The sequence below is a fragment of the Patella vulgata genome, chromosome 3 (assembly GCF_932274485.2).
Source record: "Patella vulgata chromosome 3, xgPatVulg1.2, whole genome shotgun sequence".
Lineage (NCBI taxonomy): Eukaryota > Metazoa > Mollusca > Gastropoda > Patellidae > Patella > Patella vulgata.
The window spans coordinates 89,607,540-89,669,619 of record NC_065881.2 but is presented as its reverse complement, the minus strand read 5'-3'; the positions used below and the strand labels follow the sequence as shown (position 1 = coordinate 89,669,619).

The following is a 62,080-nucleotide window of genomic DNA, read 5'->3' as shown; positions in this document are numbered from 1 at the left end:
GATTTGTCTTTTTTATTGATATTATTAATACATGTCCGATACTAAGTTGAAAATGTCAGGTACTATTTAATTAGTGCCTGACATTTTGTCAGGTACATCTAAAACCGTTATTTCCAGGTGTGGCTAGATCTGTGAATAGTGATATAATTAATACAGGTGTATCATCTGATATTACTACTTCCTAGATCGTCCTCCGCTTGTACGTGACAAGGAGTAGGGTCGCCTGTCCAACCTCGTGGGTTTTCTCCAGGTCCTCAGGTTTCCTCCCACTGCTAAAGACCACTACGCGCAAGCGAATGATTGAAATAAAATTGAACCACATGTTAGTCCCGAAATGACCTAGTTTGTGTCGAGTGGATGTTAAACCCCATTTCTCTCTCTCTCTCCTGAAAACGCCCCAAGCCATGGGAATAACCCTCTCAATGTATACTAGTTCTAGAGAGTGCCACTGCTGTTCCCATGAAGGAGTAGGGGGGGGGGGGGTGGATAGCCGAATGGTTAGCACGTGCGCGCTGTATCATAAAGCCTGTCATTGAGTCAACTGGCGTGGTTTTGAATCCCTTGTTGTACGTGACAAGGAGTAGGGTCGCCTGTCCAACCTTGTGGGTTTTCTCCGGGTCCTCCCACTGCTAAAGACCCCTACACGCAAGCGAATTATTGAAATAAAATTAAACCATATGTTAGTCCCGAAATGACCTAGTTTGTGATGAGTGTAAGTTGAACCCCACCCCTCTCTCTCAAGTCAGGTTGGGACCTTTAATTAACTAGCATGTTGGGACTATTGATTAACTGGCAATTTAGGACGTTTGATTAACTGAATTTGTATCCCAACATTATAAAATATTGTTGTTTGTTCAACTGAATCTAGAAATGTATTTTAATCAATCTGTGAAATGTTTTTATTTCTGTTTTGTTCTGTTTTTGTATGTACTGATTTACCTGTTCGTCTGATTTACCTGTTTGTCTGCTGACTTGTTGATGATTTTTCTCGTGTTGGTGTTTGATCTTTTTATTGTGATGAACATTGACTAATAAATATTCTAAATAAAAATAATATACGACTTGTTTTCTTCAGCAGTAGGACCACAGAGGTAGTCAAAATCATCCAACTTTTGATAGATCTGTAATGGATAGAGTCAAAAACCTTCATTGATGGCCGCACTGGACTCCTCTTTAGAGTGTCCAGGAAATGGAATGAGGGTTTAACGTCCTACTCCGACTGGGCTAATGAAGAACTGGGCTAATGAAGACGGGCATACGCCATACAGTGTGCTATGAGGGAATTTTTGTCCGGGCAGCAACACTATGGCCTACTCTTACATCAAATCCCAACTGTCAAGGTATCTTTTACTTGCATGCCAATGTATACACGTGACCTCGATTTTCGTCTATCCGAATGAGTAGACAGCTGTCCTTGTCAGGCCCTCCTTCCTGTACCACTGGCAAAGGGAAACCACATGGAAAAATTCTGATGAACTTTCTCGGCCAATGCAGGGATCAATCACGCGACCTCCAGGCTAACCAGCCAGCATCTTAATCACTTAGCCAACATGGCTCCCAAAATAGCCCTTTTTCCAAATATCTAATACTATAACAAATTTTAATGACTTATCAATTATTTGTCCATCTGATGTGATACTGTGCACCAATCACAGTCTAGGTTTTTCTTTAAAGGTTAATCTAATTTGAAAGCCTGAAAGAGCACAATAAAGCTAACAATTTGATTGGATAATTCAGAATGATTGACACATGTCTGATCTGAAATCTTAACAATTATTGGCGATTGACACATTTTAGTCAAGATAATACACTGTTTTTGACATAGTAACCATGGTGACTGTGAATGGTTTCCTCTTGTCAGTGGTGTAGCCTACTGAAGGTCTAGCAAGGAAGAACATCTAGTCTTTAGGATGGGATAAAAACCCTAGGTCATGTGTACATGCTCGTAAAAGAACCCTTAACAGTTTGAATCTGATTAAGGAGTAAGCTGAAACGCCACTGCCAGGGTAGAATTCCCTCAGAAAAATAGGACGGGTATGAATCGCCATGGCTTCTGAGATACCAATAAGATAGGCAATGAAACATATGCCCACAGCAGCTTTGGTATACAAAACATTTAATAGGAAGGGTCACACCTCTGGGGAAGGAAATTGGTGAAAATCAATAGGTCACTTTGTCTCATGACCTTAAACACTGTGTATAAATTTAAAGTCAATCGGATATTAACAAGATTTTTCAAAGTGATCAAGTGCCATAACACTGTCAGTAATTATCGGAAATAGTTGAAAATCAATAAGTGTACTGAAACACTATGTATAAAGGATATTAACTTTAGCAACTGGAGCATTCACAAGCAATTGTGGGATGGACAGAGATTTCAAAAGGGGCGTATAAAAAAACTGATTATAAATAAAAACAAGACAGAATGCTGCGTAACAAAGATAGTATTTATTTATAATAATATAGAAAAACACATTTTAATATTTATAGGTACTCTTAATTTATAATACAAAAACTATTTAATTTACAATGTATTAACCACATATCAAGTTAATTTACAATGTATTAACCACATCAAGTTAATTTACAATGTATTAACCACATATCAAGTTAATTTACAATGTATTAACCACATATCAAGTTAATTTACAATGTATTAACCACATAATGTATTAACCACATATCAAGTTAATTTACAATGTATTAACCAGATATCGTTCGTTTCTAGAGTTTTACATCCACTTCCACCAGGGGTGATATCGTAGACAAGATATTTGGATCTATATATCATTTCTTCCACCAGGGGTGATATCGTAGACAGCCCCCCATATAATATTAATTTATATTTTGTATCAATACTATACAGTTATTACTATAATCATATATCAATACTATACAGTTATTACTATAATCATATATACATGCCTTAACAGTTACTACTATAATCATATATACATGCTTTAACTTTTAATCGAGTTTCAAACTCATATATTTATCACAATGGTTTATCTACAAGACCAAATAACACTTCTCCATCCTTATCTGTTTTCGAGTGTCACTTAAAAACTTGGCTGTTTAAGTGATTTATAATTGAGAGCAATATAAATGCACTTCGAGCAGATTTGTTTTGTAAAAAAAGTGAAGAAGGCGCTATATAAGTATCATTATTATTATTATTAATATTTTTTATTTATCTTACGAGGTTCTACTAGTAAGTGCAGGAGGACTGCAATACACACAAAACAAACCAGTGGACAAGACAAACTATACAGACATTACAAGAAATAAACAACAGATATCTAATCAAATGAATGGACCTGAGGGCCAGCCGTAAGCGTCCACTGTGCTGTACAGTGCCGGGCCTGTAGTGATACAGGGGCTTCACTGAATGGATCCGGGGGTCATCCGTAAGCATCCACTGTGCTGTACAATCCCAGGCCTGTAGTGACACAGGGGCTTCACTGAATGGATACGGGGGCCAGCCGTAAGCGTCCACTGTGCTGTACAGTGCCGGGCCTGTAGTGATACAGTCTTCACTCAAAACGAAAAAAAAAACAACATTTAGAAGCAAAATGTAAGGGGGTTGTCTCCTGAATGGCAGAAATCTGTCAGTTGACGTCATGAGTTAGAATTTTAACAATATGGATGATGGGTACAGGACCAATCGTCCATGGGCAATTTGTCTCCTAGGACTATTTGACCCTGGACAATTCATCCCCTTGGTCTTATTTGTCTATGGTCTAATGGTGGAAGAAATCATTAGTTTCCCCTCTTCCTGCCTGAAGACTATTATTTTCTGCCTATTTTGAAAACACCTTGGGTTGGTTTGGGGGTGCCTGCATTCATTGAACCCCAATTTTCAATCCTAGATCGAAAAGTAGGAAACCATCTAAACATATGATCATTTTTACAGAACTGTTTGTTTCTGTTATCTGGGACATATTGTCCCTTGGGGCGAACAGTCCTGGGATGAGTTATCAGGGGATGAATAGTCCTAAGGGACTAATAGTCTGGGCACAAATTGTCCTTGAATCAAGGATGATAATCCAGAGAGAATCTGGGAAAACAATAAATAAAATAACTCAAGTGTAGTAAAGAAGATTACTGATGTCTTTGATTATAAAACTGATTTATATTTACAAGCAAACATTATCCATGTAGCACAGGCAGATTCTGGGTACGCAAAAACACGCACACGAACACCCAGTCTCACTTGATCACCACGACAGTTTAATATTTCATTACAAACGGCGGAACTGGAAGAAAGAAGATAAAATTAGATTTTAATTCCTGTTTGCCGTAATTTAGAGGCAATAGGGTTTTGATTCCTACTTCTCCACCAACCGAGCAAATGAAGACTGACAAACTCAATGCAAATGAGAGAGAGAGAGAGAGAGAGAGAGAGAGTTTCAACTCCAGTCAACACAAACCAGGTCAATTCGGGGCTAACATGGTTCTATTTTAGTTCCCTAATTCAACTGCACGCAGGGGTCTTTAGCAGTTGGAGAAAACTGGAGGACCCAGAGAAAACTCACACAGGCGACCCTACCCCTTGTCACATATAATCAGGGATTCAAAACCATGTCAGTTGACTCAATGACAGACCTTATGATACAACACGCATGCGCTAACCAGCGGATTCCAAATGAGCCTACTTTTATTTGTATTTAAAACAGATTACTTTAATAAGTTAGTCCCGTCTGTAGTGCACCATTGACAAAGGGATAACTTGTGTAACTTTCTCTGGGCAACACAAGGATCAAACAGTGAGTAAGCCACACAAGACCTCGGTTTGTCAGCCAATCTAATGACTAGACAGCTGTCCTTGTTGGGCCCTTTGTCTTGCATCACTGACAAGGGGAAACCACATCGGAAAATCCCAATGAACCTTCCCGGCCAATGCAGGGATCCAACACGCGACCTCCATTTAGCCACCGTGGCTTCCCCCATTTACTCTAACACTGGGCTGTGTGGGACGTATTAAACAAGCTACGTAAATACTTACTTTAAACACGTGGAGAATATTTTTCTAGGGTTTCGATGTGTAAACTGGATTGGGTAACCTTTAAAATTATGATCTTCTAAAACAGAAAGTTTCACTGCATCTTGAAATTCTTCATTACCTGCTGAAATACCTGTAAATTAAATTTTTAATTATTAATAATTCTGTAGAGGAATGATGAAAGTTTCTGTTCATAAAAAAGCACCATCGCCCCCTTGCCAGAAAATCTAGTTTTGAGTAGCAATCGACCTTTCTGTCGACTTCACCCACAATAAGGTTTTAACTAATCAGCTCCGATTATAATTTCACGCGAAATGACATCACATTGTCAGAAGTCTTCACCTTAGACAAAAGTTTGTGATTGTTAAAAATTTGTCAAAGATCGAACGTCGTTCTGCTATTGCCATGCTTGTTTTTGTCTAAAGTGACATCATTATAAAAAGTGGGCGGAGCTACACGTTTGACGAAAAGTTCAATTAGAGGATACTTGATGGTCAATTGTTAATCTGTTATAAACTAACCCTAACCCTAACCCTGTTATAAACTACACTATGGTGAAAGTTAAATCTCTAATATCTGCCCACAAATGGTTTAATTCTGTTCAATGTATACCAAGATATGATTTATTGAAAATTTGGCAACTTTCGGCATCCATTGTAGACGATATAATAGTCATAGTAAGGTCTAAATATAAAGGTCAAATGCAAATTTGGTCAAAGGTCACAAGATATAAACAGGGCTAGCGCTAACCCAAAATCTCGTCTCTCGTCAACAATCACATGCCCTAACCCTAATTACATCTCACAACCATGGCGAAATCTTCAGTTGGTCTTAATATTTATACCTAACTATATAGTAAACACCAAGCCATGATTTTTGCTGAAGTCTTTTAATGGGCTTCTTTTTAACCCCAGTGAATCTAATTTTCCAACATTGATGTTTTTTATTTTGTTTTCTTAAACATACATTATGCAAGAGCTAAATCTACCTATTGCAGGTCTTTCTTTAGGCCTGAAATGTTATCTAAATTATTAATTAGAAATTACTTAACTTATCCAGACCATGATCAACTCTCGATGCCAACGCTAGCCTGCGATATTTATTGGATCATGATCCGATTTGCTGCTTAACTTTCATTTAATCATGAAATAGATAATCAAGCCTTTGTTTTTTATCGTACCAACTTTAGTAATGATGATCGAGGCTAGGCCGAAATTTTAATTGCTTAATTATCGGTTCATGTTGGATCAATTAGACTGAAATTTTCAGCAAATTGCCTTTACATTATCTAGTTTTTAACTATTCTAGTGAGAACTGTCATAATGTACCTTTAATTAAAGATTAAATAATGAATCTGATTACAGCTTAATTTGGATTAAGTCGTGAACAATTTGATTTTGTTTATAAAATACGAATGAAATACAGGAAATTTAACAGCTTACCTGTAATTAGATGTTAGACAGCTTACCTGTAATTAGATGTTAGACAGCTTACCTGTAATTAGATGTTAGATAGCTTACCTGTAATTAGATGTTAGATAGCTTACCTGTAATTAGATGTTAGATAGCTTACCTGTAACTAGATATTAGACAGCTTACCTGTAATTAGATGTTAAATAGCTAACCTGTAATTAGATGTTAGATAGCTTACCTGTAACTAGATGTTAGACAGCTTACCTGTAATTAGATGTTAGATAGCTTACCTGTAACTAGATGTTAGATAGCTTACCTGTAATTAGATGTTAGATAGCTTACCTGTAACTAGATATTAGACAGCTTACCTGTAATTAGATGTTAGATAGCTTACCTGTAATTAGATGTTAGATAGCTTACCTGTAACTAGATATTAGACAGCTTACCTGTAATTAGATGTTAGATAGCTTACCTGTAATTAGATGTTAGATAGCTTACCTGTAACTAGATGTTAGACAGCTTACCTGTAATTAGATGGTAGATAGCTTACCTGTAACTAGATATTAGACAGCTTACCTGTTACTCTTTCTGTTTCATATGAGGCTAGCGCTGGTGTTAATAAATAACTTAATTCATCGTCCCATATACTCGTTAAACCTTGATCCTAGTCAATTATAAAATTAGAAATAACTCATTCCATATAAACTCGTTAAACATTGGTCCTAGTATTTCAGGACTAACATGGTTCAATTTTATTCCAATAATTCGCATGAGCGTAGGCGTCTTTAACAGTGGGAGGAAACTGGAGGACCCGGAGAAAACCCACGAGGTTGGACAGGCAACAATACTCCATGTCACATACAACTGGGAAATCGAAACCATGCCATTTGACTTAATGACAGACTTTATGATACAGCACGCACGTGTTAACCATTCAGCCATCCGACCCCCTCTGATTAGTGAAAGGCTCAACTACTATAATAAGTCGATGTATGTTTAAAGTTACATATAGATATCTTGAACAGTATATAAGACATCATTCGGAAACAGTTCTGATTTTAATATCCCTTAAAAAAAACCTCCATGTCGTGCGTGAAAATTTGATTCCTTACCCGTCTATGTTCGGTCACCAGCTGCCTGAGTTGTTGTTCAAGATCATTACTTGAAAACGATTCATCTAGCGTAGAAGACGATAATGGTGGCCATGACGATTGAACCATAGCACCACAAACTGAACCAATAGCATCTTCTGACATACTCTTCCATAAAGATTCGTTATTTAAAACAAATCGACAAACTTCTACAGCATTGGAAGACTACAATAAAAAATATACACAAATAGAAGAAATGGGTGTTTAATGTCCGACTTTTCTAAACCAACCGTTTAATGAAAATAGGCTTATTTGTCATGCAGGATGCTATGAGGGAAAGTTTACCATGACCAGTGTTTGCACAAAATATTATTGAATCAATGTATCGCGATTTACGTGCATGCCCATGTGTACATGGGACCTTGTATTTTAGCCTATTCGAACAACTTTATGTAATCCCTCCATCCTGCTTCACTGATGATGGGGAATCATGCTGGAAAATCCTGATGAACTTTCTTGGCCAAACACCGGGATAAAAATCAGGATTTTGAGGTTAAAAAGAGAGAGAGAAATGGAGTTTAACGTCCACTCGACACAAACTAGGTCATTTCGGGACTAACATATGGTTTAATTTTATTTCAATAATTCGCTTGCGTATAGGGGTTTTTAGCAGTGGGAGGAAACCGGAGGACCTGGAGAAAACCCACGAGGTTGGACAGGTGACCTTGAGGTTAGAAAGCCAATTTCTTACTCACTGAATCACTGTGGCACCCAAGTTTGTTTTTTTACCTGATTATTTGCGTAGAATTTTCGATGATTGAAAACACAATCGACTGTTTTATATGGATATTTGACACGATTCTGTTTGGACATTGGTGGACCATCTGGATCGAGAGGCTCGTGAATATATCTACAATAATCAAATAATATAATTATAAATACAATATGAATGAGATGATTACATGCTGTGTATCTATCTATTCTTATTTCAATTTCCAATTGTTAGTGGATCTTTAACGTGCTGTCAATGGTTTAATGTCTAATCAAAACAACACTTTCACTTGACAGACCCTCCGTCCTAGGCTACTAGACGTGGAAATCAGGTTAAGTCTAGCTCACGACCTGCCGTACGTGCTATTACGGGAAAAGTTTAAAGATACATTATGGGAGATTTTAATAGAGAGTTGGCCATTCTTGCTATAACAGTTCAAAAGTAGATGATAAAAGAAGAATATATTGAAAATTTCAGTCAAATTACTTTATTCTGACCAAAGTTATCACCATTGTAATTTTTGACTAGAAATAGGAGTCAAATCCCTCTTCACCGTCTACCAGAATGCAGGCCGTTTGATTGACATGAGTTAACTCCACCTACATAATCTCGATTATCAAGTAACGTTTTCAATTCGTATCACATTTATTTTTACTACAAATTAAAAATAGGACTTTTATTATATAGATAAGAGGCGAAAGTTTTAAAGGAATTGACCAAATCAATGAGGCATAATTATAGCCGACTTGTTAGTCTGCGTGTACTCCCGAAGCAGACAAATTGGGGCTGCATGGGCTGCAATTCAACTGGGGTGATGTTAGCTGCGATGTTTATCAATTTCCATAATTTTTCTGTAAACGCAAGTGACAAAAGAGCGTATAATACCGTATATATCGAACTTTCAATCAAATTGACCGACATATGCGGCCTCGCTCAACAGCGGCCTCGCTTCGTACACTCTATCATTCAGGCTCGATCTAAAATTTCCCGGAGTATGACGTCCAAGTACAGGTTAATCTCAGCTTACGACGCCATTTAAAGATTTAATCAATCAATGAAATCCTGTTTAAATCCAAGCGAATCCATGCCATCCGTGGGTCTATGACATCTGAAGCCTAAATAAAGACTTGCAATAATCAGATTTAGTTCTTGCATAATGTATGTTTAAGTATACCTTGTTCGGCAATGTAGAAAATTGCAAACTGGCCGTTTCAGACTTTGGTCTTGCACATAGAAAATTTTCACCTGGTTTCTTGCGGCTGGTCTGCGAGCTACCTTTACGGTCCATATGTGTCAAAATACCGACGGTGGGTAGTGTGATAGGCTTTAGTGAACATTATTTCTCAAAGCATTCTCAGACTTAAGTTAAGAATTTACTCAAACTTTTCCGCCTTATTTTAACTAAAATGTAGCCCTTTATAAACCTCTTGTTGTTTTAATGTATCAAATACACCAATAAAAAACTATGTGCTAATTTTTGTGTTCCTGGATCAAAGATATTTCTCATAAACAGTGACTGAAAGTTGAGTAAATTCTGAACTTAAGTCTGAGAATGCGTTTTGAACTCGGGGGGGGGGGGGGGGGGGGGGGGGGCCTTGTTAATGAAATAGTGCCATAATACCAAGACACCCGACCAGGATTGATGGACTTTCATTTATGTCACTTCAGAATCTTGCAGACTTTCCTTATTAGGCAAATGAAATGGGGTTTAAAGTCTTCCTACGACTAGGCTAACGAAGACGGGCCTACGCCATACAGTGTGCTATAAGGGAAATTTGCCTGGAAAGCGGCGTTACGGCCACTCTTATATCGAATTCCAAATGTCAAATAATATTTTTATGTGCACGCCAATGTGTACACAGGACCTTGTTTTTTCATCTCATCCGAACGACTAGAATGCTGTCCTTGTCAGGCCCTCCATCCAGTCCCATTGACAAGGGGAAACCACGCTGGAAAGTCACAATGAACTTTTCTCAGCCATCTTTACATTTAACTGAATTGTAAAGATAATTCTCCAACCTACCTGTGGCCATTTAAACTTTCCCAGAATGTTGCTAATCCATCCGTTCCTAGCGTCATGACCCAGGCGTGTAGTGAGCCTTTATTTCTCGTTCCGATACAAACATACGCATCTAAACCAAACCCTAATAACAAACTACATAGTAACGTGGCATGATCCTCAACATCCTGAAAATATAACATAAATCCATCAACATCCCTAAACATAACATACCTCAATCAACAAGATATAATTAAACATCTATCTACCTCTAAAACAAGATATAGCATCCTACTTTATTTCATTAACAGTGCCAACTATGATGGACATACACCATGCTATGAAAGAAATTCCTCTTTTGATTGTTGACTTCAACAGTTCTTCTACGCTCATTGCAATGTGTGGACCATGTCTTTTGTCCCATTCAGATGTTGTTTTCCTTGATAAACCCTCCGTACTGCATGATTGACAAAGGGAAATCAGACTGGAAAGTTTGTAAAAATTTTCTCAGCAAACACTGTGTGAGAACATTGAAACTTCTGGTTAGGGAGCCAGCGTTTTACTAAAACTATGATTTAAGGTACACCTACCCCTCTATTCATACACAAAAACGAATGTATATTTGTCCACTGTTCTTTTTTATCTTGTCCAAGTGATTTAGGTTTATCATGATGAATCAATCCCACAAATCTAGCCGCCTGACGAGGTGTTTCTATTAGACGACCAGCACGGAAGGGTTTTATATACGATGTTACAGGTTTATTGTTTCCGTTCTCATCCTATAAATACAAAATTCAAACCCTTAAATATCCTATAAATACAACATTCAAACCCTTAAATATCCTATAAATACAACATTCAAACTATTAAACATCCTATAAATACAACATTCAAACTATTAAACATCCTATAAATACAACATTCAAACTATTAAACATCCTATAAATACAACATTCAAACCCTTAAAGATACATTATGGGCGATTAAATAAATAGTTGACAGTTCTCGCCATAATAGCTAAAAAATAAATAGTTGACAGTTCTCGCCATAATAGTTAAAAAATAAATAGTTGACAGTTCTCGCCATAATAGCTAAAAAATAAATAGTTGACAGTTCTCGCCATAATAGTTAAAAAATAAATAGTTGACAGTTCTCGCCATAATAGTTAAAAAATAAATAGTTGACAGTTCTCGCCATAAAAGTTAAAAAATAAATAGTTGACAGTTCTCGCCATAATAGCTAAAAAATAAATAACATCAATAGAATATGCTGAAAATTTCAGTCAACTTGCTTTACACTGAACCGAGATATTAATGATTGAATTTTAGGCCTAGCCTTGATCATCATTACTAAAATCTGTACGATAAAAAACAAAGTCTCGATTATCTACTTTGATGTTAAATCATCCATCACCAAAATGTATTCAAATCCAGTAAAATATTGCAGGCTAGCGATAGCATCAAGAGTTGATTATGGTCTGGAGAAGTTAATTAATGTCTTATTAATAGTTTAGATAACATTGCAGGCCTAAAGAAAGACCTGTAATAGGCAGATTTAGCTCTTGCATAATGTATGTTAAATCATTATTCAATAGATATTTTTATTGTTCCAAAATTTGAATCCTTAAAAGACAACGATTACTTCATTGTGTTAATAGATAGTCAATTCAGATGCTTTGCAATTAGAAAATGTTAAATGAAATGAAATGGGGTTTAACATCCTACTGTTCTGTTCCAACTGGGCTAATGAAGACGGGCATACTCCATCTCCATACAGTGTGCTATGAGGGCAGCTGCACTATTGCCTACTCTGAATAACTAGACAGCTTTCCTTATTAGGCCCTCCATTCCTGCACCATTGACAACGGGAAACCTTGCCGTAAAATTGCCAGCATCTTACCCACTTAGCCACCGTAGCTCCTGAGAAAATGTAAATGAAATGGAGTTTAACGTTCTATTCTGCACGAACCTGTCTAATGAAAACGTGGGATACACCACCGTGTGGTGTGCTATAAAATACAAATTTTCCTAGACAGCGGAACTATGGCCAACTCGGCCAAAACCAGTACTCAACCCGCGAACCTACTGTTTAGCAAATAAGCTCCTTACTCACTGAGCCACTGTGATTGGTAACCAAATCTAAATCAAATGAAATGGGGAAATGGGGTTTAACGTCATAATGTTTTGCTCCGAATTGGGCTACTGAATATGGGCATAGGCCATGCAGTGTGCTATGAGGGAAATTTTGCCTGGACAGTAGCTCTACAACCTATTTTTGTTTTGAATTCCAACTGTCCAGGGATCTTTTTACGGGCATGCCAATGTGTACATGGCATCTTGGTTTTCGACCCCATCCTCGGACAACACAGGGATCGAACACGGAACCTCCAGGCTAGCGAGCCACTGAGCAACTGTGGCTCCCAAACTTCTAACATACGTTACTTACAGTAGCAAATATTTTAACGATCCTATCTTTATGAGCATCCCTTATTTGGAGATATTCTTCCCACCACAGGGAGGTATAGGTTAGAAATCCTCGTTTTCTGTCAGCTTGACGATGTCTTTCTAATTCTAACTGAGCTCGTAGAACTTCTTCACGTAAAGGGTCCGGAGGTTTTGGGAATAATTCCATCTGTATGATCAATATTCCTACGGGAACTTGACTCTCTATACCTGAATTACAAAAAACAAAATTATTTTAAGACACATTATTCATATGAGAGATGGGGGTTTAACATCTACTCGACACAAACTAGGTCATTTCGGGACTAACATATGGTTCAATTTTATTTTCATAATTAACTTGCGCATAGGAGTCTTTAGCTGTGGGAGGAAACCGGAGGACCTGGAGAAAACCCATGAGGTTGAACAGGTGACCCTACTCCTTATCCTGAACAACCGGGGAATTGAAACCACGCCAGTTGACTCAATGACAGGCCTTATGATACAGCACGCACATGCTAACCATTCGGCCATCCAACCCCATATTATTCAAATGACAAACCCATAATCAACGCTCTAGATCATCGGATGCTTTTGATTTTCAACGAACATAAGCATGATTGCTAATGAATTATTTAGTTCAAAAATAGATAATTGAGATTATTTATTATCGTAACCATGGTAGCAATGACAATCGAGACTACACTGCTCAGAATGAAGTCATTTTAAATTTTCAACATATTCAATTTTCATTATCTATTTTAGAACTATTACAGCAAGAACTGTCAGCTTGTTATCTCAATCTTACATAATGCTTCCTTAAAGTTCAAAAATGAAACGGGGTTTAACGTCCTACTGTTTTGCTCCGAACTGGGCTAATGATGACGGGCATACGCCATACAGTGTGCTATGAGGGAACTTTATCACATATCGAATTCCAACTGCAAAGAGGATCTTTTACGTGCATGCCAATGTGTACACGGGACCACGTTTTTTCATACCATCCGAAGGATTAGACCTTAAAGTTTAAAACTGCTGATCATCATTGGAGGGATTTAGAAATTACAATACTGGAAAAGTTGAATTTCTTAAAAAAACATCATTAATTCAAAAAAAGATTCAATTCCATTCATTATTGAGAGAGAGAGAGAGAGAGAGAGAGAGAGAGAAGAGTTGAATTTCTTAAAAAAGCAATATTAATTCAAAAAAAGATTTAATTCCATTCATTATTGAGAGAGAGAGAGAGAGAGAGAGAGTTTAACCATTCGGCCATTCAATCCTATATTTACAATTTTCTTAATTAAATTCTAAATAATCAATTTAATTGCTGAGCCAACCGGAAAATGTATTTATTAAATTCTGAAGCTATTGAATTCAAAATGGTATCAGAATTTAGGAAATACAATAAATAAGTTAAAATTGTCTTTGTTACGTCTTTTAATTAGTACATGTGCATATTAAAGTGGATTAAGCTAGTGAAAATTTGATATTTGCCATAAAATGCAAGATCGGTGACTGTAATTATTTTTTGATTTCTATAATGACTGTTGAATAATCTGCAAAACAAGGTGGATAATTTTGTCCTAGCAGCACCATACACACACCCTTCCATGTCAAGCTGTCACGTTACCTGTAACATCAACTATTACCTGTTCCTTTTAGTTCTATAGAAACTTTCATCTTATTTTGAGGTGAGGTGAGGACAGGTCTCCATTCAAAGTAATGTGAAGCGACTAGAGACGTATTTCCCGTTGAATCTGTTTTGATGAGAACAATGTGAACTGGATCAGATATAGACAACATGGAGGTATTGTCAGCCATACGACCAGCTTCACCTAAAATACCAATAACATGAAAATATAATTAACCATCGTGTTAATATTAAACATGAAAATTATTAACCATATTAAACATCATGAAAATATTTAACATTGTGGAAATATTAAACATTGTGGAAATATTAAACATTAAACATTGTGGAAATATTAAACATTGTGAAAATATTAAACATTGTGAAAACATTAAACATTGTGAAAATATTAAATATTGTGAAAACATTGTGAAAATATTAAATATTGTGAAAACATTGTGAAAATATTAAACATTGTGAAAACATTAAACATTGTGAAAATATTAAATATTGTGAAAACATTTTGAAAATATTAAACATTGTGAAAAAAATTAAATATCGAGAAAATATTAAATATTGTGGAAATATCAAATATTGTGAAGAGATACAAAGACACAAGACCTCATGATTTAAACTGAACACGTTCGACTACTCACACTGTAACACGGGTATCATTTAATCTTGTGTATCTAGCACTAATTTCTTTCACATTCGTTTAATATCAAATCTTTGTTTAAAAATTCATGAAAATCATTTAAAATCATCTACTTTGTACTTGTGTCCAGTTTAAAGCTGACTGATTAATTTTGATAATGAGTGTCCGATTTACAAGTATTTAATTTCCTGACCACTGTACAAAAATTAATCGTTATACATCAATAATCAATTGGGTTGTTTATTTTTTAACAGTGATTGAGAAATTAAACACTTGTAAATTGGACAGTCTTATCAAAATTGAATGGTCAGCTTTAAACTGGACATAAGTACAAATTAGATGAATTTTGGTGATTTTAAATGATTTTTAAGAATTTTTAAACAGAGATTTACTATTGAATGAATGTGAAAAAATCGGTGCTAAATACACAAGATTAAATAATACCCAGGTTACAGTGTCAGCCATCCAAACCCCACTACAAAAAAAAAGGTACCTGCAGATTCTTTATGAAGTTCCAGTAAAAACCCTTCATCGAAAGCTGGTTCACAAGCACATGGTATTGGTTTCGTCTTGAACCGCTGACTACGGAAATGAATGTGAAGTGTGAAATATGAGGTTACTTTTTGCCCTGGCAGCACCTCTGTTGTATGAAGATGTTCTAGGAATGCCTTTCCTTCCTGTATAGTAAGATATAAATGTCTTCTAGACGGATCAATGTTGACTGAAAAAAGTAATTGTTAACTTGGAGTTACTGCTTACAGGTTCCCTTGTTCAAATTTCATCTATTTAGGGTTCTTTTCAGTGACAATGTACAGTCATTCGGATGGGACGAAAAACTGAAATCCTGTGTCCACATTGGCATTCATGTAAAAAAGCCCATGGCAGTTGGAATTCAATATAGCCCATTCAATATAGCCCAGTGAATATAGCCCATTCAATATAGCCCATTCAATATAGCCCAGTCAGAGCAGAACAGAATATTAAATCCCATTTCATTTAGGTTTTTTTTCCTGTGGGATGAAAATATTCTGATTGTGAAGGTTCTACTCAACTCACGTCAGGGTTTTTACTACCACAACCCAATTAATGAACATAATATGCCATTCTATAGAATTCCCTGTACAAATATACAAATATCTATTGAATTTGGAATGCCGGATAATAAAAATAGTCTGCTTTGAATCCAACTGTCATTTCAGACTGAATTTGATTTTCAGATACAAGTTTCCAGCTTCATTAGCTCAGCTGCAGCAAAGATACATGTGAGTTGCCAGGCAGAGAAACATACGTCCACAGCAGCTAAGTTGTTCAGACAGACAGGGTAGAAAATATTTACAACACATTATTAAGTAATTATCAGAAATTATTAAAATTTGTTTGGCGTCAAGATCTGCCCTATAAGCTTACTAACATTTATTATACAAAACATTTAATATCAAGGGCCATAACTTGGGCATTAACTATCGGAAATCGTTGAAAATCAATAGACTTCCTCATCTTATGACCTTAAACACTGTGTATAAATGTAAAATCAGATACTAACTTTAGTCTCTGGAGCGTCCACAAAATATTTCAAAGTGATCAAGGGCTATAAGTTAACTCTGGTAGTAATTATCGGAAATCACTGACAATCAATAGGCTTCGTCGTCTCATGACCTTAAACGCTGTGTATAAATTTAAAGTCTATCGGATATCAACTTTAGCCTCTAGAGCGTTCACAAGCAATTGCCAGTGTCGGCGGGCGCCGGACTGAGCGACGACAATATACCTCATTGTAATGTGGGCGAATAAAAAAGTAGGAAGTCATTTAAAATGGTATATTATTCGTGTCTTACCTTTTTTAACTTGAGCTGATGTTTGCTGTCGATCTTTATTGGTGAAATGACTGACAGGTTTAGGAATGTTCATTTCACCATCAAAATGCATCTGTTTCATGATATTATCGACCACACCCCTTTCTCTCAGTTTTCTCATCAATTCATTTTCACTGATATGTCCTTCTTTACCCTCAAACTCCGTTTTAATCACTTCATCTAGCACATTACGAATATGTCTCTGGATATCATTCTGATTTGAAAAAATATAACAAAAAATTAGCAAATTTAATTTATTTAATTGCAAACCGGTAACGAAATGAAATGTGGTTTAACGTCCTACTGTTCTGCTCCAAACTGGGCTAATGAAGACAGGCATACGCCATACAGTGTGCTATAAGGGAAATTTTTCCCGGACAGCGGCACTACGGCCTACTCTTATATCGAATTACAACTGTCAAGAGATCTTTTACGTGCACGCCAATGAGTACACGGGACCTCAATTTTTTCAACACATGCGAAGGACTAGACAGCTATCCTTGTCAAGCCCTCCGTCCTGCATCTGTGACAAGGGGGAACCACGCCGGAAAATCTGAATGAACTTTCTCTGCCAATGTAGGGATCAAAGACCCCACCTCCAGGCTAGCGAGCCAGCATCTACCAACTTAGCCACCATGACCCTGCAATACGGTAACTACAATACACTGTAGTCAGGGTATCATTTAATCTTGTGTATTTACCATAATTTTCTTTAACATTAATTTAATATCAGATGTTTGTTAGAAAATCGTAAAAAGTAAAAATCATTTAACCTCACCAATTTACAAGCATTTAATTTTTCCATCACTGTTCAAAAATAAACAACAGCAGTTGATTATTGGTATATAATGAATAATCTAGGAACAGAGGTCAGGAAATACTTGTAAATTGGACACTCATTATCAAAATTAATCAGTCAGCTTTAAACTGGACACAAGTACAAATTAGATGATTTTAATGGATTTTTACGAATCACAAAGAAAACATGGTTTTGTGCTTAAAGGTGTTGACCCGTTATCACTGTTTCCTGGAGCTTGGCGAAGGCGTCATCACAACTGAGCTTGTGCTTGGCTTCACAATTCAAGGAATTGGCGAGATTTTTCTGCCAAGTCTACTCTTTATCTGGTCCATTAAACCTATCAGCACTCAGATGGCAATTGTTCACATCAAAAACTTCCCTAGATTCGTGCTGTACACTGTTGCCCCATATCACAAGAGCAAATTAGACTGCCATGCACGGCAAGTTTTAGTGACCAGGTCCCGAATCTGCTGACACTGAAAAAAATGTCTGGCAGGTAGACAAAGGTAATTATGTTCCTGTACAGAATCTTGCTAGAGTCTGTCTGCCGAACTCACAAAATGTGATTGTAAAACAGGCTGCACAGGACTATGCAGTTGCCGCAATAATGGCCTACCTTGTACATCTCACTGCACGTGTTTTGATACAGACTCTGTACCAATATGATCAGGGACGTGCAGGGGGACGAGGATTAGACGAATAACTCAAGTAGTGGATTGCGTTGTATTTATTTCCAAGATATGAATTTTGATCATTTCGTTTCTGGTGACATTTGGGTTGCAAAGATTCTCTTTGTTTTTGATATTTTAACTGGTTTGCTCCTTACAAATGTATCTTGAACCTCATGACAGAAGACTGAACATACTAGAGATGCCCGTAAGAAGGTGGTGATTAAATTGATTGAGGTTGAATCAAATGAATATCAAAATATATTAACAGCAGATTACACCACTCAATAACTGGGCCTAAGAATTGTTTATAGTTAGGCCTACAGTTGGGAAAAGATACATCCCAATGCATCTTGATTTGACATCATCACCATGAAAATGATCTCACTTTCCATGTCATGAATGATGATCATTATATTATGATGTTGCATCACATTCATCAAGCTATTGAAAAGAAAATGACCGTGTTTCTCACTTGTGACAACTGGCTATTAATTATCTGTTTCAATTCATTAATTTTTTCGTCAGGCAGAGCCATTGTGGAACAGTTTTTCAGGAACAAAATGACATCAAATCAAAGAATTCACGTTGTCAATACGATATGTCATGTCATGTTTCGAAAACGGCCGGGGAAATGGACGTTTAAGCATGCGCACACACGAAAACACGGAAAGATCAAGGTCGAATATGGAGGTCAAGGTTGGTTAATGTTGACGGAAATGACGTCAGACCACATGAGGCTCACTTTTATAAACAAACAATGATGACGATGATGTTGTGATAAAATTGTTGTTATTTAGAATTAGATAAAGTTGACAGTCGTGTAGAATTAAATATGGGAGGCACGGAAAGTAAGGACCACGATAGAGATGAATCAAACTATTTCTCAGATGAAGAGAATGTGAAAATACGTGAAATATTCTCTAATTTATGTCACACAAGTAAAAAACAACAGGTTGTTCAGTCAACAGATTTTGTGGTAAGGTTTACATTGGGTTTGATACATGATGGAATTAATATATCCGAATTTCCTGTCTGTCTTTCTCTCTTTCCCTGTTCTTGCTATAATAATAGTTTAAAAAATTGGTAATGAAAACAGAATTTGCTGAAAATTTCAGTCAAATTGTTTCGCCCCAAACGGATATATAAGCGATCATTCAATCAATTTTAGGCTATTATTATCGGTCCTCATTTTGGTATGATAATAAACAAAGTCTTGATTATTCATTTTAACTTTAAATCATCCATCATAAAACGTATTCAAATTCACTAAATATTGCAGCAGGGCTTGGGCCATTACATTGCCAATGTAATTAATTACATTACCATTACTTTTTAAATGTAATCATTACAATTACTTTCTCATTTTTAGCAATTTAATTGATTACCATTACCCATTACATTGAAAGTAATTAATTACCATTACCCATTACTTTATGACTATATAAATAAAAAAAACATTTTTCATAGAAATTAAAAAGACAACCTTATTTTTCTGCCATGAAGTACCTACAAAATCAAACTCAAAATAATCATTGATTCACAAAATAGATATTTGTTTATGAATTATTATTTCTAGCAATTATAACATCAAGGCAAATTTTATAGTGACAGGCAGTGGTGACAAAAACTGACATTAACTGTATTTTCTTTTAAGTAATTTTTTTAAAATTGTAATCAGCCCAAATAGTTTTTCTATAATATATTGTATAATAACTGGTAAATTATTCAGCATGACTCTAAAACAGATATATAAGTTTTAAGTAACCATAAAATGAAGAGATACTTGAAGGTCATTGTTTGGTTTGACACTTGTTACCTTGAGATTAAGATTAAAGTGCAGTAAGACTATTTATTGTCTTTTAATCTAACTGACTGATTGATTGACTGAGTGATTGGCTGCAAATTAGTACTAAGCTTTGATTATAATATACATCTTATCAGAAATCCACTTCTTAGGTTACATGTCTAGAAAATTGCATGCTGATTTTCAAAAGGAGAGATTAATCAACTGACTGCATAAATACCTAGTTAAGTACTTCACTCTTCTAAGTTGTAAATGTATTTCTCATTATGTAATCTATGATTAAAGGGACCATCCCGATTTTAACAGAGTCTCAGAAATTTAAAAATTACTTGTACGTATGAAAGTTAAGCGCCAAAATATAGAGGAACAGTGTATTTACCTTGTCTCAAAATTTCAGCTAAAAATATTGAGTTGTTTGGACGTGAAAGTCAAAACTACTTATCTGGACATGTAACTCTTTCAAGATTTCGGATCAATTTTTTTGTTGGGTGTCCTGATAATCTATTGAAATTTCTTTAGAAGTCTATATAGTGCATGACCCACATGCTGTACTTGATAACGAAAGGTAAATTTCACCTGCGTGTTATTTTTATAAAATAAAAGCCTGGTTTTATCCAGATACCGTATAATACAGCTTGGAACACCGGTCTCTGTTTCCGGATGAAGACTGACAGGTTTAAGTTGTTAAAGGGACAATAACACTCTTGCTGGCTTGACAGCTCCAGAAAATAAAAAATAGCCTTATTCTAAGTACTAGATGCGTTAGTGTCTTACCTGTTGTGTAAATTATCCATTAAATCCTATTTTACTTGTCAAGAGGATTCAAAAATATTTTTAAATCCAAGTCACATTTGAAAAGCTTTACGTCAGGCTTTTCAAATCATTTAGTTGAATTTTTCCAATTTTTTAAATTAAGTGTGTTAAGATGAAATTTGTATCATCAATTAATTGGAATATTGTAAAATAGTACAATTTTTTGACTAGAATAAAGATTGGGACATATTATTCAGTTACAACAAGAATGGTATTGAGCCTTTAATTGCTCGGCCCTAAGGTAGATGATTTTAAGGGCTTTTAACACAAAATTAAGCAGTTTAATTCTCCAAAATATAATAGAGATTGGCCCTTAAAGTAGATTTTATTATAAATTCCATTTCAATGATCAGCTATCTGAAGACTTGACGTGTTGATTGATATCGTAGACAAACTTCTAGCCAGTATGTTTATTAGCTAAGTCCAGTTGACAGGTGTAAATGATGCCACTACATGTACATGTATGATATATTATTTTTACTGACAATAAATTCATCACCTGTAGAATCATTTTATCCAACGTTGTAAAACTGTAGCAAGAAGTTCTCTATATTAAAGTTAAAGGATGTCATTTTCATTTTACTGAATCTATTTCTAGACATTGCTATGTTAAATTTATGTAAATAAATATCATTAGATTGATAATGAATAACAAATATTACTTCAACCATTTTTTAATTTTGTTTGGCCATTGTAACCAAAATCTTTGGCTGTGTTGACCAATACGGAAGCGTATAGGGGTCATGCAAAATTTTGAGATCCTGCGATACTGTGATACTTTCTCGAAATCTCAATTTAATGTTCTCGAAATCCCCTAAAAATTTTCTCGAGAATCTCCCATCCTGTGTTGACGATCTCGAGAATTTGAGTTAATGTTCTCGGGATCTTGCCATCCTGTGTAAATGTTCTCGAGATCTCGGGTATTTTTATGTGTACGCGTAGTTTTAAAGTATTTTAATAGCGCTACAGTTTTAACGGATTTGTTTCAAATTTATTTTAAAGCATTGGGGCCATGAGAGGACGGTCCCTCTCGCTTTTAGCGCACCTCGTCGTTCTGGAGTTATTCCCCTTATCCGAAAAACTTATTAACGCAATAGAGGCTACAGTTTTTAACTGATTTTGTTTTTCAAATGCGGTGTGAAGCACTAGGACTTTTCGATTTTCAGTACTCCTCAAGCTTCTGTTCGAGAGTTACCCTCTGTGTATTTCTTTAAAATATGTGACGATGAGAGGACGAACCCTATCGATATTCAGCATTCTGTGACCTTCTGTTCCTTAATATACCCCCCTCCCCGCCTGCTCCCTGAAAGCCTTGTTCACGCCATAGAGGCTTCACTTTTAAAATTTTGTGTAAAACTTTGGGGTCATGAACTTTATTGATTTTCAATGGTTAGCGATCTTCCGTTCCGGAGTTATACTCTCCATTCTTTGAAAACCTTGTTTTTAACGGATTTCCGACATTCAGTGTTCCGCGACAAGAATGACCCCTGTTAAGTTTCAGCCATATTAGGGTTTCCTTCCCATCCAGGGATATAACAAGCACGTGAACACAATAGAGATTAGATTTCTTGAAGAATGCTAGATCCTTATTCAATTTATTAAACAACCAAGTTTTCCTTTCGAATAATCTGCTGTTGAGACATAGATGCTGCGTGGGCGTATCTCCACACTTTGCGTGCCTATCGTTCAAATTTCTTTTGAATCATTAGTGTCATAAGCAGAGGAACCCTATTTATTTTCGGCGGAACAATGAACCTTATTGATTTGCAGCGACCCCTGGCGTTTTGTTATGGCGTTATTCCCATTTTCCGTTAAACCTTGTGAACGCGTTAGAACCCAGAGTTTTTCAAGATTTTTTTATTTTAAACCAGCTCTGAAGCATTTTGTGCCAAAAGACAATAAACTCTGTGTCTAGCTTTATTCTAAAACAAAATATGGTCTGAAAACCATGCAAAACATGACATTTTCTATTAAACGTCGCCCAAACATTAAATTTAAATAATTTAACAAGCATGTCTGTAATTCAAAGCTAACGTGGTAGGGTTTTGAATTTCATATTTGGTGTGAAGTATTTGGGGTCTTAAGACGATGAACCCTATCGATTTTAATCATATTTCAAATTTAGTGTAAATCATGGGTATCCTATCGATTGTCCGTTTATTCTTTCATTAGTTAGCAGTTTTCCTTTGTAACAAATGTTAGAGTATTTTTTTTTTATCAAATTTGGTGCGAAGTATTGGGCCAATGGTTGCTTCACAACGTGGAGACACTATCATATATGGTTTCATATTAACTCGGAACACTGAATGTCGGAAATCCGTTAAAAACAAGGTTTTCAAAGAATGGAGAGTATAACTCCGGAACGGAAGATCGCTAACCATTGAAAATCAATAAAGTTCATGACCCCAAAGTTTTACACAAAATTTTAAAAGTGAAGCCTCTATGGCGTGAACAAGGCTTTCAGGGAGCAGGCGGGGAGGGGGGTATATTAAGGAACAGAAGGTCACAGAATGCTGAATATCGATAGGGTTCGTCCTCTCATCGGCACATATTTTAAAGAAATACACAGAGGGTAACTCTCGAACAGAAGCTTGAGGAGTACTGAAAATCGAAAAGTCCTAGTGCTTCACACCGCATTTGAAAAACAAAATCAGTTAAAAACTGTAGCCTCTATTGCGTTAATAAGTTTTTCGGATAAGGGGAATAACTCCAGAACGACGAGGTGCGCTAAAAGCGAGAGGGACCGTCCTCTCATGGCCCCAATGCTTTAAAATAAATTTGAAACAAATCCGTTAAAACTGTAGCGCTATTAAAATACTTTAAAACTACGCGTACACATAAAAATACCCGAGATCTCGAGAACATTTACACAGGATGGCAAGATCCCGAGAACATTAACTCAAATTCTCGAGAAAATTTACACAGGATGTCAATATCTAAGGATAATTATCAGGGGATTTTGAGAACATTAAATTGAGATCTCGAGAAAATTACCAGGTGATCACGGGATTTCGAGAAAGTATCACAGGATCGCAGATCTCGAGACCTTCTACAAAATTTTGCATGACCCCTATACGCTTCCGTAGACCAAAGATTTTGCCGTTATTTTTTGCCATCCAGCAATTTGGTCAAAATGGCTAAAAAATCAAATTGTTTTACAAAACATTAATATATTCTGTCCTGAATATGACAATTAATTGTTAATTATTTTGACCATATTTAAAGGTAATATAATATAGTAATTTGTTTTGGTGTATGGTTGTTTTGTCTATAACAGATTAAGTTTTATGAGAGTATGGTTACATGAATATGTATACCTTCAAAAAAATGTCACATTTTACAACAAAAAATTATGACATATTGTTGGGAATGACATTGGATCAGACATGTATATAACCCTACACATGTTACTGTACATGTATATAACCCTACATATGTTACTGTACATGGTTTTCTTTAGTTGACTGTGAAAAGAGAACAATTGTTTAAACAGCAGTTTTGTTGAATGTATTATTAGGCCTATATAAAAACAGTTTGCTAGCTACCTGCTATTTTCATTTCACCTTATGTAGCCAGGTTGTACAAGTTCATGTCACCTGTTCTTGTATTCCATTGGAGGGATCACACAGCTCTTCTTAACCTTCATTCTCTTTTTATTTTATTTATTATAATGAATCTTGAAATATTGATCAATAGTGTTTTATTTGAGAGAGAGGGAGAGAGAGAGAGAGTGTTTAACGTTCACTTGACACAAACTAGGTCATTTCGAGACTGACATATGGTTCAATTTTATTTCAATAATTCGCTTCCGTGTAGTGGTCTTTAGCGGAGGACCCCTAGAAAACCCATGAGGTTGGACAGACGACCCTACTCCTTGTCACGTACAACCGAGTTATCAAAACCATGCCGGTTGACTCCATAACAGACCTTATGATACAACGCGCACACGATAACCATTCGGCCTTCCAGCCCATGAAAGTGTTACATTTATGTTCAATCAACACCACTTTTTGACACCAGAATCCAAGAAATTTCCATTTTGTGCTACAACGAAGAATATGTATTTTATACTTTACAGAAATATTGTGAGATATTACCGACAGTATTGAGTGAAGGTTTGTTTAAGTGGATGTCGTCGTCGTCATTAGATGGTAAACAATACCATGATATAACTTGTCAACATTTTATACAATGTTTAGGAAAGTTATTACGCGGAACGATAACAGAAAGATGTCATATTGTGTTATTTGTGACGTCTGATGGTCAAACTACGTCAACTGGAGATCAGTTAGTCAAGGTATCGTATTTAAACAATTTTATTAATGTTTCTTTAAGTTATAGATCAAACTACATCTAGAATTCTTCTTCTGTGTCTAATATTTTCGTATTTCTTAAAAATACATTATGCAAGAGCTAAATCTGACTATTGCAGGTCTTTCTTTAGGCCTGAAATGTTGTATAAACTATTAATTAGACATTAATTAACAAAACAAGATCATCAACTCTCCATGTCATCTTAAGTGTCAGATTTTCATTGATGATTAAATCCAAAAATGGATAATCAAGACTATGTTTTTTATCGTACCGACTTTAGTAATGATGATCGAGGCTAGGCCTAAATTCAAAAGCTAATATCTTGCTTCATAGTGGAGCAATTTGACTGAAATTTTCAACATCTTCTATTTACGTTATCTATTTTTTAACTATTATTGCGAGAATAGGCAACTCTTTATCTAATTTCACATATTATATGTATCTTTAAATCACTGCTGTACATAATTATATTTTGTAACTATGGATTCTAGATCTACTTACTCGAATAGATTATTGATTTATTTAATTACTGGAGATTCTTACTTCTACAATATTATTAAAGATGTATTATTCAATATTTAAATAAAGAGCTGACAGTTCTCGCTACATGTATAATAGTTTTAAAATAGATAATGAAAAAGGAAAATATTGAAAATTTCATTTCAAGTGAAGTTATGACTGTTTAAGGAATGGTGTAGTCTTAATTTTCATTGCTACCATTGTTACATGGACATGAAATGAAATGGGGTTTAACGTCCTACTGTTCTGCTCCAAACTGGGCTAATGAAGACGGGCATACACCATACAGTGTGCGAAGAGGGAAATTTTGCTCGGACAGAGGCACTAGGGCCTAGTCTTATATCGAATTCCAGAGGTCAAGGGATTTTTTACGTGCATGCCAATGTATACACAGGACCTCAGTTTTTCGTCCCATCCAAACGACTAGACAGCTGTCCTTGTCAGGCCCTCCGTACTGCATCACTGACAAGGGGAAACCATGCCGGAACATTGTTACATGGTTGATCATGATTCAATCTGTTCAAAATCACAACCATCTGATGATCCAGAAAGTAGATTATGGTCGTCATGGTAATAAATATCGAATTAATAATTTATATAATATTTGAGGCCAAAAGAAAAACCTGCAATAGACAGACATAGCTCTTACATAATGTTTCTTTAAAGAGATTTCCCGATTGACCAGTATTACACCCCCCAACTCGTCAATCTTTAAAGTGTTTTTTTTCAAATATTCTGTCGATAAAATTAAACAATGTTATGATTTGTTTTTAGTTTGTAGAGATGATATTACGGGTATTTCAACATGATTTGTCGTGTACTAAAGAATATAAAAGTTGGAAATTAATTACAACAGATGAAGGTTATCACAGATTGGCTTTAAATATTCTAGAAGATCTCTTTCATTCGGGTTAGTCTATTTCTACTACAAGTTAGAGGTTGTGGGAACAAGTTGCAGGACCGCGAGTCCCAGTCGAGTCCTAAGTTCCCGCACATTGTGTCCGAGTTGAGTCCAAGGTCGTCGAATACGAGTTGAGTCCCGAGTTGAGTCCAAGGTCGTCGAATATGAGTTGAGTCCCAAGTTGCCGCACGTCGAATCCAATTCGGGCCCCGCGGTAAATTAGGCAAGTTTTAATTATGTCCCCTAAATGCAACTCGAGTCCTTCACTATTTCAAATCACAAATTGTCATGACCTCCTAGTCAACGTTGATTCTCGGGTCACAATAAATATTTCAAGTCGAGTTACAAGTCAGTTCCCACAGCGAGGTTGGATGGCTGAATGGTTAGCACGTGTGCGCTGTATCATAAGGTCTGTCATTGAGTCAACTGGCATGGTTTTGAATCCCTGGTTGTACGTGACAAGGAGTAGGGTCGCCTGTCCAACCTCATGGGTTTTCTCCAGGTCCTCCGGTTTCCTCCCACTGCTGAAGACCCCCTACGCACAAATGAATTATTGAAATAAAATTGAATCATGTGTTAGTCCCGAAATGACCTAGTTTGTGTCGAGTGAACGTTAAACCACATTTCTCTCTCTTTCTCCCTTTCAGATCTTTATCTAAATCTCCCATAATGCATTTATTGTGTTCTAATGTTAAATTCTGTTAAAATTCTGATTTGATGACATGTCAATGTAGTGACAGGTAAGTTTTCCACCTGGTTAATTTCACTGCCCTTTTTATTATCTCGTAGGTTCGTCAAAAGATAAAGGTATGAAAATACCCACAATTCCACCACCATCACAGCCGTTTACAGAGACAGAAATAGAGGACTGGATGTCCAAATCTTCAATGTTTCTACAAATAATGGATCGAGTGTTTAGCCGATGTTTTAAGATCAGTTCAGTAAGTTGTACAATTGGTGGCTCAGTGATTAAGGCGCTGGCTCTCTGGTGGTCACAGGATTTTACCTGGTGTTGGCAGAGTAATGGCATCTTAGTTTCCTCTATCTGGTGGAGGGGGGTTGGGTGGCCGAAGGGATAACACGTGCATGTTGTATCATAAGGTCTGTCATTGAGTCAACTAATGTGGTTTTGATTCCTTGGTTGTACGTGACAAGGAGTAGGGTCGCCTGTCCAACGTTGTTGGTTTTCTCCGGGTCCTCTGGTTCCCTCCAACTGTTAAAGGGACAATAACACTCTTGCTGGCTTGAAAGCTCCAGAAAATAAATAATATCTCTAGCTAAGTACTAGATGGTTAAGTGTCCTACCTGTTGTGTAAATTATCCATTACATCCTATTTTACTTGTCCAGAGGGTTCGAAAATATTTTTAAATCGAAGTTTCATTTGAAAAGGTTTACGTTAGACGTTTCAAACCATTATGTTGAATTTTTCAAAATTTTTAAATAAGGTGTGTTAAGATGAAATTTGTATCATCAATTAATTGGAATATTGTAAAATAGTACAATTTGTTGACCAGAATAAAGATTGGGACATATTATTCAGTTACAACAAGAGTGGCATTGAGCCTTCAAAGACCCCTACGTGCAAGCAAATTATTGAAATAAAATTAAACCATATGACCTAGTTTGTGTTGAGTAGACGTTAAACCCCATTTCTCCCTCTCTCCCCTATCTGGTAGATGGCCTGGCAAGGAACAGTACCTAGTTATCCGTATGGGATGAAAAACAGAGATTTCATGTACACCTTCGGTTGCATGTAAAAGAACCATTGTCAGTTGAAATTTGACTGATGTCTGGGTAAAATGTCCCTCATAGCACACTGTATGGTGTATGCTGTCTTCATTAGCCCAGTCGGAACATAAAGGTGGGACGTTAAACCACATTTCATTTCATTTCATTCCAGATACAGTATCTAGGTGGGTCATCACTGGCCTCAAGAAAGTTTTGGAAATGTTCAAATTCAGGAGTGTGGCAGTAATGGGCTGTTGGCGGGGGGCTCAAAGATATGTTTTGAATAGTAATCAAATCAGAGAATTTGGGGCAACTTTCTTTCATAAAATCGGTTGGCCATTTTACAGATGTCCCAATACTACAGGAATCCCTGTGTTTATCAGTTATGGAGCTGGCCCTTACGCTTATTGTCATTGCTACAGATGTCCCAATACTAGAGGAATCCCTGCGTTTATCTGTAATGGAGCTGGCCCTTACGCTTATTGTCATGGCTACCTATTTTACCCCTTGGTGCACGGCACCCCACACAGTCTAAGAGGTGCATGCATTCTCTATTTCTCTTCTTTCTTCTGTGGACCGCATTTGAAGTCGTATTTCGTGATCGTTTGATTTTGTATATTTATGCATCATATTATATTTCAGGAAGGCGGAAATAGTTCTGGACGTTCTTGTCCCCGACTTCCCCTAGTGACAGATATAGACTGGTCGAAATTCACGTCCATCTTAGATCTTCCTTCATTACTCTACCTCAATTCTACACTTCCTGTTAATCTACAGACAGAATGGCGACTGTTGTTTAGCAACTGTCTCTATGGTGATAGTTTTGTTCAGCTGATACAGCGTATTGTATGTCACGGACCTACAGTAATTATAGTCAAAGATAAAAATGGTCATATATTTGGTGGATTTGCAAATGAAAGTTGGAAGAAAAATTCTAATTTTTATGGTTTGTACATTTCTTTTTAAAAATGGGTTAGTCGTGTAGACTAGTGTCCACTCTATAGAAAACGTGGGTTAATCGAGTAGACTGGTGTCCACTCTCTAGAAAATGTGGGTTAGTCGAGTAGACTGGTGGCCACTCTATAGAAAATGTGGGTTAGTCGAGTAGACTGGTGGCCACTCTATAGAAAATGTGTGTTAGTCGAGTAGACTGGTGGCCACTCTATAGAAAATATGGGTTAGTCGAGTAGACTAGTGTTCACTCTATAGATGGTGGATGGCCGAATGGTTAGTGCGTGTTTTTGTTTTTTTCAGGTGATAGTAATTGTTATTTATACCAGATAAAACCTCACCTGTCTGTTTATACACCAACTGGTTATAATCAACATTATTTATATTATAATCAACATGTTACAACATTACCTAATGGTTTGGTATGTATTAAATCCACTGTGGTCCCTCTATAACAGTAGCACCGATTTAGGTTGGATCGGAGATTTTAATTTCGGCCATTCAGTAACCTCTAGACGTATCAAACCCTTTCTAGATCAGAGCACGGTTGCCCCCATCTGCCATGGTCTTGATAAGATTATATTAGATGTTATACATAGGCAGGATCTGGGCAGTGATTTCCTTTATTAATTCCAAATCCTCATATGCGCTGAGGGGAGTCACGGTGCCTAAGTTGGTGAAACACTGGCTCGCTAGCCTGTCGGTCGTGGGTTTGATCCCTGTGTTGTCCAATAAAGTCCACCTGGATTATCCGTCGTGGTTTCGCCTTGTCAATGGTGCAGAACGGAGGGCCTGATAAGGACAGCTGTCTAGTTGTTTGGATGGAACAAAAAAACAAAGTCCTGTGTCAAATTGGCATGCACGTAAAAGATCCCTTGGCAATTAGAATTCGATATACAATGTAAGAGTAGGCCGTAGCGCTTCTGGCTGGCAAAAATTGCCCTTATAGCACACTGCATGGCATATGCCCATCTCCATTAGCCCAGTGGAAGCAGAACAGTAGGATGTTAAACCCTATTTGTGATTTCAGGGTTTTGGTGGCCAGTTAGAATATTTTGGTTTATGGATAGATGAGAGTTTCTCATCAGGTCATAGTAAAGCTGGTCCCAGAAATACAACTTACGGCAGTCCTCAGTTATCTATAACTCCAGAGTTTGAGATTGACACCATAGAAGTTTGGGGAGTTGGACCGGAGAAAAAAAGGGATGACGATGATGATGAAGGGGTTACAGATGAGGTAAACTGATTTAAAAAAGTTAAAATGGCACCTATTCATTGATTTGGGACAAAAAGAATTTTTTTTATGTTTCGTATTTTTTGCTTTACATGAGTCTGTTATCATTGTGTCATGCTCTGTAAACAACCAATGAAAACACAGCATGATTGCTACTATCACTGAGAAGCATGACATCCGGGTCATTTAATTACCTCACGAAAATTCAATTCTAAAACAATTTTTCAATCATTATTATGAAATAAAAGTGTAGGAACTTTATCTGGATTAAAAATATTTCCTATTTCGTGTAAATTGGTACATAAAATAGTATGTAAAGTGTAAAATAAGTAAACTGCAACAATTCAGCCTGGACCAGTTTCTCTTCCTATGTATGACGTAAATAACCCACGTGTTGTCAAGGCCATATGATGTGACATCACATGTAGACCTATAATGTGACATCACACATAGACCTATAATGTGACACCACATGTAGACCCATGGTAGACCTATAATGTGACATCACATGTTGACCTATAATGTGACATCACATGTACACCTATAATGTGACGTCACACTTAGACCTATAATTCTCGTGAACGTAAAGGTCAGTCATCTTGTAGGCTTCAGTATTACCTTGTAAAACTAGTATACGTCCCTGTATTTATTACAGGAGCTGGCATCACGGAAGAGTATACTAGATAAAGATCCGGGAGCGAAGGCTATGTTATCTTTAATAGGTAGAGGACCTTTAAGTGAAGGATTACGTGAAGGAGATGAAACAGCTGATAGTCCAGAAGAAACAAAAAACACAGTTATTTCCCTTTTTTAACTCATCCGACATGAATATGTTTAAGATGAGTAATTACAAGATAACTCCATCATCAACATGTTGTTCCCTTCAACAGAACTAATCCATCATGATGCAACTGAACAATTTCTAATTATCTAAAGGCTTAACTACTATCGTACGTTGAAGTGTGTTTAAACTTGGTAAAGGTATCTTGAACGTTTTTTAAAATAAACTCCACAAACAAATGGAGATAATAATTGACTGTTTTTAAGTCATGGATATATCTCTTGTTACCATGACTTAGAAACCAGAAACAAGCCAGGGATTGATGAACGGAGATCATTGCCCGAACTTCTGGAATAATAATTGAATGTTATTTATCTGTTGTCACCATGAATAATCTATGTTGTGATATGTTTTAGTTTTTATGTGAGAAAAAGAAAATCTCCATTCTATGTTGGTGCAATATATATATATATGATAGATGTATTGATTGACTTGTTACTAAATATAGACATGACATCATCTACCATCAAGATGTTTTACACTCTAGTTATACAGTATGTTACTAAATATAGACATGACGGGTGATTTTGGTGTGGCTAAGTGGGCTAGATGCTGGATGGATAGCCTGGAGGTCAGGTGTTCGATCCCTTTATTGGCCGAGAAAGTTCATCCAGTATTTCCGGTGTGGAAATCCCCTGTCAGTGATGCAGGATGGAGAACCTGACAAGGACAGCTGTCTAGTCCTTCGGATGGGACGAAATACCAACGTCCTGTGTACACATAGGCGTGCATGTAAAAGATCCCTTGACAGTTGGAATTCGATATAAGAGTAGGCCGTAGTGCTGCTGTCCAGGAAAAATTCACCTCGTAGCACACTGTATGGTGTATGCCTGTTTTCATTAGGCCAGGTCGGAGCAGAACAGTAGGACGTTAAACCCCATTTCATTTTATTTATTTTGGTAGACAAGGTCGAGAAACTATGGAATATCTTTCATTTTAATTGACACACTAAAGCCAATCTGTAGTTATTTTAAAACTTGTAATTCAGACAAAAATGAATTTTTCCCAGCTTAAAGATACATTATGTAAGATTTAGATAAAAAAGCTAGGCATTCTTGCTATAATAGTTCAAAAATAGATAATATAAAATGAATAATTTGAAAATTTCATTCAAATTACCCTATTGCGAGCGAAGATATTAGCCTTTGAAGGTTTGACAAGACGTGTGCAATAATTTCAACCACCCCACTGGTTGTTCGAAGCTAAGTCTCGCTCCTCCATTTTTAGCTTAAATCAAAATATGGCTGAACTGTTCTAATCTATTTAATATCAGAGAAATCCGATGCCATTGAGAGTTGATTATGGTCTGGATAAGTTAACTAATGTCTAATTAATAATTTAGATAATATTTCAAACCTAAAGAAAGACCTGCAATAGGCAGATTTAGCTCTTGTATAATGTATGTTTAAATCTATACAAACAATCTACTGAAACTGATTGTAAAACACTCAACCCTACGAGAATGCCCCAAACTTCCCTCTAACATGCATATAGATGTTGCGTACGTGAAATGGTCCTATATCTCGGGTGAGTTTAAGGCAGTCTAAGTAACATCAGTTTCAGTTTGTTCATAGATCTACTGTTTTACCTGAAATGGTCCTATATCTCGGATGAGTTTAAGGCAGTCTAAGTAACATCAGTTTCAGTTTGTTCATAGATCTACTGGTTTTACCTGAAATGGTCCTATATCTTGGGTGAGTTTAAGGCAGTCTAAGTAACATCAGTTTCAGTTTGTTCATGGATCTACTGGTTTTCATATATTACTCTTCTTTAATCTTCTACATTTTGGGACTAACATATGGTTCTAGCAGGGAACAAAACCACGCCACTTGACTGATTGACAGACTTTTCGATTTAACGTGAGACCATAACCAAAGTCTGTTAATCGATGAGCAATTGTCCAAGGAACAAGCCTGCAAAGTTTCATGTCAATCACCCCCAATGTCAGTATAATGTTGGTATATGTAATATAATATAAGATTGGTATATGTAATATAATATTGGTATATGTAATATAATATAATATTGGTATATGTAATATAATATAATATTGGTATATGTAATACTAGAAGAATGCCCGGCTTCGCTTCAGGGGTCATAACCCCGAAACCGGAAGTGGTAGACTAACGCCCCCTGGCCTATGTTACTCCCCGGTCCGAGCTACCCCTATAGCCCAAATTTCAGACTCGGGGCAGACCTAGTGTAGCCGCCAACCCCGAACAGACAGACAAACAACAGTCACAAATATTAGTATAGATAATATTGGTGTATGTAATTTAATATAATATTGGTATATGTAATATAATATTGGTATATGTGTAATATAATATTGCCATGACAAAGGGAGGGAAAGAGAGAATTGCTGTAAATATATGCTCGCGACCATATAGTACACATCCTCATGAACTGATTTTAAAAATGTTCATTGGGTTAAATCTAAATGATAAGATTTATTTTTATAAATGATCTCCCACTCAATATTGAATCAAGTCAGATAGATTTATTTGCTGATGACAGTACCCTGCATTGTTCACACAAAGATATTTTATCTATCGCCAGTAATCTCCAAAATGATCTCTATCTGGTTGCTAAATGGTGTGAAAACAATGGTATGGTAATCAATCCTTCGAAAACAAAATCAATGCTGATTTCATCAAAACACAAAAGAAATCAGAAAAACCTAACTTTATCACTCCATGGTGAGAAAATTGAGAGGTTTACTACCGCAAAATTACTTGGAATTCAAATTGACCAAGACCTTAATTGGGAAGCACAGATAGCAGATATGTCTAAAAAACTTGCATCAAAATTATTTCTCCTAAATAAGATAAAAGATCATTACCTTACGAGACAAGAATTTTGTTTTATAATAGTTACATACTACGAATGTATGACTAATACTCTATTATTTGGGGGAATGCTACCAAAAGTAGACTAGACTTTCTTTTAAAATTACAAAAGAAGGCAGCAAGAAGTATTCCCCTTACACAGAGGATTCTTTATAATAAAATTGTCCATAATATTCAACTGATGACATATTTACTATTTTCCATGTATATTTAACTTGCAACTGCATTCTATCTTATTTTATGTGTAATTATAGTGTTTTTCCTATATTCTACTTGTATAATGTATATGTTTTGTAGTTTGGGAGTGACTTCCCAAACTTCACACTTTAAAATGCTATTGCATTTCAAATGATTTTGAATTTATCCTGATATTAAATGTATATATATGTCTTTGTAGCTTTGGAGGGACTTATTGAAGATTAGTTTTTTGCAAACTAAATAAGTTGCCTCATTAAATAAAGTTTTTATTATTATTATTATTATCACTATTGATTGGAATGGACCAACAGTTTGTGTTTGTAATGTTGAAGACTCTAAGCAAAAAATAAAAATTTTATTCCTGAAGTACTGAATGTTGTGTATACCGTAGGCCTACTTATGTTTTAACGAAAAAATAAAATCTTCCCACCCTCCCTTACTTTGCGGAAAAAATGACAATGGCCAATTAAGTGGCCTTGGGTCAGGAAATTACCGCTAATTTTTGCTGTCAGCAAAAGTTATGTGGCTAGTACTACATTGGGTTGTGTATTTTTAATTAGTCATAATGTATATTTTGTTTTAATGACCCTGCAGGCATTAAACAATAAAATGAGTTTGTTATTAGGTGAAACTAAAGGGCTCCTACATCCGAGGTACCTCAACGTTTTTTGTGCCGATCTCATAACCCACCCAAACCTGGCAGAACAGGTAAATTCATCAAATTTTCGTCAATTCAAACCCTTAAAGTCAACTAAAGTCGACATGCAAGAGGGAAAGGGGGAAATACTTTATTTCTGTTTCCGATTGATGTGAATTAATGGTGGTCTGGTCCCTAACAAGATATTCAATTTGATTAAGTTACCTCCCTTGAACCACCAAACCAGAAAATTGTTTTTCATTGAGGTATGGGATGTGATGAAGACATTTATTCGGTCGCTTACATCAGTCAAAATTAAGACAAAATCAACATGGCCGGTGTTCAAGGCAGTAACGAAAGACGGCGGTCTTCTACGTCGAATGTTAGGGACTCAAGATATCCCCCAAACAGCAAACCCCGTGGAAAGAAGCCGATAGCTGAACCCATTCATTTGGGACATTTTTTTATGATAGTTATTATGAAAATATGCCGGAAAGTTCTGCTAATTGACACGTCTGTGAAGATAGGGTTGTATTTGATGGGAGTTTTGATCGGTTCCGTCATCTGCGATTTGTACGCCATGCCCAGAAACTTCTTTTCTGACAAACACAATTTTCTAAATCAGTATTTTGTAAAATTAGGATGGGGCTGGACCTTTTCTCTAATGGCTGCTTTTATGTTTATGACAAGCTTTGTGTATTGTTGCGGTGATTTAAATAAAGTACGCAGACATTTAATGCGACTTGGTGTTGGAACATTTTGGTGGTACAGCTGTACGAATATGTTTGTTTTTGTGAATAATGCTGTTGGCGTCTGTACTTCATCTTCAATTAAAGACAGCAGAGAGTGCGAGAAGGCCGGGAAATCTTGGATGGGTTTCGATATTTCCGGACACGTATTTCTACTCATTCATTGTCTGCTAATCATTTCAGAGGAGATGAAATGTTTTAAAGATTGGACAAAATTGAAAGACGTTTTAAACGACGAAACAATAGCGGAGAAGAAAAGATTAACAGCGAGTGAAGTGTCGCAGGCGAGAACATCTCACAAACAACTGACACCGTTAATACAGATTAATGTTATAGCGATAACCATGTTAAGTCTGTTATTTGAGTTTATGCTGTTAATCTCAATAGTTTATAGATTCCACACGTTGTCTCAGAAAGTTTTCGCTGCGTTTATCGCGGTTGGTTGTTGGTTTATAAGTTACAGAATGCTGTATAGAACCAAATTAGATGTGTTACCATGCCTACCTGGAGAATGTGTTATTAATTATTATAAATATGATCTCTAAACCCTGTTATATATTATTACCTGTTTTGCATTTATCTACACTTGGTGTAAAATGCCCTCTACCACCTGTGAAATGCCCTCTACATGTACCTCTTGTGAAATTCCCCTGGCCTTGTGTAAAATGCCCTCTGCTTAGTGTAGAATGCCCTCTGCTTGGTGTAAAATGCCCTCTACCACCTGTGAAATGCCCTCTACATGTACCTCATTGTGAAATTCCCCTGGTCATGTATAAAATGCCCTCTACCTCCTGTGAAATGCCCTGTGCCTCGTGTGAAATTCCTCTGGCCTTGTGTAAAATGCCATCTGCCTCCTGATATCTGAGAGCACACACACACACACACACGATTGAACATGTCATCTTTGCAACACCAAAACTACAGTCTCTTCATCATAACTCGTTTCTCGTTGTCCATATCTGCAGACGCACCAATACATTCTCTGTGAAATAATAAAATTAGTTCTTTCCAGCGTTTTTTGGTAGGTACGATTTTAGATTGTTTTTAAAATTCATTTCCGGATTAAAAATTCTTCATTTTGTCGAGGACGAGTATTACTGTTTTCCAAATGCATGTATGCAGTAATTTTATCCCAAAGATTGTAGTTTCTGTGATTGAGAAAGTTTGAACGTACGATCAACCCTGATTGGTCCATAGTCACATCTGATGATAATCAGCACAATAAAAGCACCTGTCACATACTTTGGTTTCGATTCCCCGCTTGTACGTGACAAGGAGTAGGGTCACCTGTCCAACCTTGTGGGTTGTCACCTGGTCCTCCAGTTTCCTCGTACTCCTAAAGACCCCTACTCGAGTGGACGTTAAACCCCATTTCTCTCTCTCTCTCTCTAAAGACCCCTACGTGCAAGCCAATTATTGAAATGAAATTGAACCATATGTTAGTCCCGAAATGACTTAGTTTGTGTCGAATGCACGTTAAACCACATTTCTCTCTCTCCCGCTCTCCTGGAAACAAAAATTGCAATATTTTTAGAAATTATCACTATACAATGCTGGATTCACCAACATTTTGGTCTCTCGAGTTTAAATACGTGTATGGGGCTAGCTGGTTAGGCTGAAGGATAAAACATTCACTGAGAGGGTTAGGGTTAGAGTTGGAGGATAAAACATTCACTGAGAGAATTTAACATCAAGTCGTTTATTTCAATTAAGATATTAGTGGTGATCGTTGGCTTTATTCACAAAGTCTTCCATGTCGGATTAAATCTCTGGTTAGACATGATTAGAATTTAAAGGGTATATACCTCTATTCTTTTCAAGCGTAAAATTAGGCAAAAATGGGTCTAAAAGCACATGAATGTACATGTATATAAAGTGATTTATGGATTTTCTAATCAGTTATGTGAAATACATGAAATATCCAGAGTTGTTTACACCTGCCTAGTCCATTCCAGCATGTTTTTATTATTATTTTGCCATTCATTAAAAAAGCATTACCGGTACTAATTGTACGATATGCTTTACTTGTTCATTACAAATGGCACCTGGGGGGTCACGATGGCTAAGTGGGTAAGACGCTGGCTCGCTAGCCTGGAGGTCAGGTGTTCGATCCCTGCATTGGCCGAGAAAGTTCATCCAGATTTTCCGGCATGGTTCCCCTATGTCAGTGATGCAGGATGGAGGGCCTGACAAGGACAGCTGTCTAGTCATTTGGATGGGATGAAAAACCGATGTCCCGTGTACACATTGGCATGCACATAAAAGATCCCTTGACAGTTGGAATAGTAGATGTAGATCATACTGCCGCTGTCCAGGCAAAATTTCCCTCATAGCACACTGTATGGCATATGTCCGTCTTCATTAGCCCAGTTTGGAGCAGAACAGTAGGACATTAGTCAATCTAGGCTACACTGTAGGTTTGATTGTCAGGTATGATAATGAACAATCTATGCTATACCTGTACCTTAGCTCGGAATAAAGTAATTGGAATTAAAGTTTCAATACATTTATATTTCATTATCTACATGTATCTTTAAATTATTATAGCAGGAACGACCAGTTCTTTACATAAATCTTACATAATGTACCTACAAGTGAGTGTATTATTGAAATAAAATTAACCATATGTTAGTCTTGAAATGACCTAGTTTGTGTTAAGTGGACGTTAAATCCCAGTCCTCTCTCTCTATTAAAATCTTACATAATGTATCTTGAGGTAATATTAATGAATTAATGTTTGAGACCAAAGACGATGTATTAAGTTTAGTCATTATATCTTGTAATAAATTATTACTGCTCTTGTTTTGTTATAGACATGTTAAGAAGTTTTATTATTTCTGTTGATTTATTAAATTTAGTTTAATTCTTATTTAATTTGAGGCTACGTGGCCGTTTTATGTTGATATTATTGACTGCCCCCAGACATGCCTGGAATTAAGCCAATTGTTACAGAAAATAGCAGGATTAAATCCAGGCTTTGTCAGGTACAACATATTTTTTGAGCAGGAACAAGCCTACAAGTTCTACTCATCATGTTGATCTTGTGGGCGGGGATACACGGTGGGTCAGTGAGTTGGACGCTGGCTCGATCCCTGCATTGTCTGCGAAAGTTTATCAAGATTTTCTGACGTGGTTCCCTCTTGTCAGTGGTGTAGTACAGAAGGCCTGGCAAGGGACAACGTATAGTCGTTTGAATGGGAAGCAAAACCGAGTTTTCACTTTGTATATTTTTATATTCCCCCCCTTTTATGTCAACTTGTCTGCAGTCTGTTGTCTCTCCTACAGATCAGAATTCTTGCCAGATCTTTTTCAGATTTGCGGGGATGCTTCATGTGGTATGCTTCATGTGGTCGTTAGGAAAATCATTACTTCGAAGAGTTATGTCCCCTTTTATACGCCCACATGGAAATGTGGTCGTATATTACCATTGCCCCCGTCCGTCGGTCTGTCCGTCCTCCACAATTTTTTGTGAACACTCTACAGATTACATTTATCATCTGATTGTTTTGAAATTGATATATGTTGTTTGCATTAGTGAGATGAAGAAGCCTATTTAATTTCTATAACTTCCGTTAATTTCTTCTGGAGTTATGGCCCTTGTTTCACTTTGTTGCATCTTGTGAACGCTCTAACGACAAAAGTTATCAACCGATCTGTATAAAATTTATATGCATCATTTAAATTTGTAAAACAAAGAATCATATTGAATTTCAGCAATTTTTGTTAATTACATCTAGAGTTATGGCTCTTGTTTTACTTTGTTGAATCTTGTGAATGCTCTAATGACAACAGTTATCATCCGATTTGTTTGAAATTTATATGCATCTTTTAAATTAGTGAAACGAAGAAGCCTATTGAATTTCAGCAATTTCGGTTAATTACGCTGTGAGTTATGGCCCTTGTTTCACTTTGTTGTACCTTGTGAATACTCTGACGACAAAAGTTATTATCCGATCTGTATGAAATTTATATGTATCGTTTAAATTAGTAAAATGAACATGCCTATTGAGTTTCAGCAAATTTCTGTAAATTACATCTAGAGTTATGGCCCTTGTTTCACTTTGTTGAATCTTTTGAACGCTCGAATGACAAAAGTTATCACCCAATCTGTATGAAATTCATATCCATCATTTAAATTAGTGATATGAAGAAGCCTATAGAATGTCAGCAATTTCCGTTAATTACTTCTAGAGTTATGGCCCTTGTTTTACTTTGTTGAACGTTGTGAACGTTCCAACGACAAAAGTTATCATCCGATCTGTATGAAATTTATATGCATTATTTGAATTAGTAAAACAAAAAAGCCTGTCGAATTTCAACAATTTCTGTAGATTACTTCCAGTGTTATGGCCCTTGTTTTAGTTTTTAAGTCCTTGTGAACCCTCAAACAACGAAAATTATAATGTCATCTGTATGAAATTGTCTATTAAATGCCTCCGACAACCCTTGTCGACCGCTAGGACGATTTAGCTGCTGTGGGCATATGTGTTGTTGCCTGGCAACCTATTTTTATGTTTTAAATTAATATATCTTGTGAAAATGATAGAATGTTTTAAAATTGTTGTGAGGAATGTTATTTCCATGCTTAATGGCAAACCACCTACTGTATTGTGAACAAGTGTGATCTTGATGAGGTATTTGAGTGATATGATAGAGATTTTAAATGTAGATGTTTCTATTCCCTTTATGGTGTGTGGTAGGATTTATATTTTAAACAATTCCAATATGAACAGATCCCAGCTTAGAAATAAAGCACCTGTCACAAATTTTGTCAGGCACAAATTTTAGATTTTGTCCAATGAAGAATTTTCTGTATTTTTGTTATTGCTGATAAGTGTGTGACATAAGATTTCATGTCCGGTAGGGCCTAGTAAGGCCTACTAGATCATCAGTAGGGCCTACTAGATCATCAGTAGGGCCTGACCTTTTGTAGATTAAAACCAGAAACTGTATTTCCAGGAATGGATCAATTATTTTTATAAGATAGAATATCTTATTTTGAATTTTGAGTGCATTTGATATTTTCTTTGCATCCCTTGTTTTTTTTGTGATTTAATAAAACGAATCTATAAAAATTAAATATTTTTTCATAATTTTTTTTAACTCACAACCCCATTTCTATTTTAATACATGAACTTTTGTGGACATGAAACCCGCAGTCTGGTTCTGTTATAAATTGGTACTTGTCCAACTTCGTGGGTTTCCTCCGGGTCCTCCAGTTTCATCCCACTGCTACAGACCGGTACGTGCAAGCAAATTATTAAAATGAAATTGAACCATGTTAGTCCCGAAATGACCGAGTTTGTGTCAAGCGGAAGTTAAAGCACATCTCTTGTGGGGGCACACACTATCCATGTAGTTCTGATTTGTATCCTGGCGTTGCCCAAGTAAGTTCCTCTGCATTTTTAATACACTGTAATGCGTCTGCCTACTTGTCTTCATTATACAGGGGTCATAGTGGCCCAGTGAGTAAAACAAAAATGTGTCAAAACCAACATGAAGCGAGCTATTTGATTGGCAATCGATTAGATAGCATGTCATACTTTGAGAAAGAAGTTACTACAGTTGGACGGGGAATGATATTCTCAATTTTTGGGGCAGTATGGGGTACAGCCAGGCTTCACCCTTGGTCAGCTGTCATCTGTCCCACACATTACCCCCATGGGCGTCACGCATGGGGGGATCGGGGGGGGTCCGACCCCCCCAATTGTTTTTCTGGGGGGGGTCTGAATATACTTGGACCCCCCCAAAATTTACATAGTAGGCCCAAACTCCTATTTACAACAATTATTAGGATTAGTTCAGATTCTATCTGTATAAAACCTGTACATATCCCAATATGGTTTATACTGCTAAAATAAAACACAGAGATAATCATCCTGGAAACGTGTGAAGTGAAAAGTACCTGTGTTCCATAAAATTGTGTCTAGTTAGCCTGTCAGTAATATTTTGTCAGTTTTTTTCTGCCACTTATCAGAGTGAATCGCATGTAGGTACCCCAAAACATAACCGCCTAAACCAAATATTTATCGCCCGCTCAGCCAGCCACCTAACCATAATGCTTTTGCACGCGGTGTCTTGGTAGACAGCATGGCCACATGGTATTTGTTTATATTTTTTAGGGATTTTAAAAAATGGGTTAGGGTTAGGGTTGCGGACCCCCCCCCCCAATATATATTTCATGGCTACGCCCCTGATTACCCCTGCCAGTGACCATCTGTCCTACACCTTATTTGACATCTAGGCAATGGGCTTGAAAACTATGAAATTCAGGATGCTACATTCAGATAAATATTTCCCGATAGGAAACCATGACGATATTTGATTTGTGTTTGATTATTTATTATAAGCTAATAATATTTATATATATATATATATATCATACAAACCTATTTAAAATCCCTTTACACATAGAGTGTGTTTCCCCACAGCTAATGTTCAAATACAGTATATAAATAATAACACATACATATGGTGGAACAATTACTAATGTTTTATGAACTCGGGAGGCCAGAATATCAAAATACCTTATTTTATATAGATTATGACAATTGATAAAATTGTTTTAAGTGTCGTGCACATCAAAACCTATAATTTTAACTCTTTTGTTTGACACTACAATAAGTTCTCAAGCCAATTAATTTCACTGTGGGTAAGAAACATAATTAACTATACACCACAGTTTTAAGATAAAATTGATCAAGTTCGATGTAAAATCCAATATATTATCATAAATGGAATGAACATCTAAATTTTTTTCAATAATTTAAAACAAAATCTGTAAATGTTCAGGACTCTGCACACCTGATTGCTAATTACAATTTAACTTGTCCCTAAAACCTGTAAGTCTATGAACTTTCCAACCCCCTCCCCCCCTTGTCACTAGTCATATGACACTCACTCTGTCAGTGCACCATGTGTAGATAGAATGACCTGGTTAACATCCTACTTTTCTGCACCAACTGGGATAACGATGATGGGCATACACCACACAGTGTGCTACGGTATACTCCTATTTCCAACTGTCATTGAGCCACGGTGGCTAGGTGGTTAAGACGCTGGATCGCTAGCCTGGAGGTCGGGTGTTCGATCCCTGCATTGGCCGAGAAAGTTCATCCAGATTTTCCGACGTGGTTTCACCTTGTCAGTGGTGCAGAACGGAGGGCCTGACAAGAATAGCTGTCTAGTCTTTCGGATGAGACGAAAAACCGAGGTCCTGTGTATACATTAGAATGCACGTAAAAGATCCCATGGCTGTTGGAATTCGATATAAGAGTAGGCGATAGTGCCGCTGCCCGGGCAAAATTTCCCTATAGTACACTGTATGGCGTATGCCCTTCTTCATTAGCCCAGTTTAGGAGCTGAACAGTAGGACGTTAAAGCCCATCTCATTTCATTTCCAACTGTCAGGGATTTTTAACGTGCACGTCAAACGTATACATGTGATCTTATTTTTTTATCCCATCTAAATGACTAGACATGTTTCTTAATAAGGCCCATGGTCCTAAATTTCCAGGTAGACATGAGGAACATACCATGGACCTACGACTGTATAAAACTGATACCACCGGTCACATCACCCAACATATTAACTGTTTGCTCACAGCTTGATGGCTCTGTACCAGGTTTGGATTAATGGAGGGTGGGGGGGGGTTTGGACTGGGTTGCAAAATAATAATTTATAACTTTATTTATTATCTTTGTGCGGAATAAATATATCCATCTACCATACTGACATGTGGCCCAATGATATAATCAGTCAGGGAGCGGAGTACAATATAATCTGGTCCTGCTCTGGTCCTGCTCTGTAACCCGAATTGTTTTATAGTTCAGAGTAAGAGTGAAATACTAATTTGAATTTAAGGTATATACCTGTAGATAATTTAGTTGATGGTTTCACTACACTGCTGATGTAAGAATCGACTATACCGGTGAGGTGTAGGGGTTGACTACATCAGTGAAGTGTAGGGGTCGACTACATCAGTGAGGTGTAGGGGTCGACTATACCAGAGGGGTGTAGGTAGGGGTCGACTACACCAGTGAGGTGTAGGGTAGGGGTCGACTATACCAATGAGGTGTAGGGTAGGGGTCGACTATACCAATGAGGTGTAGGGTAGGGGTCGACTATACCAGAGAGGTATAGGGTAGGGGTCGACTATACCAATGAAGTGTAGGGGTCGACTATACCGGTGAGGTGTAGGGGTCGACTATACCAGTGAGGTGTAGGGGTCAACTACATCAGTGAGATGTAGGGGTCAACCTAACCAATGAGGTGATACTGTCTGTGCCACATGTTTTACAATTCATAATTTACCCATCTGCCTTTAAACTAATAATTCAAACCGTCTCCATCTATATTTATATATTTTCTCCTTTAATCAACAAACCTAAAGTTTGTTCAAATCAATTCGTCTATTTCATTCCTCATATTTCTTTAGGTATAATTGTTTCTGGGCGTGTTGTATGTTCAATGACTTTTATTATGTGGGATAGAAAATAGGCCTGATGGAAAGTAGGCCCACTGTAGGCCTACCAGATGTTTTTAATTTTGTTGGTGGACAAGTATTAAAAATTATCAGTGCCTGACACAACAACAGCCACTATCTGTACAACTAGACAAAGCTGGAATTAGATTGGCATTGATAGGTCAATCTGATTTAAACACAGATCCTATTTCGTTTCGTTTTTATAGTTCAAAATTCTGTTTTACTTGTCTTTACTACACTAGGATCTGGAAGAGTTGTTATCATTGATGTGTTCTGAATGATGTGAGGGATTAGGGCAAGTCTTTGGTATGACTTACAAGGAACTGTGCGTAACCCACTAGAAACATCAATGCTGATTGGTTAATCTAATGTCTAACGTCATAGGGTCAAAAGCTGCTGGTATGACCTCTGACGCAACCTTCCAATACAACCAGTCAGATCTTCATGTAGTGTAGGCCATCGAAAGTATAAAAATCAAAACGAAATATAGATCTGTATTTTAATCATTTTGGCAACAGGTGGCCTATTTTAGACGAGTAATTATAGATTTTGATAAATACATTTGATTGACAGTTTCGAAGCACGAGTAAATCCTGATTATTAAATCATGTACCATTCATGATACCGGACAGTGGAATAATGTATTTTACTACAATCCTGTTTATTATTTAAATTTCTTTACTATCAACAGCGCTGCCACACCTGCTGCGATTCCAACTGTTGCCAATCCTCCCAATATCGGTAAAACCATTTTAGCTTTTTGTTTCAATAAATACTGTGCTGTAGCCTTTGAAGCTCCGAGAATGGTTTTCTTTATACTAGGTCTCTCCGATACTCTCGTCCAGTAGTTCACCAGTTCTGGTCTCTTTTCTGGTGACATAAACTTTTGGTCCAGCCCTAAGAGAACAATTCGTCCGACTAATGTCGCTAGGCAAATATCAGCCGCAGTAAAATTAGAACCCACCAACCAAGTGTCTTCAACACCCTCTGGAAAATAAACAGGAAATAAATAAATTTAGAAGAAGCAGGGAAACGATAAATGGGATCAATGTTTTTTTATTGTTATCCAAGGGAGACAAATCAATCTTTAAAGAATCCTTCAAGCTTATAAATTGTCGATTTGTAATATACATTGTAAATAGACTAAAAACTAATTTTTATCTCAAAAGTTTGATTCAAATCCATCTCAAAACATTTGAATCGCACGAAAACTACCCCATGCCGCTAGAATCTATTTTAAGAAACATTGTTTGATGGAGTATCGATTATTTCAGCTTGTATTTGTTTTTAGTTGCCCTCAATTTACCATAAAATATTTAAGTCTAAGTAAATTCTTGAATTATCCTTTGGGACTAACACATGGATCAATTTTAAAGTCTAAATAAATTCTTGAATTATGGTTCAATTTTGTTTCTATAATTCACTTGTGCGTAGGGGTCTTTGGCTGTGGGAGGATACCAAAGGACCCGGAGAAAACCCATGAGGTTGGACAGGCGACCCTATTCCTTCATGTACAAATGTGGACTCAAACTCACACTACTTGACTCAATAACAGATGTTAGACCACTCTACCCCCCCCCCCCCCACATCTAAAGCCCACACGTTAGACCATTCAGCCATTCAAACAGACTAAATATCAACCTTGTAACGACAGGTGAATGACCAGGTACCAGGTATTAAAATCAGCTTTACCTTTCTTATTCTGTTTTAACAACGATTCCATTTGATCGAAAATCTTCTCCAAATCATCAACAGCTTTCTGAACGCGATCTCTATCGCTACATATTTCTATCTTTTTGGTAAAATATTGATTCTTGGCTAAGTAGGCATCACGCAATTCCGGGTGTTTGTCTGCAAGTTCGGCACAAGTTGTGGCAAAACTACTAAAGGCTTCCTCCATCTCTGAAAAATAAAACTTGTAAATGAGATGTTGGTTCGCTAAACAAGAGGTCCCATGTTCCATCCCTGTGTTGATCAAGAAAGTTTATCGAGATTTTTCGGGCTTGGTTCCATTTGTCAGTGGTGCATAATGGAGAGCCTGGCACGGGACAATATATAGTAGCTTGCACGGGAAGAAAAACTGAGGAAAATTTTGTCTGGGCAGTGGCGCTATAGCCTACTTTTATCGAAATCCAACTGCCAAGGGATCTTTTACGTGCACGCCAATCTTTACACAGAACCTCAGTTTTTTGTCCCATCCGACTGACTATACGATGTCACCTGCCCGGTCAGTCCTGCACAACTGACAATTCCCAACTGTCTCAGGAACCACGGTCTTACACACTTAGCCACTGTGGCTCTCACTATTCAGTGTTAAATGATTTGTCTTTATCATGAATTTTCTATAGATGAAGTTTGAAACAAGCGGTTGCCATGCAAGATACGCCCGCATACATTTTGAAAGAGGTGGACGGAGAACAAGCTAAAAACAAAAACCCAGCGGCAGCGATGCAGGATACGCCCATATTTTGCAAGAGATGGATAGAGAACAAGCCAAAAACAAAAATAATTTTTTGTACAATCAGGGGCCTTAATCCAGAAAGTTATGGTCCAATATGCGCGAATATCGCAAGGAACCCTGATCTTTGGGATATCAACATATATTTTAAGTTTCATTAAAATCGGATAAAAATTGTGACTGGTAGAGTGTCCACAAACAAATTGTGGACAGACCAGGTGATGATGATATAAGTCAACATAAAAATGTGGACATATAATTAATGTGAAATATGCCGAATTGATATATACTATACATCACATGGTTATTCCGGACATGTCCTACGCAAGTTGGCTATGTCCCAATCAGACGTCAAGTTACTTTACTGAAGGTTTAACTATTACTAATCTCGCGTTAGCGAGATTGATTCAGTAATTAAGAGATTGACACCTTGACGGCATAATAATCCTTAAACATAAATTATGCAGGAGCTAAGTCTGCCTATTGTAGGTCTTTCTTTAGGCCTGAAATGTTATTAATTAGACATTAACAAGCCAACAGTGAGGCTGATGTCCCCAGCCGAAATCAAAAATAAATAGATGACACATATTAATTAATAGCACATTTATTTTTTCAAAAGTATCAAGCAATCAAACTAATTATCAACCATACACTAAGTTTCATCACTCTCTATCAGATAGAATCAAAGTTATCTTGTCCCAAATCATCGACCAATGAAATTGCTTAGTTCTGCTTAGCTTCAGCTCGAAATGTTAATCATTGAACTCAGTCAAGACATTCAAAACATCTACATCAAGTTTAAACATTCTATCTCAATTAAAAGCAGAATTTTTATGTTCTAAAGTCTTGACCAATCAAATTGCTTATCGTTCCTTAGCCTAAGCAGAAAATTCTCATCATCAAACTTAGTCAAGGTAATAATATAATGAATCTATACTCGGAGTTGCATCACTCTCACTTAATTAAAACTTAAGTTATCATGCCCCAAAGCATCAACCAATCAGATTGCTTAACTCGGCTTATCATCGAACTCCATCAAGGCATTCACCTAATGAATGCCTACGCCAAGTTTAAACATTCTACCTCAATTCGAGGGAGAGTTATTGTGTTCCAAAGTCTCAACCAATCAAATTGCTTATCGCTCTGCTTACCCTGAGCAGAAAATGCTCAATATTGAACTTAGTCAAGGTATTGATGTAATGAAACTATACACCAAGTTATCGTGTCCCAAAGCATCAACCAATCAAATTGCTTATCTCTGCTTACCCTAAGCAAAAAATGCTCATCTTCGAACTCCATCAAGGCATTGACCTGCTAAACACCTACACCAAGTTTGAACATTCATGCTCAATTAGGAGAGTTATTGTGTTCCAAAAAGTGTGATGGACAGAATGACAGACAGACAGACGGACGAACCCATTTTAATAGCCCCCTGCTTTTTTCGAAAGGTGGGGGAAAATCAACATGACAAGACCATAATCAACTCTCAATACCATTGGATGCGTCCGATATTAAGTATATTAGAACGGTTCAGCCATTTAATGATTTAATCCTAAAATGGTGAAGCTAGGCTAAGCCTTGAACAACCAGTATGGTTGTAACAATCACTGAACACATCTTGTCACACCTTCTTCGCTAAGAATAAAGTAAATTGAATGAAATTGTCAATATATTCATTTTGCATAATCTATTTTTGAACTAATATAGCAAAAAGGACCAGCTCTTTATCTAAATCTTACATATTGCTATAAATCGACTAATACCTGGTAAAATAAGTTATTTATGAAAGAAATTTTACCTTTCTTCTCTTTTTGGAAGGCTTTGGGAAGTTTGAGACCAGATGCCGAAACATCTGGATAAAACATACAACCGAAAGACAGAAGTTCAATAGGCACCCTTCCCAATATACCACGTACTCGTTCTACTTCACTTCCTTCATCACTGGTTTTATCTGGAACTAGTCTGGGTTCTGTTCAAATATAAACATGGCATCATTCATTTACAGAGAGAGTTAGTTCAACATCCACTGACATAAACTAGGTCATTTCGGGACTAACATATGGTTCAATTTTATTTCAATAATTCACTTGCGCGTAGGGGTCTTCAGCAGTGGGAGGAAACCGGAGGACCTGGAGAAAACCCACCAGGTTGGACAGGTGACCCTACTCCTTGTCACGTACAACCAGGGAATCGAAACCATGCCAGTTGACTCAATGATAGACCCTTATGATATAGTACACACGCATTAACCATTCGGTCATTCCCCCCCCCCCCCCAGTTGACTCAATGACAGACCTTATGATACAACGCGCACGCGTTAACCATTCGGTCATCTAACCTCCATTTTATTTATAGATATGGAAGCTTCAACAAAGGGGAGTTCGGAATAGATATAGATTGTAATCAACGATTGGTGCTAATTTAACGTGCGATCAATCAGATTAAATGATAATTAGACAAGTGACAAACCAAACAATGGTCTTCAAGTATCTCATCATTTTATGGTTACTTAATATAAACAAATATATATTTTTTTTTTTAGTCATGCTGAATGATATCCCAGAGTTATACAAGATTTATAGACAAACTATTTGGATTGATTAAGAATTGTTTTTATTTTTTGGAAATCAAATGAAGTTGTATACTTTGCATATCAAACTTGGTGCTCTATGTAAGATGCTATGTAGAAAGCGTAGTAAAATGTAATGAGGGAAATGTCAAATGTAGACACCTCAAATACAACATTTTCCAATAAAAAATTTGACATATTGCATTTGACATTTTACATTTAACTTTGGCCTTAGAGGTAATTTGACTTTATCATTACCGGTATTAAGACTTTGTACATTGTACTTTTTACATATAATCAATGGAAAAGACATTTTAGCAGAGCATTTAATATTGGCAGCGATACCCTTAAATATCTTATGGCCAATCAAAGAAATATTATTTTGAGCGTGATTTTGTCAGTGCTTCTCGACAGAAAAATAAGGTTGTCTTTCAAATGGTTTTATTTATATATTCTTAAAGTACATATGTCCACCATTGTCTATTGTAAACATAAGATTTAACTATTTTATTGAAATGATAATTGGTAATTAATTATATTGACAATGTATTAAATAGCCCCAGCTCTGGTTGGAAGGCTCCAGACCATAATTAGTGAGTCTCTCCTTTACTCGCCCAGTCACCATGACTCCCTCATTTCAATGTGGGGTATATCTAGAGGAATTTTCGTAGTCAATACCCTCTGGATTAGTGTTTCTTCACTATAGCCACTGTGGCCCCCTCATTTCGTAGTCAATACCCTCTGGATTAGTGAGTCTTTACTATAGCCACTGTGGCCCCCTCATTTCGTAGTCAATACCATCTGAATTAGTGAGTCTTCACTATAGCCACTGTGGCCCCCTCATTAGGATGTGCAATCTGATTAAAATACAGAACTATATTTCGTTTTGGTTTTTTATACTTTCGATGGCCTAAACTCCATGAAGATCTGACAAGATAGCGATAGGTCACGTCAGGGGTCAAAAGACCAACTTATGACCCTATGACGTCAGACATTTGATTAACCAATCAGCATTGATGTTACTAGTGGATTACCCACAGTTCCGTGCAAAACACGTCTAAAACTTGTCGTAACAGACCGTTTCATTGGCTAAAACCTCACACCATTCAGAACACGTCAATGATAACAAATCTTCCAGATCCTAGTGTAGTAAAGACAAGTAAAACGAAATTTTAAACTATAAAAACGAAACGAAATAGGATCTGTGTTTTAATCAGATTGTAGGATGTGGGGTTTATTTGGAGGAAATTACTCACCGAAGCACCGTGGCTCCCACATTACAATGTGGCAAATAAAACTTCAATGACTGACCTGTGTTTATTTCTTTATCAATATAATCAACGATATCTTTTGATTCGACAACCACCTTGTCACCATCTTTTAAAACTGGAACTTCCGCTTTCTTATTTAATCGAAGGAATGCAGCCGAGAGTTGTCCCCCATCTAATATATTTACTATTTTTCCTTTAAATGAGACTTTCTTTTCCAATAAAGCAACTATTACCTGAAAATAACACCCAATAACAAATAAAGCAACTATTACCTGTAAATAACAACCAATAACAAATAAAGCAATGAAAATGGTCAAATGATGTATAAAATGTTATTTATTGCAAGCTCAGTGAGTAAGGAAAAGTGATATTTAACATCCTTTATTCTTACCTTCTTACTGTTCTACTACTACAGGGCTAATGACGACAGACCTACACCATACAGTATGCTATATTACTGTTCTACTACTACAGGGCTAATGAAGACAGACCTACACCATACAGTGTGCTATGAGGGAAATTTTGCCCGGACAGCGGCACTATGGTCCACTCTTATATCAAATTCAAACTAGCTATTTTATTGAATAAGGAAATAATGTGACATATAATCTCCACTGTTCTACTGTTTAACTGCCATACAGTGGGCTATTAGAGAAATTATGTTTGGATAGCAGTACTACGGCCTACTCTTATATCGAATTCCAACTGTCAAGGGATCTTTTACGTGCCCTGCATCACTGAAAAATGAAATGAAATGAAATGGGGTTTAACGTCCTACTGTTCTGCTCCGAACTGGGCTAATGAAGACAGGCATAGACCATATAGTGTGATATGAGGGAAATTTTGCATGGCAGCGGCACTACGGCCTACTCTTATATCGAATTCTAGCTGCCAAGGGATCTTTTACGTGCACGCCAATGTGTACACAGAACCTCTTTTTTTTCCCATCCAAACAACGAGTAAGGAGAGAGAGAGAGGGAGAGAGAGAGAAAGAGAAAGAAGGAGAGGGAGAGGGGGAGAGAGGGGGAGAGAGAGAGAGAGAGGGGTGAGAGAGAGAGAGAGAGAAAGAGAGGGAGAGAGAGAGGGGGAGAGAGAGAGGGGTGAGAGAGAGAGAGGGAGAGAGAGAGGGGGAGAGAGAGAGAGAGAGGGGTGAGAGGGAGAGAGAGAGAAAGAGAGGGAGAGAGAGAGGGGGAGAGAGAGAGGGGTGAGAGAGAGAGAGAGGGAGAGAGAGAGGGGGAGAGAGAGGGGGAGAGAGAGAGAGAGAGAGAGGGGGGAGATGGGAGGGGGAGAGAGAGGGGTGAGAGAGAGAGAGAAAGAGAGGGGGAGAGAGAGAGAGAGAGAAAGAGAGAGAGAAAGAGAGAGAGAGGGAGAGAGAGAGAGACACACACACACACACAAACACACTAGTTCATTTCAGGACTAACATATGGTTCAATTTCAATTCATTAATTTGTTTGCGCGTAGGGGTCTTTAGCAGTGGGAGGAAACCGGAGGACATAGAGAAAACGCACGAGTTTGGACAGGCAATCCTATTCCTTGTCACTACAACCGGTAAATCGAAACCAGGCCAGTTGACTCAATAACACACTTAATGATGCAGCGCACCCGTGCTAACCATTCGGCCATCCACCCCACATTAACTAGAAGGGCCAGATTTATTTGGGTGTTCGATTTCCAGTCAGTTTTCCCCTCGTCAGTTGAGCAGGATGGAGGACCTGGCAACGAAGAGTGTCTAGTCTTATGGATGGGGAGAAAAACTGTACTGGACAAAACATTAAATCAATTTATCTAATTGTGTATTGATCCTTAAGACTTGTTGCTCTGAGTTTTAAAAAAAAGTGCTGGACTAAGGGTCTGGCAAGGGGCAATGTCTAGTTATTCGGAAAGGACAAAAATGAGGTTGTGTGTACACACTGGCATACACGTTAAAGATCGCTTGGCCGTTGGAATTCAATATAAAAGTAGGCCGTAGTGCCGTTGTCCGGGCAAAATTTCCCTCATAGCACACTCATATGGCGTATGCCCGTCTTCATTAGCCCAGTACGACGTTAACACCCCCCCCCCCCCACGTTTCATTTCATTTTATTTACAAAAAGAATGTGCAGTGCAAAATAATTTCCAGTACTCCGCGAGGATATGGTGCCGAAAAACGGTTAACACTAAAATCTGAAATTGAAACTAAAAATCGTCGGTGTGTATACGGTTCATGTCTAGATATCGTAAAAAAATAAACAACAGTTTTACCAATGTCATTATTTACAATTTGAAAAATAATCAATTACCAAAATTCCAAACAATAACCTTCTGTATTGTAATGAACTAGCCCATGAAACCGATTAAACAGCATGCGGGAGTTACATCTTCGATTCCAACAATGACCTTCGCGTCTCGTGATGCCGTCTGCATGATGCGTTACCAAGGTTAGACGGATACACCGGTCTCCTTGTTACAGGTTCTATTCAGCCGCGGATATTATGAATACTGAACACAGTTAAATCATATAAAATGGTCACCATAAAAAGGATAATACATACCATATGTGAATAATACGACGTAGGGAAATAATATAATGTAAATCTGTCTTTATCCATTTTAATATTTTCGTCTGCTACGACTGTATTCATCAGTCAGAATCTGACTAGAGCGCAGGTGCGTGGGTTGAGTCGATTATTGTGGGGGTGTCAGCATGAACACGTGTTCAACCAGATACAGTGCTTATTTTAGCGGGAAAATTATAGATTACTTTGAAGCATTGAATTCCTGATAATAAATATAATTCTTATCGTGTTTTTTCAATTGATGTTAATGTTGGTTCTGACGAATTAAATAATGGAAAATTATTTTGAGAGTTTGTTGATCCGAACACACAACACTGGAAGAATATTTTAAGGGACTGCATGTGTACAAAACTATGGCGGGGTATTGGGTTCAAAATGCAATCTAGAGTAAAAAGCAGAAAGTCAACAGTAAAAAGTAGAAAACCTGAAGTAAACGGGAAAATTCTTATCTAAAAGGGTATTTTTATGGTGAAAACGTATAAATTTATGTACTTAGTCAGTAGAAACATCGAGCTTTTCAACTTTTAATCGTCATAATTCTACTTTCATGGACAAAATTTCTCCTTTCTACTATCAACTTTTGACTTTCGACTTTCCGCTTTCTACTTTCTACTGTCAACTTTTGACTCTCGACTTTCCACTTCAGATTTTCTCCAATACTATGGTGGCTGATAGTGGCCATGTAATTTTTCGCCATTTTCATAACCCGACAACATAACGACAGTATTAGTGAGAGCATACGTCAAAGTAAACTTGGATATTATAGACTGATATATTCGAACGTTTTCTTTAAATCGGATAATAATTGTGACCTCTAGAGGGACCACAAGCTAAAAACGCGATTTTTCGTACAATCAGGGGCCATAATTCAGGAAGTTACAATTCGATATGTATAAAAATCCCCAGGAACCAAGATATTTGGTTTATAAAGACGTATTTTAAGTTTCATCAAAATCAGATGAATAGTGTGACCTCCAGAGGGTCCACAACCCTGATACACAATATTTTGACACTATTTGCGAACGAGGGGCGGCCATTTAGTCCGTCAGTTTCGGTCCGATTTTTACGAAATTCGAACTCAACCATCCTTAGGGTGTAACGGTGATATATTGAAACGTTTTTTTTAAATCGGATAAAAATTGTGGCCTCTATAGAGTCCACAAGCTAAAATCGCGATTTTTCGTACAATCAGGGGCCATAATTCAGGAATTTATGGTCCGATATGCGCGAATATCGAAAGGAACCGAGATCTGTGGATTATAAACAAAATCGGATAAAAATTGTGAACTTTATAGGGTCCACAAGCTAAAAACGCGATTTTCGTACAATCGGGGACCATAATCCAGGAAGTTACGATCCAATACATGCCAATATCGAAAGGAACCGAGATCTTAGGGAGACAGACCTATATTTCAAGTTTCGTTGAAATTGGAAAACAATTGTGACCTGTAGACTGTTCACAAACAATTCCTCGTAAGATCACAACATCAATGTTGACTTAAATTGACAAACAATTCGATTTTTCAATGTCGGAGATTTTAGATGATATTGAGTTAGTGACTTAGCTACTTTAACTCAATGTTAACGAGTCGTTAGAAGTTAACGGGACTTTTTGAATAACCGGCCCCAGGTCAACTCACAGATTTAAACTTATATCTCTATGGTCAACAATGATTGCCAATTTCAATAATTTAAGGGTTAGGGTTAGGTTGGGTTTTTTTAAAAAATATAATTAATTATTGATTTTGTATTAAACTTATATTGTTTATCGTGAAATAACATCTCAAGACTAACCCAATAATAGTATCTGCAAGTAAAAAAACAATATTAAAATAGAAAAGTATGGAAATAATAATAACACATATTTCGGTGACTGGCAACTTTTGTTCGTTTTTTTTTACCGCCGAATAATGAAACCAAATACAGGAATAAAATATTTAATTTAAAATATACCCATTCATTTTAAATATCGAAATAAATATATGAAATGGAGTTTAACGACCTACTGTTCTGCTCCAACTGGACTAATGAAGACGGACATACGCCGTACAGTGCAGTGCTATGAGAGAAATTCCATCTGTCATGGGATCTGTTACGTACATGCAATGTGTATACAGAACGTCGGGACACCCGATTCCGAACGACTAAAAGTTATTCCTTGTCTGATATACATATAATGCACCAGTGGTAATCTTAGGCGTACGGGCTCGATGACTGTAAAGGGGGCAGAACCTGGGTTGCCCGAAAAAATTTCGGGTTACAAACGTCGGCACCGGTCCTCTGCCACAGATGCAGCAGCGGAGCTTTTCTGTTTTGGGACGCCCCCTCCCCAAGAAATTCTTTAAAATTTAACGGGCGCAAACGCCTTTTCTTGCTATTCCAGCCCACGAATACAGCAGCTTCAAAGTGGTCGGGATAATGCTATCCCCGATAATGATTCAAGAGGGTACCGGAGATTCATGAAAACCATGCTATATACAAGTTTGACCCTGACAACTTAACACAAGGCGTCAGTTTCATGTGTTTCTCTTAAAAAATGACGACTTTGTGTTTGTAAGTAGTACCGTTTGAAGGGAAGTGGCTTTAAAACCCGAACTGTTATGGCTTATGAGTCAACGCATATACCGGCTTGACCCCGTTACTGTGTAATATTTTTAATGATAGATTAATTGATATGAATATTTATTTTCAGCTGGTTACTAAGTTAATTTACATTTCTTAATCAAAGTTAATCATTAATCGACTTGCAATTCACATTCATTTTGGCATTACTAATATTTATTTTTTCAGATATATGTATTTGACGTAACTAATATTTATTTTTTCAGATATATGTATTTGTATCCTGTCAATGTATGGTTTTGTTTTCTGGTGATTTTCCTTATCAAGGGCGAATGTTGCAGGGTTTATACTTGTATTAATATTGCGCAATCTGATTAAAACACGGTTCCTATTTCGTTTCGTTTTTATAGTTCAAAATTTAATTTGGTTTTAACCTCGCCTATGTTACTCCCTGGTCCGAGCTACCCCTATACCCCAAATTTTAGACTCGGGCCAGACCTAGTGTAGCCGCCAACCCCGAACAGACCGGCTTCGCTCGGGGGTCATAACTCCGAAACCGGAAGTGGTAGACTAACGCCATCTGGCCTATGTTACTCCCCGGTCCGAGTTACCCCTATACCCCAAATTTCAGACTCGGGGCAGATGTAGCCGCCAACCCCGAACAGACAGACTTCGCTCGGGGTTCATAACTCCGAGACCGGAAGTAGTAGACTGACGCCACCTAGCCTATGTTACTCCCCGGTCCCAGGTAACCTTATACCCCAAATTTCAGACTCGGGGCAGTACTAGTGTAGCCGCCAACCCCGAACAGATAGACAGACAAACGACAGTCACAAATATATATACTATTCAAAAAAAGTAGGGGATATTTGATTTTTGGGGCATAATACTAAAATATGCAAATGACTACGAAAAAAGTCACTATAGAACCTAACAGAAGAAACATTTCCAGTTACATGTGACGCCCAAACGCACCAATAGCTACCGCATGGAATGCAGGTGATGCTTGGGATCATCATGGGGGTCCAACCCAAGATTTGCACGACTCTGACTTTGAATGTTACAGTCATTGTGGCATTGAATTACAGGGTGGAAACATCAGTTTAATTGTTTTAGTGACCAGAAAACAAATTTTGATATGCGTCGGCTTACCCAAAATAAAAGGTTACGTGCCCTTGGCATGCTACAGATCGGCACAACACAGGCGGTTGTGGCGCGGACGATGAATGTTTCTCAGTCTGTCATAAGCAGGCTATGGTCCAGATACCGTGATACACAATCTGTACAGGACAGACCACGCTCAGGTCGACCAAGGGCGACAACTCAAGCCCAGGATCGATTTATCCGTACCTTGGCCTTGAGAAATCGTGTCATAACAGCAAATCAGATCAGCGCTCGTCTTCAAACAGACACTGGTGTGAGAGTGAGTGGCCAGACGATTCGGAATCGACTGCATAGGGGTCACCTTCGCGCCCGACGTCCTCGCGTGATCCCTTGTTTGAGAGATCATCACATTCAGGCAAGACGTCGTTGGTGTAGGGATCGTCAACACTGGGATAATCGACGCTGGAGCAATGTGATGTTTTCAAATGAGTCAAGGTTCACTGTTGATTTTTTGGACAGACGTAGGAGGGTGTGGCGTCGTCGAAACGAGCGCTTCCAAGACGTTAACGTCATCAGACATGATCGATTTGGGGGTGGTTCTGTTATGGTGTGGGGAGGCATCACTGTTGCTGGAAGAACGGCTTTACATGTTGTTGCAGGGCGTGTTACAGGCCAGTACTACCGGGACAACATCTTGGCAGTCCATGTTGTGCCGTTCGCACGACGTCATGGCCGCCGTTTCATCTTCCAGGATGACAACGCAAGATGTCACAGGGTCAGGATCGTTACAGGTTACCTCCAACAACAGAACATCACCACATTACCTTGGCCAGCACTGAGTCCCGACCTCTCCCCCATCGAGCATGTCTGGGACATGCTTGGACAGAGGTTACGTCAACGTCAACAACGTCCTGCCAATGTCCAAGAACTTGCTGCTGCGTTGCAACAGGAATGGGACAATCTGGACCAAAATGACCTTAGACGTCTCATTAGGAGTATGCCACGTCAGATCAATTCTTGTTTGGCAAACAGAGGAGGATTTACCCGTTACTGACTTGGTTGTGATGCTGTGGTAACTTTGCTGTTTGATCCCGGGTATCATTTTACCCTTATAATGGTCAGTCTGTGCCTTACTTAGTCTAACGATCATTTGGAATAAATCGATGAATGTGAACTTCATTTCATTTTGTCATTTGTTTCTTCGTCAGTTTCATTAGGTGACTTTAATAACACTTAAAAATCAAATATCCCCTACTTTTTTTGAATAGTATATATAGATATCCGGCAATTCAAGCTCATAATATATTCATCGTTACAAATATTTAAGTAACACTTTATTAGGCAATTAACATTTCCTAATTGTTTTCAATTCATTACAGTTTATTTTCAATTCATAACATATAACTTTGGTTATATGCATTATGTCTTCACAAATTTACTTGCCAATTATGTAAACAATTACATTATCCCTATTCCTCATTTATGTATCCGCATTTAAGGGTTTGGGTTCTACTGCACCTTTTCAGACTATTTTTTCGGTATACAGGAATTTTAATTAAGAACCCAAATAGACTAGGGACGAGGGTTGAACATTTTCAAGAAACACGTATTTTACTTAATCCGATTGTCTGGTGAGATATACATAAAAAGGTAAATATCAAGTTAAATTGTCTTTCATAATAGTTCATCACATGTACAAGTTACCAGAATATTAAACACCCCAAGGTTGTACAATCCTCATCCTTTATCATATAATGAACATGGTTTTCTCTTCTTACATTCCTTTGTCGGTAATATTCTGCCATTTTGGAGAAATTATAATTACACCCACAAATATGTAACTTACAGCAAATTGCACTTTATAGTGGAGTTTGTCACATTTGTTTTCTCGGAGACGTCACTAGAGAACATTCAAAAATAATTTAGATTGCAAAGCTCGACTTTCATCAAATTTGACACCCCTCCCAGAAGGTTGTATTCAAAGGAATACACAGGGTTTTTCATATCATCCAAACGACTACACGCAATTTATAGTCAGTCCCTTATAACACACTGCATGGTGTAGTCAGTCCCTTATAACACACTGCATGGTGTAGTCAGTCCCTTATAACACACTGCATGGTGTAGTCAGTCCCTTATAACACACTGCATGGTGTAGTCAGACCCTTATAACACACTGCATGGTGTAGTCAGTCCCTTATAACACACTGCATGGTGTAGTCAGTCCCTTATAACACACTGCATGGTGTAGTCAGTCCCTTATAACACACTGCATGGTGTAGTCAGTCCCTTATAACACACTGCATGGTGTAGTCAGTCCCTTATAACACACTGCATGGTGTAGTCAGTCCCTTATAACACACTGCATGGTGTAGCCCGTTTGGTGTAGAAAAGTAGGATGCTAAAGCTTACTCCTTTCCCTTGACAGACAGATCGTCCGTTCCCAACAACTAACAAATGAAGACGGGCATACGCAGTGTGTTTTGAAGGAAATTTGCTACTGTCTGCTAATATTCTGAATTTCAACTTTCTAGGTTTTTTTACGTACCAGCCAATGGTTACACGGGACCTCGCTTTTCCTTCCATCCGAACGACTATACATTATTCCTTTAAATAACCTATTTAATCCATCACGACATCAACATTTCGTGCATATCGAGCATCATGGACTTGAAGTAAAGGAAAGTGTATCATAGTGTGACTTGTCTTAGAATGAGTTATCACGGAAGAAACCCACTGAGTGTGCACGATATTGTCAAGCAATGACAGACATGGTTTACTAACAGGATGAAAAGGTCATGATATATCCGAAAAGTCAGAAGTAGAATCCTTTTAGATTCATCTGACGCCCATATTAATACAACACTCCCAATTTACAATAACACACCATCATACCAAAGCATTGTAAAGATACGATATAATATTATATAATAGTATGGATTTTGTCCGGAATTAGATGTAATGGGCCAATGAAAAAACGACACTTTTTATAAATGGATGATTGTAAACAGTCTGAATATATCCTTGAGTGGCATTTAACGATTAACCTCATCAAAAAACACAATATAAATTATATACTCCCCAACAAAAGAAACGCATAGACCAATTTTCATCGTTGTTACCATAAATCTTACTTGTTTTGAATGTCATTATGTAAGGATAAAAACCAATCATTATTGGCTTTAGATGTAGGCTGACTTATTGAGACTGGTCTTACTTTTGGCCGAATTTTTTTTTTCGCTTGATGGCACCAAAACACACGAGTTTATCAACTTCGAACACACGATCAATATTTTAGCGTCAATTTTCATTCTGATGGAAAACTTCGAGATGAAAGCATCTCTGGCACTAGCAATAGTTCTTGCACACGCTCAATTTAATTGACGAGCCGTCATTAAATATTAAAGGAACTTTGATTCCTTAATTAATTGATCAATTAAATTGTTCCAATTAATTCGCCGTAAATGTCCCCCATATACGTTATATGTTTTCGTCAATCAATTAATTGACGACAAAATTGAACGTGTGTGGACCGCTTAAGGCCTTTAAAATCCAGGAGTTCTCGGTTTCAAAATCAGTTGCACATACAGACACTTATCGAATGAAGTGATGTCACGTCTGAACGAAGACCAAGGCAACAACGTGAATCCCAGACAGATGTAGCTAGGCTGTTGAACGGTTATCAGAGTACCGTCTCTCGCCTTTGGAATAGATACCGACGGCGAGTTTTCAACACATGACCGCCCATGCCCAATAGGTACCGACGGCGAGGTTTAACACATGACCGCCCATGCCCAACCCGACCAAGAAAAAACACACCTGCCCAGGAACGTTACATCCGGTTACATCATTTGCAGGAATGGTTCACAACACCGACCACTACTGCAGCCGCAATTCCTAGACGGCGTAGGATCTCTGACCAGAGCTTTTCTTTTGACACGCCGACACCTTAAATCCGACTTTAATGGGCTCAGACACATAGTGTATGGCCACAGGAACGTTTGAGAATAGTTTGATTCAGCGACGAGTCTCAGTACAATGCATTTCTTTTTTTGAAGAATATATGTATTAAACAAGTCATTACATTACTACCGAAACATTCTAGATGCTCACCAAAACCCCAGATGAAAAGTATAATATAAATGACTATATACATTTATATTACATCACTATGTGTTTTTATTTTCATTCTCGTCTATTTTAAATTTCTACAGAATAGAGCCATTCGTCCATTAACCATCGAAAAAATAAGCCAACAGCCATCTGCCCATTAACCATAGAAAGAATTACCGCAAAAACTGGAGAATAATATATTGATAAAACTTTAAACTCCATTATATTCCTGTATCATGTTGTATTATATATAATGGTGAAATGGTCTTTAGCGATCGAATGGGGGGGGGGGGCATCTGATGTTTAGTTTTCAAAAAGGTTTTAGTAGTCTGTAACTTGTAAGGGTGGGCGGGTGAGAATGACAACCCGCAAGGACAGGCAGACAAACCTACGTCTTGGTAGGGCGGACTCTTATTGGTGGCGCGGGTCTCAATGTTTCGGTCCTGCAATAGACAAACCCATTCTGCACACAGAGGACTACTTACTTCGAGAATAGATATTTGCCTGAATGGCCGGTATATTTATAACCAGTATACCATCTTGTTAGGGGTGGTGTTATTTTACAAATGTTGATGTTCAAATTCGGGGCCCCCTTCAAAAGTTGTAGTTACGCTACTCATGTATGAACATACTTTTTTTTATTTATTTCTGACCCCCCCCCCTTAACTTCCCTTGAAGCATTATACTAAAACATGCTACTATCCGCCGTATTTAACATCGGGACCCACCTGGTAACTCTGTTATCCTTCCGCCTCTTAATCATGAATATTTAACAAACCCTGGCAGAAACCGTGGCCAGTAGGCAAGCAGAGAAACTGCAAATTGATTGCATTTAAAGTAATTGTAAGGAACTGTGATGAAACTTGAAAGCCATCCTCTAAATGCCACTCACAGACCGGTGAAATCCAACATGTTCCTTCATAACAAGCAGTGTTAAGAATATAACTAATAGCCATGTTATATTATCCATACCTTATATTTACATCATTGTTCTGATAAAATGAAGTGGTAAAATGCAGTAAAGACACAGTAATAACGCAGTACACAGCATAAAAAGGGGGTCTGAAAAGGGCAACAAATTAATATTTTATTGCT

The 62,080-nt window shown here is 37.3% G+C and overlaps 4 protein-coding genes across 6 annotated transcripts; 2 read left to right on the top strand and 2 right to left on the bottom strand.

The window, feature by feature from the left end:
* Positions 1–2,429: 2,429 nt before the first annotated feature.
* Positions 2,430–18,976, bottom strand: LOC126815439 (centrosomal protein of 76 kDa). The gene is made up of 12 exons (XM_050541075.2): positions 18,798–18,976; positions 16,838–17,069; positions 15,496–15,723; positions 14,367–14,552; positions 12,722–12,948; positions 10,867–11,055; positions 10,301–10,464; positions 8,295–8,415; positions 7,527–7,730; positions 6,991–7,078; positions 5,006–5,135; positions 2,430–4,256 (listed from the first exon to the last, which is right to left on the bottom strand). Exons 1-12 carry the CDS (start codon positions 18,858–18,860, stop codon positions 4,118–4,120), a joined length of 1,971 nt encoding a protein of 656 aa, XP_050397032.1. The 5' UTR covers positions 18,861–18,976; the 3' UTR covers positions 2,430–4,117.
* A 92-nt stretch (positions 18,977–19,068) lies between these two features.
* LOC126815443 (MTOR-associated protein MEAK7) lies at positions 19,069–34,844 on the top strand. Of its 2 annotated transcripts, XM_050541086.2 has the most exons (8): positions 19,069–19,301; positions 25,021–25,239; positions 26,550–26,685; positions 27,466–27,617; positions 29,048–29,351; positions 29,660–29,778; positions 30,387–30,593; positions 31,246–34,844. In XM_050541086.2, exons 1-8 carry the CDS (start codon positions 19,158–19,160, stop codon positions 31,402–31,404), a joined length of 1,440 nt encoding a protein of 479 aa, XP_050397043.1. In that variant the 5' UTR covers positions 19,069–19,157; the 3' UTR covers positions 31,405–34,844. The 2 variants fall into 2 exon arrangements, with proteins under 2 accessions (XP_050397043.1, XP_055955400.1); XM_056099425.1 differs by lacking the exon at positions 26,550–26,685.
* Positions 34,845–35,390: 546 nt separating this feature from the next.
* LOC126815449 (acyl-coenzyme A diphosphatase FITM2) lies at positions 35,391–40,944 on the top strand. The gene has a single exon (XM_050541095.2). It carries the CDS (start codon positions 35,447–35,449, stop codon positions 36,407–36,409), a length of 963 nt encoding a protein of 320 aa, XP_050397052.1. The 5' UTR covers positions 35,391–35,446; the 3' UTR covers positions 36,410–40,944.
* A 1,273-nt stretch (positions 40,945–42,217) lies between these two features.
* Positions 42,218–59,489, bottom strand: LOC126815451 (ganglioside-induced differentiation-associated protein 1). Of its 2 annotated transcripts, none has more exons than XM_056099424.1 (5): positions 59,421–59,489; positions 50,689–50,881; positions 48,607–48,777; positions 46,043–46,252; positions 42,218–45,337 (listed from the first exon to the last, which is right to left on the bottom strand). In XM_056099424.1, exons 1-5 carry the CDS (start codon positions 59,472–59,474, stop codon positions 45,015–45,017), a joined length of 951 nt encoding a protein of 316 aa, XP_055955399.1. In that variant the 5' UTR covers positions 59,475–59,489; the 3' UTR covers positions 42,218–45,014. The 2 variants fall into 2 exon arrangements, with proteins under 2 accessions (XP_055955399.1, XP_055955398.1); XM_056099423.1 differs by lacking the exon at positions 59,421–59,489 and adding an exon at positions 53,183–53,720 and having other exon boundaries at positions 42,219–45,337.
* Between the last annotated feature and the right edge of the window lie 2,591 nt (positions 59,490–62,080).

Excerpts from the sequence above, each read along its gene's own strand:
- LOC126815439 (XM_050541075.2), bottom strand. The coding sequence starts at position 18,860 with ATGGCTCTGCCTGACGAAAAAATTAATGAATTGAAACAGATAATTAAT. Across the intron at positions 17,070-18,797 it reads TTAATAGCCAGTTGTCACAA|AATGATATCCAGAGACATAT; the intron begins GTGAGAAACACG and ends TTTTCAAATCAG. Across the intron at positions 12,949-14,366 it reads TATAGAACTAAAAGGAACAG|GTATAGAGAGTCAAGTTCCC; the intron begins GTAATAGTTGAT and ends TTTGTAATTCAG.
- LOC126815443 (XM_050541086.2), top strand. The coding sequence starts at position 19,158 with ATGGGAGGCACGGAAAGTAAGGACCACGATAGAGATGAATCAAACTAT. Across the intron at positions 25,240-26,549 it reads CTGGAGATCAGTTAGTCAAG|TTTGTAGAGATGATATTACG; the intron begins GTATCGTATTTA and ends ATTTGTTTTTAG. Across the intron at positions 27,618-29,047 it reads GATGTTTTAAGATCAGTTCA|GAAGGCGGAAATAGTTCTGG; the intron begins GTAAGTTGTACA and ends ATTATATTTCAG.
- LOC126815449 (XM_050541095.2), top strand. The coding sequence starts at position 35,447 with ATGGCCGGTGTTCAAGGCAGTAACGAAAGACGGCGGTCTTCTACGTCG.
- LOC126815451 (XM_056099423.1), bottom strand. The coding sequence starts at position 53,272 with ATGAATACAGTCGTAGCAGACGAAAATATTAAAATGGATAAAGACAGA. Across the intron at positions 48,778-50,688 it reads TGATAAAGAAATAAACACAG|AACCCAGACTAGTTCCAGAT; the intron begins GTCAGTCATTGA and ends ATATTTGAACAG. Across the intron at positions 45,338-46,042 it reads GTTAAAACAGAATAAGAAAG|AGGGTGTTGAAGACACTTGG; the intron begins GTAAAGCTGATT and ends TTTATTTTCCAG.